Source organism: Blennius ocellaris, assembly GCF_963422515.1.
Source record: "Blennius ocellaris genome assembly, chromosome: 22".
NCBI classification, from domain to species: domain Eukaryota; kingdom Metazoa; phylum Chordata; class Actinopteri; order Blenniiformes; family Blenniidae; genus Blennius; species Blennius ocellaris.
In genome coordinates, this window is record NC_137671.1 from 7,743,875 (window position 1) to 7,815,508 (window position 71,634).

General features: G+C 43.2%; 4 protein-coding genes across 4 annotated transcripts; 2 read left to right on the plus strand and 2 right to left on the minus strand.

Annotated features, from left to right (window-relative positions):
- Positions 1 to 10,068: 10,068 nt before the first annotated feature.
- Positions 10,069 to 25,558, minus strand: brd1a (bromodomain containing 1a). The gene is made up of 13 exons (XM_080517993.1): positions 25,210 to 25,558; positions 21,717 to 23,130; positions 20,907 to 21,063; positions 20,543 to 20,674; positions 20,310 to 20,438; positions 18,309 to 18,621; positions 17,885 to 18,205; positions 15,255 to 15,866; positions 14,684 to 14,825; positions 14,411 to 14,544; positions 13,211 to 13,320; positions 12,677 to 12,831; positions 10,069 to 12,124 (listed from the first exon to the last, which is right to left on the minus strand). Exons 2-13 carry the CDS (start codon positions 23,111 to 23,113, stop codon positions 11,941 to 11,943), a joined length of 3,786 nt encoding a protein of 1,261 aa, XP_080374119.1. The 5' UTR covers positions 23,114 to 23,130; positions 25,210 to 25,558; the 3' UTR covers positions 10,069 to 11,940.
- Positions 25,559 to 26,795: 1,237 nt separating this feature from the next.
- On the plus strand, positions 26,796 to 35,815 carry zbed4 (zinc finger, BED-type containing 4). The gene is made up of 2 exons (XM_080517999.1): positions 26,796 to 26,928; positions 30,999 to 35,815. The coding sequence occupies exon 2, from the start codon at positions 31,192 to 31,194 to the stop codon at positions 34,972 to 34,974; it is 3,783 nt and encodes a 1,260-aa protein (XP_080374125.1). The 5' UTR covers positions 26,796 to 26,928; positions 30,999 to 31,191; the 3' UTR covers positions 34,975 to 35,815.
- A 305-nt stretch (positions 35,816 to 36,120) lies between these two features.
- Positions 36,121 to 39,916, minus strand: alg12 (ALG12 alpha-1,6-mannosyltransferase; the record flags this gene model as incomplete). Its single annotated transcript, XM_080518000.1, is given in 10 exon segments — positions 36,121 to 36,474; positions 36,562 to 36,637; positions 36,852 to 37,021; positions 37,101 to 37,324; positions 37,326 to 37,327; positions 37,410 to 37,526; positions 37,621 to 37,815; positions 37,915 to 38,088; positions 38,187 to 38,319; positions 39,758 to 39,916. Coding segments are annotated over 10 exon segments (1,485 nt in total). The 3' UTR covers positions 36,121 to 36,239.
- Positions 39,917 to 40,343: 427 nt separating this feature from the next.
- creld2 (cysteine-rich with EGF-like domains 2) lies at positions 40,344 to 44,493 on the plus strand. The gene is made up of 10 exons (XM_080518469.1): positions 40,344 to 40,579; positions 40,678 to 40,760; positions 41,320 to 41,430; positions 41,560 to 41,651; positions 41,762 to 41,938; positions 42,031 to 42,129; positions 42,753 to 42,836; positions 43,065 to 43,160; positions 43,605 to 43,745; positions 44,225 to 44,493. Exons 1-10 carry the CDS (start codon positions 40,448 to 40,450, stop codon positions 44,260 to 44,262), a joined length of 1,053 nt encoding a protein of 350 aa, XP_080374595.1. The 5' UTR covers positions 40,344 to 40,447; the 3' UTR covers positions 44,263 to 44,493.
- Positions 44,494 to 71,634: the final 27,141 nt, after the last annotated feature.

Consider the following 71,634-nt stretch of genomic DNA (forward strand, 5'->3'; position numbering starts at 1 on the left):
AAATAAAAAAAAAGAGCTCGAGCAGGAAAAAGAAGATCACTGTTACCTGTTAGACAGATCATTCTTTGTATTTTAACAATCTTGAGCAACCCCCTTCCCCCCCCACCACCTCTGGCAGTTGCAGCCAGAGGATCATCCTTACATGGGCTTAACGCCCCCACAAAATAAGGAACTCGCTATGTAGCGCTTTCTAAATTGCGACATGCAGCAGTCCTTCCAGCAAGTCATTTTCTGATCATCATGACCCGAGTGATTGAATCCGCCGTGGCTTTTTCTTTTAAAACAATGTGAACTTTTCTGGGGAAAAAAAATATCTCTATATATATATTTTGCGTTACTTTTTGACAAACAGTGGCAATATGTTAGATTCTCTGTTGGTAGCTTATTAGCCTGGACTGCTGAGTTGCCTGAAACTGTCTCACATGCTTCATGGATCTGCAAAAATTGATTGCAGCTAAATCAGTCTTAATGACCTAATTGCATCGTCTGTGTGTTTTTATTAGATGGGAAATGATGCATTTTTCTTTAGCTTTAAAACTCCACAGGCTGTTTGGAAGCTGCAGGTAGCCCAAGGCCTGAGTTTCACTGCCTGAAACCAAAAAGCATCCATGGTTTCTAAATGAAAGGTATCTTTGCGGAGTCGAATGCTTTTATTTTATTTGACCTCGGCTTTTAAAAGTTCTAACAACCAAAATGTTACCTGCCCAGAATCCAATGGGTCGCAAAAGAATACAAGCTTCGGGGTCAGGTCTGTAGGTTTTTATAAGTTACGGTTGTGCAACATTATTTGATCAAGTGGGAAATAGTTCTCTTTCTTCAGTTATGCAGGTCAAATGCCACACGATAAGCAAAGCTGTCATGAAAATAATTAAGTGCAGGTCAAGTGTTGATATCAGCTTGAGGCTTGGTGCTACAGCATTCCATTCAGGACAACATTAATATGTTCCTTCTGGTTAAAAAAAAAAGGTGGTGGTTTGGTAGTTTTATAGGCGAGAGTCACCCATAATAATAATAATCCCACTTTGCCGTCTGTCCATACGAATGTCCATGTGCTCCAGCAGTTTGTAATAAAGCGCCTTTGAGGAAAAGGCCTGCATGCAAATTGTAGGATTGTATCTCAATGTACATAACGTATTTTACCAGAGATGTGCGCAAGTCGTGTGCTAAACAATTAAGCAGTCGACATGGAAATGGAAAGTTGGAGAAATGTCTATTTTAGGTTTGGCAGTGCATGCATCGAGCAAAAGAAAACAAGGTTTTATGAAGCATGAGTAAAAATAAGCTTTCCCCCGGAGTAATATGCAACCATCTTCAAGTCAAGCTTGTAACATTAACCTGCATGCAACATGCTAGCGGCAACATAGCTTTTACAGAGAGGTACAGATTTGCTTTTGTTAGAGGTAAAGACTTCAGAAAGTGAATGGCACGCCTTCTGAGTGTTTTCCTTTCCAGATGAGCCAACCAGAGACATTTCTACTAAGCATTATTCTTCACTGTCACAATAATACCCGATGTAATTGGTTTATTTTCTCTCGATTGTGCGTAACTGAAAACTGAAAATGAGTAATGTGGTGTTATCACAGTAATAACTTGTAGAAAACGTCACTTGTGGAAAGAGTGCAGGTGGACATTTTACAAAGTAGCTTTCTTTGAAGTGCAACAATTAAGTTGCCAGGTTGTGACAAACGGGTGGACCAATGTAAACTATGTCGCACAAAGCGAAATCTACAGGCTTTCATGCAGAATAAAAGCGGCGTATCAACTCAATTTGTTTTGCACACATTCAGACTTATGAATGAATAAAGGCGGCCACTTCAGCACCACCTCCACATGGGACCAAGATAGAAAGCCATTGTTTCCTTCTCAGCTGAAATAGTAATCTGTCTTGAGCTGCATTGGCTTCCTCAGCCTCAGAAACAGATCAAGATAAGGAGGGACGCTATTGCAGTAATGTCACTCCTCAGCCAAATGGATAAACCTGGATGGCGGGCTTTTTGCCAGCGATAAGGATGTTCCCGCCACAGATCTGTGGGGGACTATCTAAAAGCCGGGCAGAATGGGTACCTGCTGGTATGCTCACAACTTCACAACACGGGGGGATTGGTGAATTGATGCTGCAATTGTAGATGAGTCCGGTATCGCAGCACCGTCAGGCTTCAGGTATCTTTATTGTGGATGTCATTGGGATTGATGGCCTGGTTGGTATTAAAAAAAAGTCTCTGACTGGTGACAGCGAGTGTCACAACAGAGGCCGGTCAAATGCGGCACGTCCAAGGCCGGTTTTATTTCCGACGCCACGCTCGCTGCCATTTACGGACTTGATTAAGCCTTTATGTTGTGCGGGGAGGGGAAACTTTTCGCCCGTTGCACAACTGCGAGGCGCGACCCGCCTCGCCCCGGACAAAGCGGGACGTGTCGTTTCTGACAGTCCCGCCGCAAATCATCGCGTTTCATCTCATCAGTGCTTTGAAGCGCGAGACGTCAACGAGGGGAAGCCGGATTATTCAGCTAGATTCTGCGAGGGAAATTACCGATCTGTGGCAGCAGGTGCATCCATAATTACCTCCCCGTCACCCCTCCTCCACCAGTTCTCAGGCAGAAAAGGCGCGCGTGCAAACACGGACAGGGAGGCGCATATGCCACAACACACACCTGTACGTTAAACACACGAGCATGCGTCAGAGCGAGCTCGCACAGTTACACCTGCTCTTTTTTCAGTCCATCTCTCTCACGTGTGCAAGAATCCCCTCTGCCCGCCATCCTCGAGAAAAAAAAACAAAAAAACAACACACACACACCCACCCACAACACACAAGCGGCACAATCACTCAGTGACACAGATCCGTGCATGATCTCACCACAATGCAGCACAGAGCTGCTCCAGGAGAGGTAATTCTGTTTCTGTTTGTTCGACAGAGAAAAGGGAGGCGAGTGGATATAAGTAGAGAGGAGGGGGGGGGGGCAGTGTAAATCTAACATAGGGGCCCTGTGGCAGAGCCCCCAGGATCAAATCCAATTCTGGCAAGATACACATTAAGCCCCGTCAATCACAACAGTGTCCTTGGAATGCAGCAGAATGGTGATGAGAGCAGCAGGGGAGTCTCGTTTCCACGATAGCTGGGGTAAACCCACTTAAATCTGTGAAGGCATGTGCGAAGAAATAACACGTCTTTGTGTGAGGTCCCCATAATCAGCTCCACCCAGGCGTTCACATTTACATATGCGACTGTAGCACATCGACAGGCTGTGCGGAGGTAGATTTTAAACACTTGACTTACGCAAGGAAATGATTCAATTGCTAAAATAACAAATCGGAACTTGTTATATGGATCTTTTTTTTTTTTTTTCATGAAAATGGGTCACAAACTAATCTGCTAATGCTCATGGCTTCAGTGTTTGTAAAATCCTGGCCACAGTTTGGATGACAAGTGAATAAAATATGTACGAAAAAATACTTTTTTCTTTATATATTAGGCGTAGGATCACAAAGGATGTCCGTATTTCAGTGAATGAGTGCTTGTCATTTACGCGACAACTCGCGAGTAACTAACAACACAACTTTTTGAAAATGCGCCTTCAGAAAAAGGGGCAAACTACAACTTTTTAAGAAATGCTACCACTGCGCATGCACAAAATAGTTCTTCTGCACGAGCACAATTAAATAGATGGTAACAACAAAGTTGGCCTCCAGACTGGCACGAGCCGCAGTCCATTTTCTCCTCGGACTTGCGAGTCGCCATAACAACAAAGGTTCTAACTTTAATGAGAATGTATTGAAATGGCCTTGAGTTCTGTGAGATTCGACCTGTACACAATCCCAGATGTTGAAGATACCCAAGTGTGCTGAAGTGCACTGCCACTGGGTTACCTCAGCACCTGCTTCTCATGCTAAAGAACATTTTCAGTCATTTTGGATTCATGGAGGGATTTGACCTTAATAACAAATGTCAGAACACATGGGCATTCGCTTAGATGACTTCACTTCTTTGGATATGCTCCCTCTGGTTTCCATCACCTTACGCATTTGTGGGTGGAATAAGTCCATATACCACGTCAATAACTTCCCCGAGTTCATAACGTGCACAAATATGACCATCACATACAATTTCTTTTCTAAAGATTGTAGACTAAAACATGATATCAGTTATGATAGCAGTTGAAAACAAACAATATAGTAGAGCCAATATGTCAGTTCTGAATGGGCATGATGGTGTGACGCTTTGGTTGCTCACCTCCCCACGAGAAGAGATGCGTTTTTGTTTGTTGCCCCAGGCTCGACCCTTCGTATGTGGAGTTTACATGATCTTCAAGGGTTTTCTCCGGGTACGTCCTCCTGTAAACCAAAAGACATTATTAGTTTGCCTAAATTTGAATATATATATATAAGAGAAAGGCTATTTGTCATCTTCTCCATTGTAGAGAGCAGCTCTATCTACAACTTCAACCCACAGATGTATTTTAATTTTAACCCCAGTTGACTCAAACTTCACTTTTAACAACATTAAGAGTATCCAACCAAGCCTCTAAAGTAAACGTACTCCCTTTCCCTTTCAGCCGAGAAGAAAATCACACACTGTTCGGCTCTCAGCTTGACTTCATTCAGGCTACAGTGGAAGCGACAGTTAGCCTATTTACTTTTATTCTGGACTCGTGCTAATTATCCTAGCTACACAAGTAATTATCTTTCACATCAAAGGGCCATGCTCCGAGCCCCGCTGCCCCCCCCAACCAACCAACCAACCAACCAACCAACCAGCCAGCCCACTGGCGAGCCAGCCAGCCGGCCCCCAGACACACGCCATCATCGCTGCGTTTCCGGAGCCGGCCGATTCATGACATTAGTGGATAATTAGACCATCGCCCGACTGCGTTTGATGGAGGGCACATGTGATGAGCGGACGTCCCCGAGTCGAGGATCCGCGCAGATATGAGACCCAGATTGAACAGTCGCCATCAGATCTCAGGTGTTAATCTGCAGCTTCACTGAAAGCCCGCGTTGCGTTTTACAGATCGGCGGCAAATATATGACATTCCAAGGGATCATTGATGATTTCTTTCTTTTTCTTTCTTACTTCGGCTTCATCCGTGCTAAGCAGCCCTTTCATTTCACCCGTCCTGGGCGCCGTTTCTGATCACAGTCCACTCTGATCAATGAATAATGCAGCTGCCGGTTTGATTGCTGCCCAAAGGCCACAACTTAATGGCAGAGCCTCGCCACTGGGAATATGTACAGCTCTTTTTTGTGCGAATATGCCTCGGTTCATTTCATCTTCTTTTTCAACCAATGCCTCAGAGCTCCCCTTTTCCGGCAAACACACAATAATCAGGTCATCTGGCATCTCGTGCGCGCGGATCCTTCATTAACAATATAACGATAATCTCTGCACAAACATGTGACTGTAGGAGGGAAAATTTACATGAACTGCATTTAAATTCCTTTGAAGTTGTTTGTTTTGCTCACCTTGGAAACACACTATTTCTACTTCTCCTCTGTGGTAAGAAGTAAACGCACCCCATAAATATTTATCTACCTAGGGCCCGTGCTATTCTGGCCCAGTGTTTTGAACGTAGCCACTGGAGATTGAGCCTATCAGGGACCCGCCCTGAGACACAGAGAGAGAGCGAGATAAGAGGGGGGAGGAGACGAGAGAGAATAAAGAAGTGAGCAGTGCAAGGATAATATTTGTGTGTGTGCTCCAAAAAGGGGAAGTAGATGGGTTGTGCCAGACATTTAATGCAGGAGGATTTTTGTATTGGGGGGGGTTCAGAGTGCGTTTCCTTTACGGGTCACCTCACACACCTATGAACTTTCATTCACTCTCAAGAAGAGTCCCTGCGGCATATTTAAGAGTTGGGGTTTTTTTTTTGTACTTGTAGGAAACTATTTCTTTTGTTTTATATTCAAGGTGAAAACATTCCTTTAAACTTCTCAGAGCCCAATGATTCATTGCGACTGTGTGTTTATTCAAAGAGATCCTCCATACAGAGCTGGAATTAGCAGAGTGTATCCAGCAAAAGGACAAAACGGGGACTCTGAAGGAACAGGTGGGTTTTGTCCACAGGGGGCGTATCAGCGCTGGCCTTTCACAGAGAGTTGCGAGTGTGTTCCCTCTCGCTCAGACTTCCTCTCACTGGTCATAGTTAAGTGATTATCCGTCTTCCTGTGATGGACTGGTGCACTGCAAAGAGTTAATCCTGTCTCAAACCGATAATCCGATGGGATTGGTTGCAGTGCCCTGCTGTTAAACTGGTAGAGAAGATAACCCCAAAACTGATCAGTAATTACACAGAAACAGATGAAGTGAATGGGGAGTTACTTAAATGATTGCCTACATTCTGATCAGTTGAGGTTTTTATTCCCCCTCGACAAATCATGTCAACTCAGCTGATCCTATTGATTTAAGATTTATTTGAATGTGAAAGTTATAGCACTTGTTTTAAAATGGTGCCAAAAATTGGCGTTTCCCCAACTTGGATGCAGCATAAATGCATCACAATGATGTCATTGCTGCAATAACGTTTACAATAACACAATGAATAAATTATGAGTGCATTCATAGTGTACATGTCAACAACCCGAGACAATCAGATGGAATCCTAATGCATTATTAGATTGTGTTGACAACGCTTCAACATATCACATAAGCAAGGAGCTTAAAAATAAAAAAAATCAATATTCAACAAGTCAAAAGTCACCAACTGCTCAAACACCGCCAGTAGAAGCTGTAGAAAAACCGAGCACCATCGTATAGAAGGAAAAGCCCGAAAGCACTTAGCTATTAAGTGATCGCGATCCTCAACTTTATTGCATATTGTAAGTAATACAATGTTCGACACAATCATCGCTTTATCTGGTGGGGAAAGTCAAACATGCCAGAGAGGCCATGATGAGTTGTTTTTTTGTTTTTTTTTTCCATATTAAAAAAATATATATATATGTATCACCAAAAAAGGCGACAGGAAGAGGGAAACGTTATCAAGAATTATTTTCCAGGTCTGACACTGGTGTGCAACACAGACAATTCTCGCTGTCACATGGCGACATGGAGCCAAAAAAAACCTGCTGGTGGCACCAGTTCTTAATAATCACATGCATGAATATGGTGCACACACACGCACACACACTTCTGCAGCTGTGCGTTGCTCAGTGAATCATGCTGAAGATGTCTGTGTGGGACCTTTTTTTTTTTTTTTTTAACCCTCTGAACCCTGGTGACACCTCAGCCAGGAGGGAGTATAGGCTAGGATTATACACCCTCGGCCTTGTCACACACACAAAGACATATACATGCATACTCAACTATTTCCTGGTGAGCTCCACAGGCCTCCAGAACTTCAGAGGCCTCCACCTGGATGTTATTGCCGCCCACGGCACCCTGCTCCACCACTCTAATGAGCCAGCCTCAACTCAGTCAAAGTCATCTGATGACACTGATGTGGGGAGATTGATATTCACGCTTGACTCGTCGTCCTCTCCACTTGACTGCTGTGTTTACCTCCCCGCACAATTAGTATCTGGAGAAGAGAGACTGACAAAAGGGGGCAGGGAGAGAGAGAGAGAGAGAGAGAGGCGCAGTCAGACTTTGTTGTGTGTTTGCGTGAGACCACATTAGCTCCAATTGTTTATAAAGATGGGAGATGTCTTTCAACGTGGCTTGAAGGTGGCTTTCTATATCACAGGGCCATTACCAGCTCATTCAATCCCCATAAATGTGCTTTACCTCTCTGAATGTCAGTGAGCCTGAACTAACAAAAAGCTCTATTGGCTTAAACAGAATGCATATTGCAACCGTTTTATTTAATTTTTTTTTTCTGAGCCACATTTGCATCTCAGACGTGCCTGGCTGCGGCCTCTTAAGACGCGCTTAATATGCCAACGAGCCCACGGCGCTGAACTCCTCAAGTGTGCAGGCGCTGGTTCGAGTCCCAGCCCCGACATCGCGGTTTGCAAACTTTTACCTCCGTATTAGCATACAAACAAATAGAACGTTTAAGGCGAATAAATAAATAAATACATGTCTGCCCACTCTCTAGTCTGTCAATGGCAAAAGCAAACTTTAAACTGAAGCCCAGCATCAAACTGCCAGCAGCAGTTATAGCTTCAGGCTAATTTAGCTATAATTGACAGTCTCTTGAATCGGTGCGTTCACCGTTTGAACACGGTAATAAAAAATAAAAAAAATAAAAAACGGTTTGCGCGGTGACTACTGATGCTTCGAGTCCGAGTGACCATGTCTGCAGAGAGCAGGTGGACCCTCACCTGCTGCCGGGCTCCTGAGTGGAAAACACAACACGCTTCCATGATGGAGGGGGATTTATGTGGAGCCACAGCGACCCCCAGTGTCCAACACACGGAACAGAAACTGAATTTTTATTTCTCTTTTATTCTCTTTAATTTATTCTTCCAAATAAATTCCACAAAAATATTTAACTTTTACAACATAATTGTCTCGAACTTGGAATGAGTTCCTGATTCGTCTTTGTATTTTTGATCACCTTTAGAATGTTTCTCCACTTCAACAAACCTCATCCTAAATTATTGGCTTTCAGCTGCAGAGCTTGATGACAATTCTTTTATTTGAATCAGGTGTGTTGGAGATGCTTGAGTGGGACTTGGTAGTGTTGAACAAAGTTTCATGTTACTTTAGCCCAACCTAATCTAGAGTTATAGCATTAGGTTGTTGAGGGTTATTCTCAGCACGCTATCTCAAGGTTGGTGGCTCACCTCCTCATGCAACCTCTACATAGCCGCTAATGTGAATGGATGAGTGTTACTAATCGTGTAAAGTGTTTTTTGGACTGGTGAAGCATTAAAGATGCGCTATATAAATAAAGGCACCATTTAGATTTAAATAAACAAGTGTGCAAATTAAAAAAAGTATGTAGTCTCTCAGCAAGTGTGCATGCATGTTTATTTATCTTCTAAACAAACTAGGTGTTGCTTTGCAAAGTCATCCCACCTAAAAACACAGACACATTAAAAAAGAACACATTCTTGGAAATGGTTTTCTTCCATTTCAAATGATAAAGAGGGAAAATATAATTAGAATATAAGAGGTTTTGAAGCAGTAGTGATTCAAAACGGGACAGATAATGACTAGTTGTAAAACAAGCTTTGAAAAATATTAATAAAACCAAGAAAAAATGAAAAGACAAATAGCATTTTGATTAATCTTAATTAATAGGAACATCGTGGAAGCAGTTTATATGAAGAGTAAAACAATAAAGCATCACAGTGGGCAAGTGAAAATGAAAAATATTCACAGATCAGCGTAGAATATAAACTTTTCTCATCAAAAACCCAAGTTTAAAGGTTTTTTTCCTGCTCACACTGTTAAAACAAGCAGCAAATAAAATGAAAGCTCATTCAACTGTGAGAATCACATTTTAAACCATGAAATGAAAATAAAACACAAATTAACAATACAAATAATTAAAATTAAACAATTTAGTTCTAGGTACTTTAGTTTGTGTTGAAGTTTAAACATGTTTATTACTTAAAATTAGTTTTTGTTGTCACATTATCGTTGTGAAGTCATAGTCGTAATAAATACACACACAAAATGTTGTATTTGTATGTTTTTTTTATTTTTGTTTTGCTACAAAAAAAACAGTCCCAGCAATATTTTTTTATGACCCAATAAAATAAAATAAAAAAACTACTACAGTTGAGTACAAAATGAAATACACCAAAACTACCCAATGCTACCCAGAAAAACAAAAGGCAACAGTATAAAATGAAATGCTTTGAATTCTACTACTACGACAAAAAAAAAAAAAAAAGTTAGAAATTGTACTTAAAAAAGAAGAAGGCATGTGTCCACCACAACATGTGCCCCTTTTATCACTTTACCATTTGCACATCTTTCCTGGGATATAAAGTAATGCAGATACTTTACGATAATTTAACGCAGGCACGTCTCCCTACGACTACAGCAAAACCAAGTCAACAGTCAAATCTGTCACGTTAAAAAATACACTTCCATTTTTTTTTTTTTTTCCTTTTGGCAATAATTCCACTCGTCACACACACACACACACACAAAATGAACAAAAAAAAAAAAAAAAAATCGGCAAAAAAAAAAAATTCTGGGTAGCAACGTTTTTGGTTTCTCGAGAACAAATCAGGTTCTGTGTCCATAACAACAGACTGTGTGTGTGTGTGTGTGTGTGTGTGTGTGTGTGTGTGTGTGTGTGTGTGTGTGTGTGTGTGTGTGTGTGTGAGCGTGTGTATGAGCTTTAGAGACTTACATACCGTGTATTTAAATCATATAAATATATATGAACAAAAATATACTAAAACTATTTTTTTTTTAATAAAAAAAGGATTAATGCCAAAGGGAAGCTTACCATATAAACTTCAATAACTTAAGAAATGAAAGAAAAAAAAAAAGGAAATATGATCTTACATTTTTGAGAAACATTACATTTTAGCCCTAATGTCCTTAATACTAAGGCTTTTGCACATTTTTATTTTTACGGATCATACAGCACTGACAAAATCAGACTTCAGAGCCAAGAATGTATCAAGTATAAATACTAAGAAAACACCTGTACAGTAACCATTTATGTCAAAACTACAAAATAAGTTAATGTCAGGTAGCTGTACAGATTATTTACAGTATAAATACAAAGGGAGGAATTTGTAAAGGATAACCGACTTCATGAAAAACAGGACTTTTGACGGGCTTCAGCTGCAGATTCAACACAACCTCAGAGGGAAACCCGGCGATACAGATTGATAGGTCGTTGGCAAGTATCGACTCCCAACAAAACAAAGCGTGAAATATTTGTTTTAGAAACAACATTATGGGTGCTGCTCTTTATTTGAACTCGCAGCAAATTCTGAGCTCCGGGAGTTATGGTGAAAGGAGAGGGAAATATCATAATGAGCTGCAATTTAGTGTGGAGAGGATCCGGGTTTCCTGTCATTCATGAATGAGCAGATACTTAACCTGAAATGCAGTGTGGAGCCACGCTCATGTTCACAACATGGCAGTGCATGTAATCCGAATACTGCGGCTTCCTCGGTGACATCTGAAGAGCCAAATGCAGATGACATGGAGCCGTGGTTGAATCATGACGCTCTCCATTCGCCGCGACTCCTCCAGAGACACCGCGAACACGTACAACTGCAAAATGCAGCCCGAAGTCATTTTCGTTCGGCATTTTCTCCGCCAGAGACATCCAGAGGTACAAAATGACAAAATCTTAAGAAATCATGAAGCAAATAAATCATTAATATGACTTATTGAGTGGGAGAGTTGTTTTTTTTTTTTTTAAAGCCCGCCATTCTACAAAGCCAGGATTTGCGTTAAAAAAATACTTTTTTTGAAATAAGGAAATGTATTGTTTTAACCACTTCGGCCATTTTTATAGCACCTCGATAAGCAAATGTACAGACACGATTGGCTCACGGCCAAAAAGGAGATTTATGTCCTAAACTCTTCAGCTGCAGCCCAAATTTTAACGGTTGATGTTTCAGTGCTCGTCCTACTTGAAGCCCTGACAGCACTGACAGATCTGGCAAGGCTACCAAAAGGGGTGAAATCAATCACTAACAGTTTTGCCTTGAAATGATGAATGGAAATGGCGAGGAGTGGAGGGTGATGAAACGGTATTCTCCAAGTGCAGCTACAAGTCTGGAGGTGGGGGGGGGGGGGGGTTACATATCGACATTCATTTCAGCAGCAGCCCATCGGCACATGGTAAGAAGTGGGAATGGAGGAGGAGGAGACGACGCCGGTCGCTCAGTAAACATTTTAAGTCTCCTGCAGAGACGGGAGGGGATCACGAGTTTTGGTGTGGGGTGGTGAGAACTTATTTGGTACAGGAGAGGTACACATGTGTGTGTGTGTGTGTGTGTGTGTGTGTGTGTGTGTGTGTGTGTGTGTGTGTGTGTGTGTGTGTGTGTGTGCTGGCAGAGAGGCTGCGGCACCATCAGTCCACATCACTGAGGTCGCTGACTGGCTCGTCCTGCACTATGCTCAGGTGGTTCATGGCACGGCTGAAGGCGATCTGGACAGCCTTTCGCACGCTGGACGTGCGTCCCTCCATCATTTTGATCTTGTCTATGGTCTTGTCCATCCCCAGAGGAACCATCTTGGACCTAGGAAGCCATTGCCTGCGGCGGCAGAAACAACACAGCGCCGTTAGATCGCCACGGCGTCGGCCACGTCGAAAAAGTTTGTTCTGTTCAGGAAAAGGCAGCTTCATGGCCCCACGGGCGAAAAACGCTTTAGGTCGACTTGGTAATTTACCTTTATAGTGAGAAAATCTGAGTCACGCAGCCAATTGACCAATTCTCTGAAATGCTTTTAATTCTCCAGATAACCCACTGTGTCGTGGTAATTGGGTATTTAACTAATCAACTTATTGTTTCAACAATTCCATTCATCCTTTTTTTTTGTGCAGACACACAACTGAAAATATCTCGTATTCACTGACGTCTTAATAGATCAAATGTGTTGGGTAGTGTTTTTTAGAGTATGATGGGAGTCCAGGTGAGAGTTTTCCATGCTTTTTGAGACGAGGGCCATTTGTCGACTCCTGACAACGGGTGTCACGCAGTCGCGGGAGAATAATGACGAGCCGACGGACGGGTTGGCAGGTTCGCCCTCGTGCGAAGCCGGCGTGAAGCTTAAATCACTCCCGCCGGATAGCGGCACTCACTCACCAGCTGCGCTTGTTGTCGAAGAAGAGGACGAGGTAGAGTTTCTCTTCGGCTTTGTACTGCATCTGCTCGCCGATCCGGAGCACGTCCATGGGGGGCATGGGGATGGACACCCCGTTGTGCTGGCAGCCCACCCGCGGCATGTGAGGGTCGATGATCTGGACGCAGCAGGAGGGGTGGGGGGGAGGGGTGAGGGGGGGGCGACAGGGAGAGTTAAGCACGCGCTGACGTGCACGGAAATCACACATTGGCATAGAGACGAACATGTGTTTGTTTTCCTGGTTTGTCCTCGCATGCAAAAGAAAGAAAAATAAAAATAAAAAACACAGGCTCAGAGTGAAAGAGTGCCACCTAGAGAGAAAAGCCAACACTGGAAAAGAACAGCTGCAGCTAAAAGTGTCGGTTTGTCTTCTGGGACTCGGATGTCATAATTAAGTTTGTTCTAAATCGAATAGGTGGCGACAAAACTTCAGAGTGAAAAGACTCAAGTCATGCTCTCTCTCTCTCTCTCTCTCTCTCGCTCACATAAACACTCACCAAGGCAGGGTAGGAAGGGTATCCACTACATTTGGCCCAAACTAGCTTTAGGGGTTCCAATGCAACTGTTGCAGCACTAGCGGGCATCCAAATATTGCTGTTGCCAACCTCTATGGAAGCGGGAACAACACCAAACAAGTTATGTGTGGGCTTCAACGCACACGGGAAACACAATTGCACAAGCCATGCTAGGAGGCGCAAAGGGGGCGCGCAGCAAAAACCAGGGTGGGAAATTCACTTTAAGAACTACAGTGAATGATGGATATTCAGATTTATCAACCGCTTTTAGCTTTTAATTGGCCAAATAGGGAGTTTTTTTTTTTTCTTTTTTTTCTTCTCGAAGAGGCTGGAGAGTGCAGATGCTGACTGGTCAACTGCCACGGTGGCAGGCGGAGTCCAAACACCGGCTGGCCGCTGCCAGGAGGCACGAGGAATTGGCCGATGGCGCCCGGTAATTTCCCACCCTGCTTTTAATGGATGCGCGAATACCAGGTGTCTGCAAGTTGATTTGAGTTACAACTTTCACAGCCGAGTGAAACACTTCTTTCACGGAGCGCTTTATAATTCTTGACGCCTTTTGAAAATGAAAGTAGCTGCAGACATCTGGAAGCACGCACGTCTTACTTAATTGCTCACTCGTCACACAGAATGACATGAGGTAGAACAAATGTTGCATTTGACGAAAAGTCCAAATGTGTACATTTTTCTGCTATGCTAGAACGGACAGCCCTCTCATCATTTAACCAGGCTTTTATTTGTATTTGTCTCTATTTTGTTATATCTAGTGAGTTTAAATATTCTATATTTACTTAAAAACAAAATTTTGACATAGGAATATTTTTTAATCATTAAAATAATCGTAAATAAAATATAAAATGTTTACTATAAATAAATAAATAAATAAATAAATAAATAAATAAATAAATAAATAAATAAATACATAAATACATAAATAAATAAATAAATAAATAGTTAAAAAATAAAAACAATAAATAAATAAATCTGAATTAATTACTCAATCACATTTGGGAAGAATTATTTTTTAATCTATTTTCTTTGAATTATGGTGAACTTTCTGTTGCCAGGCAATATGACGGCTGGGAAAGAGTATGAAATGAATCAACAATCACAGTCACAAATATTGACCCCAAACCCGCAACATGCGTGTTTATTTACTTTAACAATGCGGGGGAAAGTTACCGGCGGCAATCCGAGCAGCTTTTGCAAAGTTCCCCGTTTCGATGCACGCGATCAGTTCACTCTTGTCGTCCACAGTGTTTCTCCGGACCAGCGCGGGTTTCCCCTTCCCGCATTTTGGAAGACTGAGAATAGTGCTGAGAGAGCAGACACACATAATACACAGACACAGACACACACACACACACACACACAGACACACCACAAGGTCGACTTTAAAAGCTGAATATGTGGTGCCGCTGAACCAACATACTGAACAAACACACGGTGCATCACCTGGTGCTTCCCGGCAGGCTGCTGCAGGAGGAGATGGAGGACTCAGAGGCGCAGCGTCTCCGTGGCTCCACGGGTCGGCTGCTTCTTCCGGTCGCCTCTAATTCCTTCTCTTCCTCCACCTCCAGAAAACCACTCGACAGGCCTGAGAGGAGCCAGAGCAGAAATTCACAGCCAAGTACAAAAAAAAAAAAATATCCCGCTGTGATCCAAAAGCTGCGATCTGAATCCGAGCCACCGCTGTCAAAACGATGGGCGATGATGAAGCCGCAGCTTGTTCAGCCAATCTCTAATCTAATTTAAGCAAACAGATGCAGACGAGTAAACAAGTGTCTGGAGTTCCTTACGACTGTGCTCTTTGAAATTTGACGGTGACGACTTGTAAGCAGTCGAACAGCTAATTGCGACGTCTGCTTTGCCAGCTTCATCATTTGGCACTGAAGTTACGCACCCGTTTTTTTTTTTTCACAGTTTTCGAAAGATGCCATATACTGTGCGTTCAATATAAACAAAAAACTTCTTAAGTTTGAGGCGATTGTACTTCAAACGGCACTTCTCTCCACATAATTCTTACCCGTGTCGAGTCTTTTCACAGGCGAGCCGCCCTCTTCCTCGTGCTCTCCGTCGCCGCCCTCCTCCTCGCTTTCTCCGTCGGCGCTGTGTTTCCTCTTCTTGCCGTGAAGCAGCGTCTCCAGCCTCGGTATAACCACCGACAAGAAGGATTTGGAACCCATTTGGCCGCCGTCCTCGTCCTCGTCCTCCTCCCCGTCCTCCTCCCCCTCCAACCCCTCCTCGCCCTCTTTGCCGCCCACGCCGTACGGCCCCTCGTCCTCGCTCCTGGCCGGCTTGTGCGGGCTGGCCGTCTTCGACTTGCGGAAGAGGACGGCGGTCCGGCGGCCGACGGCGCCCGTGGGCTCGGCGAGCGTGGACGTGGCCACCACGCTCACGTCCCCGTCCAGCAGAGCGCTGTGTAGGCTGTCGTGCGAGTGGCCGTTGAGGCGCGGGGCGGACGAGAACAGGTCCGGCAAGTCCTCGTCCAGCTTGAGGCGCTTGGCCTGAGACTTGTCCTCGCAGTCCGGGGCGGCGTCGATGGGTTTGAGGGTGGGGGGTTCGGGATCTGCCTCTGAGTGGATGAGGGGGGGGATGGAGTCCGACGGCTCCAGTGTCGGAGGAAGAGACTTGTCGCCTAGAAGATAAAAGACAACAGACAGGAGTTGTTTTTTTTAAGTATACATTCTTATTTGGCTTTTGGATTCATTCAGCATGAGTCAATGCATGGGTCAAAAAAGAACTAGTGTCCCTCTTCCCAATCTTTAAAATCACTGTGCCATTTTGTTAAACTGACTCACTACTGCCACCTAATGCACACAAAAATATCACGAACCAAACTCAACATGCTGCAGCTTTAATGTTCTGTAAAATTACAGTTTAATCTGCAGTTCGAAACCAAAATCACAAACAAATGTAACAAGTTCCCCTCATGTTGAAGGCCGTATAACACAACCTGCAGCCATTACCAACAACAATAACCTGCGATGCATTTCCCCTCCTGTTTGCAGAAATGCTGACACTGCACATTGTCCTATGACTGGTTTTATTTTATTATCATACAGGCGGAAAAAAAAACAACAACACCATTTAACATATACCGGGGTTCTTCTATGAATAAAAAATGAGAGCAAAGCTACTTTTTCTCCCGCGCCGGCTCGTTACAGGGCGGTTTTCTCCGGACTTGGTGTGACACGGCAGAAGTGCTGCGCGAGCCCGAGCTGGAGGACGCCGATGTCACAGTGTGATGCTGCAGTCACGCTGTGTTACGACCGTGTTTACAAATATTGGTTGTGATGCTGGCGGGTTATTATTTGTTCCGTCGTGGACGCCGATTACGGCGAGCCGATTTGGAGATCGGTTCCAGGGGAAAACACCACAATGCTTTTGGCAACAAGCGCCGCCGCCATGCACACCTTAAGCTGTTCGTATCTGGCTCAGTGATTTGGAAGAAAGACTTCACAAAAGTGCATCAGTAAGCCTTTCAAACGATTTAAGTGTTCGGGTTTACAGCATATAGATCACTTCCAGGGTGCTTTGTTTTTCTTCTTTTTTTTTTTGGTCTTGTCTCGGAACAAAACTGAAAGCATTCGCACACAAAAAGAAACAATGGCTCTTCCTGCGCTGACATTTAACAGCCTTTAACTGCTGCAGCGAGAGCACAGTAAATTAGAACAACAACTTTCGGATGCCGAACTTCTTTGTCGAATACGGCGCGTTCAAAATAGAAAAACAAGGTTAGATGCTACCCAACAGTTAGAAAAATGCCGTATGATGATCATTAAATCAGAACTTTTACAGATATCTTGAGAATATACTCTGAAATTAATTAACTTACTGTCACATTTTGCAAAATATGAGATGCAATGAGATATTTATATGTAATCTTTGCTTTAACAGTGAGCATGCTGCATCTTTCAATAGAAACACAGTAATTCCATCTCTGTCTGCAAAATAATCAAAACCCCTTTTATCACTATCCAAGCTGGACCAAAGACAATATTTTCTGCTGAAGAAGTGAAGAAGTTTATGGAGTGAAAAATACTTCTCCCACTTATTTTGTGCGGGACATTAGGAAAGAGTTTTGTTTGCTCATCTTTTTGAGTTTTTGTTGGAGAAAGCATTTCTGTGGCATACTGCAAGAGAATACATTAGAATTTATTGTCATTATTTAAGAGCAAGCAGCTCGAGTCGGCAGTTTAACAACAAGCGTGACAATAAAACTGGAAAACGTTTTGAATATAAGGTGTGCGCGGCCGATTTTAAAGTCTATCCGATGATGCTTTGAAGACGTTTTCGAATTGTGTCAGATACATGGAGTGCTGTCGTTTTATGCATTTAAAGCGAAGGATTTAGAAAGGCAGCAAGCCCTTATTATATGACCTTTTTTTTTCATATAAAACAATTTCTAGCATGTTTCAATGCCAGTTTCCACAAACAACTAAGATAGAAAATTACTTCTCTGTTATAACAGCCTAATAATGAGATTTCACAGCCACGTGTTCGTCTTTGAGGGGCTATAAATACTTTGCTTTGGGATACACTGGGAAGGGAGACGTCATGTGATATCTTAAGTTGTCGGGCTGAAGTCTGACCTCTGATCTGTGCTTGGGGACATTCGGGACACGTGATTACAACGTCCACATCCGTACATACCCTCATCATCTGGGAAGTGCCCGTTGGGCTTCGGCCCCTCTTCTTTGATTTTAGTCGGCCCCGGGTGCAGCGGAGCCGGGGCCGACGACAACGACGCCGATGGAGGAGTGGAGGACGAACAAAGGTGGTGGAAGGGCAGGGCTCTCTTTAGGCTCATTTCGCTGCGCACGTCGTTGATGGTCTTTTTGAGCAGCTTCATGCGCTTGCTGCGGGAAGGGCTGGACTTCATCGCACAGGTCAGGTCGAACTTTTCCAGGAGCTGCTGCAGCTGCTTGTCCAGTGACAGGTGCTCCCGGTTCGCTGGCACGAGGAGACGGTCAACTGTGAAGGAGAAATGACGGAATGAAGGAGGTGGGAAAACTAGTTTTCCCTTAAACGATTCGATAAGACGGTCTACCTGACTCGTCGTTATTTTCTCCCTTACCGTCCTCCCAAGAAAACGACGGCGCCGCTTTGATCTCAGGGGCTTCGTCCAGATGCATGCCGCTTTCCCTGTCAAAGCCAATTTTCTCCACGTCTCGCCGGGTTTTCCGGAGCAAGGCTCCGCCCTGGTCCCGGAGGCGAACAGCTGCTCGGTAGAAATACGTATCCTTCGAGTTATACTTCATGCAGTTATCGACGATGAGGTTGAAGTCTCCCTCAAATCCATCAAAGTTGTTGTAGCGCTGAGCATCGATGCGCTGACGCATGGTGGAGAAATCCATCGGGTGCTTGATGTGATCGAGGTAGTCAGGCACCTACAGGAAATAAAAGAGATACACAAGACGTTTTAATTAATTTTAATAAAGATCCTGCAGCTACTCCAATGCATCATCAGTTCAAGACCGTTTCAACATGTTGATACGTGGTCGACTGAACTCCAGAATCAAAAGTCGCGCCCAACGTGGGGCTCGAACCCACGACCCTGAGATTAAGAGTCTCATGCTCTACCGACTGAGCTAGCCGGGCTTGGTAAACAAACTTCAAAGCTCCCCTATGTGTCGGTGGACTTTAATCTCGGGTTACACATTCCATTTACCAGGAAGTCACATTGCTCAACGCCGTCTACAGAAGGGAGGGGTTGTGATTTATAACCGGACTTGCTGGGATCAGAACAGGACGCAAGAGTGGAACTGGCTGTGAAGCGTTTTTTTTTTTTTTCCCTGGCCTGTTCAAGAGCACCTTTTAACAGATGGTTGTGAAAGGGGAACAGGAACATTAATTATTATGGTGTGTGTGTGTGTGTGTGTGCATGTATGGTTTAATCATTGTTATTGCCTGTCTGACTACTTTGTTTTTGACATTTTACGAACAAAAAATGGAAAATCCCAAAAAGAATATCATTAAATTTGAAAGTGATGACATGTTGGTGGATGGTCAGGCTTATTTTCTAGTTAGATTAACCCACCAATCATTGAAACACACATCCCAGAGTGTTGTCTACGGACACTTCAATACCTAAAACATAATGAAGAACACAACACCATTTTTACTCAAAAGGCTCTAAATTGGAAACACTTATCTGATTTCTGCAAAAGATTCGCCTCAGATCTTCAATTTAAAAACATCAACCAGGTAAAATGAGTGGAAGATGCTAACCAGATGTATACACTTAAAAGCAGCAACACCTACTGCAATGTTTAGATGTTTAATCATGTATTTTATGCGCGTCTTAAATGTACAACAATTTATTTAGTAAGAAACAAGCATTTATGCAAAGGTGACCAAATATAATTATGACGGGTTAAAGTGACAGTTACAAGCTTCTGTATTATCACCGGAAAGAACGCAATCATTACTATCACCTCTTCAATTTGAGTAAAATCTTACATCAACTTTTACCTGATGAGTCTCTACATTTATGTCTGATGTTTTTGTCGATTCACCACCGATAGCCGACAGGCAGAAAATCCCATAAGTGAGTGAAAATCCTGATGATAACAGTCGTAAAGTGCAAAGGTGCTTTTAAAAATAACTACAATGTCCAGCTGTGTAAACCAGTTTAAGAAAAATACTTTACAGTTCTTTTTAATAGTCGTCAGTACAATTGAAATATCAGTTTGAAATTTTACACCCTTAAAAAAATTGGTCTGCATTTTCTTTTCTCAGTTTGAGTAAACCATTAGCATTATTGAAAGGTACAAGCTTCATTCAATATTTCAGTTGTGCACTGGGGGCTTGATGAGACGATGTGTTGTGATATCGTCATAAAACAGACAACAGCAGAAGAGATTGAACGAACAGCGAGTCAGAGATACGAGAACATTTAAAAAAACAGAACAACACAAGAAGCTGGATATTTTTGCAGTTCGTGTATATTGATAATTCACCAGGCAAGTGATCAGGGTGAGTAGGGAAATGTCCGAAGGAGAAAGTAGCGCAAGACTCAGTGTGGGCCGTGGCTCCAGCAGAATGAGAGAGTGTTGGAGCATCTGCTGCAGCTCACCTCACTGACATCCACAGGCTGGGTGAAGATCCGGGCCTGGTCTTTGGCCTGGAGCTGGTCCAGGAGGTTTCTGAGCAAAATGCTAAAGGGACTCAACTGCATCTCCAGGAGGGTCTCCTGTAGCTTGATCTGCAGCACAGCACAAAAAAAAAAAAAAAAATCGGCATCAACACTCTGGATGTATTTGGCACATTTCTTGTTGTTCGTCAGTCAGGAATTGTCCCACAACCCACCTCTTCCCTCTTGAGCTTTTCCCTCTTGCGGATGAGCTCCAGCAGCAGTCGGGCTCTCTCCAGGTCGTGTCGGAGGCGGTGCCATTCTTTTAGCTGTTCTTTTAAGGCCCTGCTTTCTTCCTCATTCTGCCTCTGGGGGGGAATCACAATCACATTTGCATGTCAAAAAAAAGACCCCAAAAAAACCTCATTTCCCTAAAACTTTTGTCTGCGATAATTACTGTAACTTTTTGGTTCTCATCAGCAGAAACAACACAACTGCTGAATGGCTCCCTCACTTTTTTTTAATGGGTCTACAAGCAACTACATTTCTGCTACAAGGTAAAAACTAAGACTCTTGTGGTTGAATGACACGTGAACAAACCGGTTGTGCATTCTTCTGTGACTGCAGGCTTGTCTGAAGGCGTCTGATGAGGGGCAACCCATTCCTGGACTGCCTCTTCAGCGTCCAGTAATTTAGGGCCAGCTCCACAAACGCTTTCTTCTTTTGAACCGACACCTGGTTCAGGATAGTTTGTAACCTAGAAGAGAGGCCGGCGTTACGAGGCGAGCCAACAGAGCCAGTGGCAGACGTACAAAATACGAAGAAATGCCACAAACGGTCTGCGTTTAATCAGATGGCGGCTGTGGTTTTCCAGAGAAATATCAAACTTAGCCAAAGGTAGGATTTCACCAGAACAGTAAGATGAATACGTGTGAAAACAAAAATAGACACCTCTATCTACTAATAGTTTCCAATTACCTTGCAAATAAGACATGCGTGTGTAATGTGGAGTGCAAATGATCGCTTTACGATTGACATCATAAACAATGTTTTAATGTTTTTTTTCAGCGCATCTCAAGGACTGGTGGATACAGCTCAGCCACAGTGTTGCATGTGCGTATTAAGTCATACTGTTCTTTCAAATGAAACACAGCATTGAATGTTTTATCGATCCTCAGAAAGCAAAAGAATAACTTTACTGGACTCCGCCAAACTGTTAGTCGACTTGCTCTGCAGTTTGTTCTTTGCAAGGAAGTGATGCCAAGTGAAGTTTGGAGTTGTGAACAAACTGCAATGTTAACAATCTTTATAGAGGTTCAGCTTTGATTCACAGGATTTTTTTTTTTTTTTTAGTTAAATCTAATTCAATAGTCCATCTTAACCACACATCACAACAGTTAACAAATATACCTGTGTGCAGGGAAAGTAGGCACAGGAACAGGAGCTGGAGCTTCACTTTCGACTTCTGGCTCAGGCTTCTTACTCTTACCCTTCTTTTTCTGTTTTCCTTTCGAATGTCCTTTACCATTCCCTTTGCCCACTTTCTTATACAGTCCGTTTTTGGGTTTGGCGTCGTCATATATGGTGAGAGGCCTCTTCACGCACCCGTTGGGTGTGTGAACTCCACAGTAGGCCGTCTTTTTCACAGAGAAGGTGGGCTCTCCACTATCGGTCACCTCTTTGATCGGCTCCATCTTCATGAAGAGGCCGGCCTTCTGGGCGCAGCTGACGTGAAAGGCAGTGTAACAGTTGGCTTTGTGGCATTGTATGCACGCCCCGACGCCTTTCTCCTTACAGAGGTAGCAGGTGAGCTTCCAGCGGGCCGGGGGAATGTGGCTGATGCCGTCGATGGGCTCGATGAAGGTGGTGTTGGAGAAGCCGACCTCGGGGACCCAGAGGGCGCACACCACGTGGCCCCAGCGGTCGTCGTCCGTCTTCTTCACCGCGCCACCCTTGTTGGGGCACAGGATGCAGTCTGCAGGCACGGCCGGCGACTGGAGGCAGTGCCTGCAGTGCCACTGGCCCTCTGGAATGTAGGGCACGCCGTAACATTCTTGGTGCACGGCCACGTTGCACATGTCACAGAAGAGGATCGCGTTGCTGTTGTGACACTCTCCGTCCATGCAGATGCAGCAGACGGCGTCCTCGTCAATGGGGACTGTCTTTTCACTCCCCTGGTCCAAGCTCTCCAAATGCAACTCTTTCTCAAAGCGGTCAATGAGGAACTCAAACACATTGTGAGAAACCTGACTGACGCCTTCGCTTCGCCTTTTTTCATTGACCAAATCCAGCCAGGCGTAATCTTCCTCATCCATGTCATATTCCGTTTCCTCGTCAAGTTCTTCTTGTGTCTTTTCTGTGTATTTAAAGTAGGCAGCTTGGCGCTTAGGGACTGCAGGAAGGTTGTATTCCACGGTGCGAAATTTAGGCTCTGGAAGCTTTGGGCTGGCATTCCCACTTGTCGGTTGTCCGCCTGCCTCTGCTGGGCTCGTGATACCCAGTGCAGCGTTTCTCTTCTCTTGGTTGTTCTTCAGTCGGACTGATCTCAGGAGGACCTGCTGCTGAGGCTTCTCGGCATTCTCCTTATTGCTGGTACACTCCATCATCTCCTGCACCATGGGGTCGTCGTCAGAGATCACGTCCAGCTTGTCATATATGCTGAGCCGGTGGATGCGCCCGTCGAGCTCGAACTCCACCATGCGCTGCGCCTGGGCATACGTCAGGATCTGCTTGTTGGGGGAGGGCTTGATCGGAGAGGGCGGCCGCTGCGGCACCGAAACCCGGTGCTGCCGAGCTTTCTTCTTCATCCTGACACTCCGTGTTGCTGCATGGACAGAAGGTAGCAGAAGGGGAATGTTAGACCTCTGCATGTGGTTCATGGCTGACAGGAAAGTTGAACCAAACAAAGAATAAAGAGTTAAACCATCACACACATTGACACAACAGATTTAACTAAATTTGCCGGTATTTTTAAATATCGGTTTGTGTGCTTCCTCCTTCAGATGATGTGATGATTCCACCTTCTCCTACATGGATTTCTACAGAGCACAATATATTTTACTGGTACCAACACTGGACTTAATGTGATGTTCTACAGTATGACAAAATAACTTTGGAATCTATTTGTGACTACAGAGAAAGTCTATTTGGCCAGTGTGTATTTACGAAACAAAAGGTATTTTATGTGATTCATGTGACATTCTGGATTCTGAGAGTGTGGTTACCATCGGAAACAACCAACTTGTCCCAAACCGGAGCCCACCAAATCACAATTTACTTATTGTTAACTTTAATACCCTGGAGTTTGAGCTACATGTATACTTCATCTCTCGTGAGTGGCTATTTACTTTATATGCATGCGCTTTAAAATGTTTTCACACCCATGAGTTCAACATTGTAGCCTTAAGCAGAGCAACCTGGATGGATTGAAGTCTGCATGGCATTAGGTTTACTCACTGCTTCCAGTCAGGAAACAAAGTGAAGCAGCTTTTAATTCCTGCACTCACCTGTGGAACATACTTCCTGACAAACACTGCTTTTAAACCAGGCTTTAAAATGCTAATATTTGCTCTTGCTTTTCAATGAACAATACATTTTATGATTTTTATTACCTTTGCCATCATAAAGTTTTGACTTATCTATTATGTCTTTATGTATTTAATTATTGTAATCACTTCAGATTAAGATTCTTAATCACCCTATTTTAATGTAGTTCATGTTGAAACACTAACTTACCTTGCATCTGAATAAAATAAATGTACCTTGCCATGTATAAGTCACCAGTCCAAACAGTTAGTTTATCAATGGTGATAATTGCAAGCTCTAATTGTAAATGGACTATTACTTTGATTGTATGTGTCCACAGAAGCACATGGTGCTGCAGTGGGTTGTGTTTTCACCTCACACTCTGGATTCAAATACCAGCCGGACCTTTCTGTGTGGTTTGCATGTTGTTCTTGTGTGTGGTGAGCTTTTCCTCCATGTACTGTGATTTCCTTGTCAAGTTAATCGGGGACCATAAATTGCCCCAATATGTATAAATGTCAGTATGTGCCCATGCCCTTGCTCCAGCCTCTCAGGATAAAGTGGTATAGAAGTTGGATATTGCAAGCTGTAATCTTAAATGCCATTAACAATCAGTGTATTTTATGCATTACTTTATGTGTGCCCGGTATGGTTTTCCCACCATGCCAAATACCTAATAATTCCAAAATTAACCATGCACTGTCTCATACATTGCATGATCTTACGTTCCTAAATGGAAAAAAAAAACCTCAAGCGATTGTCGAAAATTAAACAACATTTCATGTGTTGACCACAACTATCTCAGAATCCCATGCTAACAAATCCTAATATGAAACATACAGGTTGTTTACCTTTCTTTCCCCCAACAAAAGTCAAAATGGAGTAATAAGAGTAGACCATTTGGTCGTTTCAGAAAGCAACGGCGTTGCAGATGCATGTTGTTGACGTGTGCAGTTATATTTAAACGGCAGGATGTGTAGTCGCTGTGTTGTGAGTAGCTTTAAGTAGCTGTAGTACGCCTTGGCTTTTCTCAATGAGCTGGGGGCATTTAAACGCGGTGGGAGGAGTATTCCCACATCGCCTGTGCCAGAGTTAGCACTTGGCCATTTGGTGCACGGATACTAAATTCCTTTTACACTAAATAAAGACTCACACACAGCGAAAGTGGCCATAGTGCTAACAATAACAGTAGCTAACCGGCTAACAAGCGAAGGGGAGAAAAAAAAACCCGAAGCTCTCCACTAAAAAAAACAACCCTAAAACTGCAGCAAATGTCGTCAAACGAAACACAGGAAAACGTGCTATTAAACATGCATTTCTTCTTTTCTGCACAATGCGGGGTTTTCTCGTCGTTTTAAGGCGAACGAAAAGCACGTACCTCGTAGTCACGAACAGTTTTGCTCGAGGGAAGAGACGTTAGCTCGGCTTACAAAGCCACGGCCTGCTAAAGTGGCTTTAAATCCGCGTTCTCATCCGACGGGCGGCGCGGGGGCTCGTTTCACTTCCTAATAATAATAACAGTAACAATAAGAGACAAAGAGGCCCGCTCGGCGCCCGTGTGGCTTCGACGTTGGATTCGAGGCAGCTATTCGCGTTGAGGGCCATTCATAGGCTTGTGGAGTCGAGCAGGAGCGGCTAGTAGCAGCAGCAGCGGCAGCAACACGGACGGTTCATCCCCCCAACACAACAATGCGTTGAGCAGACAACTCCCACCAGCACGCACGGCCCTGCGTGTGACGCTGGAGGTCATGTCGGCAGTGGGTGAGCGAGCGAGTCGGAGGAGATCTCGCAACAAAAGCCCATCTGTCACACAATCAATGCATCCCCGCGAGCCTCGACGCAGACGACAGCGCAAGTCCACGAAACAAAGCCCGAATGGAGGAGCGAGTTGAGCCGCGACGTCGTGTTTAGTGTGTGGGTCGAGTCATGAAATGACTTGGGTTTCAAACTGGGATTGCACTCTTGCCTCTGTCATTATTTGACTACACGGATCACACACAGTCACAGAGGACAGGCAGGTCACAGATAACAACAAATCCTTTTTTTTTTTTTGCCCCACCCCAGTGACCGATTTGCCCCCCAGACAGTGCGAGCAATAACGAGCCATGTATTCATAAATAAGCATAGCAACATATTCAAATATCTTAAAAGTTTGAAACAGATTATGGCACAAATATTTACTTCTAAAAGTCTTTAAAAATGAAAGCAACAACTACAAAGTGTTTGTAATAAATGTAATAGGAACTGGAGTGTTATAAATTCTGTATTGGTTACGATACAATGATTCCAATATAATTCCAAGCTGTTGTTCCGGACCCTGAACGCATCGTTTTTTGTTGTTTTTTTTACTTCCAAAATATTCATACTGTTGCTCCGGACCGTGAACGCATCAATTTGTATAAATGCATGCTGTGCTATCGTAAGTAATATTTTCAACTTTCTATTTTTTTTATTTTTTTTTAACCACACGATTTAACTAGATGGGCCAGAGTGTCAATTGGCGAGTACTCTATGGAGCGAGTCTGTGCTTCCTATTTTATTGGAAAAGCATCACTTTTTGCAAGTAATACTTTTAAATTCAGGCTTCTGCTGTAGGACCCCAAATGCAACACAAACTGTCAAGTCTGCTTTCGAGCCCTGAACGCAACGCCCATTATAAATATTATCTTTTTATTTACTTACCACGTGTGTTGCACATGAATTAGTTTGAATAAAAGGTAACGTACCTTTTTTCCGTTACAATCGTTATATTACAAGTAAGTTACTTGAAAACTTAATTTGCTTTCTCGTTTATACGATAGATGATAGATGATTTTTAATTGATGAAAAATGAAAAAAAAAAATTATAAACCCTGATGTTGTGTAACGCAATCCGTTACCATATCGCCCCACTCTCCATGCCGAGCCCCCCCAGAGCCCGGTGACATCATTAAAACATGTTCCTTCCGTCCGACGCTGTGTGGAGCTGCTCCGGCCGAACTGCGAGCAAACCAGCAGACAAAAGCAACAAAGTGAACCCCCCTCCGGATCAATCAAATGTGTCAGATTTAACTGTTTAGGAGCCGAAACCGAGCCATCAGGCTGCGATACCACAAGAGTAAGTAATCCGGGCCGATGTGTGTGTGAGAAAGGGGGCTTGATTGCGGCCGGGACGCCGTGGCGAGCCGCTCGGATTCGGATCCGTGTGGTTCGTGTCGCCACGGCTGGTTCTGCCTCGCCAGGTTAGCCGCTCCGTCCCGAGTGTGGCCTAGCTGGCAGCTAACCAGCTAGCGGCCGCTCTGCTGTCCGAAATGGGGCTAAAATGCAGCCACCCGGGCTGCTGTGACGGTAATTGATTAGTTGTAGAAGTTGTACTACAGGGGATGTGTGCGCTACGAATCAGGCGTGTTTTTTTGTTTTTGTGTGTGTTTATTAGCCTTGTGGCTAACCCAGTTAGCACCCAGGATAGCCACCGTGGTGTTTACTGATAATGAACCGTTGAGTGCGAGTAAAGTCTGATTATAACCAATGACTGAAGTCACACATGTGCCATGATCTGCTTCGGCTATTCTTTTAAAACCCCAAATGAGTCGAAAGCCGGCATGAATGTGGCCATTTAAAAGTTGTTGGATTAGAATGAAAGCCAGTCAGCGTTGGCTATTTTCTGCTGCCCTCTCGCATCTTCCTGACTTCAGTCAAACCCGGAAAACAGGCTGCGGCTGCTCACTCAGAATACATTTGGACACAGATCGTGGATTCTCGATTTGTTTTAGGAGATATATCTTAATCATTGGAAACCTTTTATCGTACACCTTTCTTCAATTTATCAACAATGAACCTTTGCCAGTCTTGTTTGCATGAGTGCTCATCTGAGTAATGATATTAAAAGCGGCTGTGCTTTGCTTAATCACACATTAAAAAAAAAAAGGCATGCTTTTTTAAAATGTACATATTGTGTACTAGAGTGGTCCATGCTGATGTTCAAAGAGATAACGATACACAGACCTAACATTGAGTGCAAAACAATCCCTCAGGCTGAAGTGGATCTGCAGCCAGGACGAGCAGATTAATTTTTACACACCCCTTTCACTGGTTGATGGATTATTGTTTGTGCAAAGCTAACACGCTTTAAATATGCAGTGAGTGACATTGTGTCTGTAAACAAATGGTAATGTAAACATGAGCTGTGATCTTTATAATTACATATAAAGGTGTTGCTGTATATCAAAGAAAACAAAACTCAGAATTTTATGTGATTCAACATCATTTACAACAGTTTTTTTCCCTTTTATGCGGTTTCATGTTAGATTTACATTTGGAGCCTCACGTGACAATGTGGATGCATGGTTTTGTCATTTCTCCGAGCCAGTGCACGCTTTAAGATGTCCCTCTGCTCAAACTCAACTTAAACAAAGGAATTAATGCTATGACTTTTTTTTTTTGAGAAACCTGTTAGTCTTTATTGTGACAGTTTAATAAGCAGTTGAACTTTAGACGTATACTTAAATTATTATAGTCTCAAATGCAATTTATCTACGGGTTATATAATCATCAGTGATAATAGCTCCTCTAATGTTTTGAACTTTAATCAAAGTGACCGACAACTTCATTCGGTACATTTTGACATTATGCGCTACCATTAAATAAATGGCCCTACATTAAATTCAAGGAAGTGTTTTCTTTGAGGGATGCTTTATTGTAGTTAATGAGGTTGTAGTTTTTCATTGAGTTGCAATGTATTGTTTGAGAGGCGTCTCTAATATTGTGGCAACTCCAATAATATATATGTGAGAACAGCCAGCCTCACAGTTGTAGACTGCATAGTTTTCGTTGAGTAGCGTTGAAAGTTTGTAACAGGAGCTTGTAAGACGACGTTCCCTGCCTGCAGCCTACAGGTCAACCTCTGGGTGCCTGGACAAGCCCTCGACCCCTGACTGCTGAAGCTGTTTCAGGAATAGCTTAACTGTTGTAAAACCTGTCCCAAATCAGTTTAAGAAAAATTAATTCTCAGATAAAAGTATGTAAATGAAAGAATTGTCCAAGAATTTGCCAAATGATCCGTTTTAGAATTGTATTGGTGCTTAAGAAATTGTAATAATTCTCTAGCTGAAAGTATGGAACCTGTACTGGTTCTTAGTTGTAGGAGTTTACAGGCAAGTTGAAGGCTTTTGCCATCTACCTCAATACTAAAAATAATTAGATGGTTTAGCCATTTTTAAAAGTTTAAAAAATATATTTTTTTTTTGTAAAAAGTTGACTGTTTAAATTGGTGAAGAATTTTTAAAAATCACATCTGTTTACATGTGAAGAAAAATTTAGATAAATTGAACAACTTTAAAAAGTTCTAAAAGATAAAAAAGTTACAACATAGCAAGAATGTATTTTAAAGAAAAAGCTGCACATTTTGATAATCGTTCAAATTGGTTAGATTGCAGGCAAAGTGTTTCTCGGTTAAAAAACACTAACCTTGTCACTTCAGTGTCAGCAGGTGCTACGTCCTTGTTGTCACATCTGCACAGTTGAGAGATTTGTGTATAAAATGGTCACAAAGGGAAGAAGAAGAAAAAAGATGACCCATGTGTACAATTTGAGCTGAGATGTCTAATATCAAAACGTGCAGCAGAGTGCATTTCTGCATAATTTTAAGATATGAAAATAAGATGATTGAATTTGCAGTGCGGTTAAAGTTCCACAGTAATGTTTACAAACCTGCTGATCAGGAAGGTTTCGCATGAACTCAAACAGAGAGGTTCCCTGCTGGATTATGTGTAATGTGTCAGCTTATCTGAATGATATCCACCCCGGATAGTTCATTACTGTTGAGATGAAATCCTCTGGTATTCTGAACCATTTTTATGTGTCCTGATGCCCTTCATATCTCTTACCAATCATTTCACAAGCTATCACAAGGTTTGGAATAATAGAGTGAAAATATCATTCCTTGAACTTCCTCATACCAATAGGTGGTGCTATGTCTATAACTGGACATTAGTATATGGGTGTGTTCAGAGCAGCACTGTGATGACACTCGTGAAGTTTCAGGCAGATCGCAGCATGTAGAGTAGAGTTACACATCACTTCCTGTTTCATGGCAAACGATCAGATTATCATTGGAGCGCCATGGCATCCACCTTTGAGATTACAGTTTCAGAGGATTCCATTTCACGCATAATGCGTAATGGTGGACTTCCTGTTGGGTTTAGACGAGGGGTGTAGCTGATATTTTTGTGCAACTTGCCGGGCTGCATCTGTCTACCAAACTTCTTGGACTTGCGCTAAACGTGTTGGCCATTTTATATCTAACAAATGCCAAAACATAGGGGGTGCTATGGAGCCATTTTGCTGGAAACATGCACACCGACCATACAAGGTTTGAACAGGTTTAAGCCAGTAAAAATGCAGCAGTGCAATACCAGAAGAAAGGAAAGTAATAATAATTCCTTGCATTCCACTTGGGTCTCTCCCGGCCCTGCTGCCTCTACAGGCTTGGTGCTCCATTGCCTGTAAATAAGTTTATTTTATTTACATTTTTTTTAAGGAATCTGGTCATTCAAAAATTCAAGGTTGAAGTTTTTGGGATAATAAATCATAAATTGTGTCTAATTTTGGTCAATTTAGTGCTGGATAACGCATTTTTTTGCAGATGAGCGACAATTACGTCGTATTTATGCATCTATTTAATTTATTTTGTCACTTTCTTACAATTTTGACACATTGGCACAAGTTCCTTTAGTGTGTATACTTGGCTTGTAAATGGTGTTATTTAAAAGTTTTTCTTTTTTAAATGGTAAGGGGTTTACATTTTAATAATTGTCCTGTGAAAGGTTAATGTTCACCTCAGAATCCACAAGTGTTGCCTACGGAGCAATCGGTCAACACGAGTTCTACAAAAGCCTGTAAAAAATCCCTGACTCAAGCTGCTTTCACAAATTGCTTATGCCTTCATAAAATGTCCTGAGTTATCACTAAAATCTGCTTTTACAAAGAAATATGTGGCTTGATCTTGGTGACAGGTCAGTTTAATGAGTCTTTCCAGCGTGTAGGAACTGATCTGATTCCTAACACAAATCAGTTTCAGATAGTGAATAATGAAAGCAAAGATCTAAAAGATTTTTAAGTTATAGTAGATCATTAGCATGTTTTTTCCCCCCAGATTATGCTTATCTGATCTCTCCTTCTCCTCTCCAGATTGCGTGCAAAGAAGAAAAACTGCTTCAGTCATAAATGGAGCGGGACGAGCAGGCACTCTGTGGCGGCAACAGCATCACACACATCACAACGCCCGCTTGAGAGCTGCTGCATCGATGACTACACCTGAAAAAAGTGATCACGTTTGACAACGCAGACCTGACTATTCTACAGAAACCTTTGGGCTGCTGCAATGGATGGAGAAGAAGAAATTCCCCACATGCTGGAGGATGTTGTGGGTGAAGCCGACGGCTCCATGGAGAGTAAAAAAAGAGAGGCAAAAGGGACCTGCCTTAAAATCGAGGGGCAGGACGGCTACGTGTTCAAGTCCTACAGCATTAATCCTCACGACACTGCAGATGCAAAATCACCTGGCTGTTCCTCACTAACACTGGATAAAGACTTCCCAGCTTGTTTCCACTTATCTTCTCAGGGCGACACAGAGTTGGAAACTGATGGAGCGAGTAAGACTGATCCAGCGTCTCCTTCTCTTTCGGACAAATGTCTCAACACTGACACAGTGACAAATGCAGAGATTCTGAAATATGAAAATGGCAGTGAACTTAATGAGCATATAGAAGAGGAGACTGGTGACGCCAATGGAATGGAGGAGGAAACGCAGGATGATGAAAGGCTAGCGTTTGGCAGCTCAATCGGCCCTTTTGTAACTAGAGATGGCGACGACTATAGTAATTTACTAAGTGGATACACAAGCACCCTTTATGATGTTGCCATGGACGCCGTCACTCAGAGCCTTTTGTCATCGATGAGGAGTCAAACCAACCCAAGGAAAAAATCTCCTGCATGGAACCATTTCTGCATATCGCCACGAGACAGTACCAAAGCAATCTGTTTATACTGCATGAAAGAGTTCAGTCGGGGTAAGAACGAAAAAGACCTCAGTACAAGTTGTTTGATGAGGCATGTACGAAGGGCTCACCCCACTGTGCTTTTGCAAGACGGAGCGGACGCGTCTTCAAATAATCTGACGAGCTCCCTTGCCTCATCTTTGATACCTCCCTCCCCAAGCTCACCAAAAAATGGAGACTTGTCAAATAGCATTATTACTTCTGCCTCAAAGAACACTTCACCGTCCACCTCCTCAGCTGAGAATTCAGACCCGCCATCCAAAGAAGTGTTACCCAAAGTCGAACCAAAACTGGAACCATACGCCAATGCTGACGCTCTCTCCCTCTCCGGCATACTCTCTTCCCCACATTCCAATGAAAATAGCATCGAAGACATGTCAGACGGGGCGGCTGAGCGCCTTCCGGGGACTCCAAAAAGCTCCAGTTCCCGTCGCAGGTCAGCTGTATGGAAACATTTCTACCTGTCCCCTGCTGACAATTCCAAAGCAGTATGCATCCATTGCATGAATGAGTTCAGTCGGGGCAAAAATGGCAAAGATTTGGGGACGAGCTGTCTTATTCGTCATATGTGGAGGGCCCACAAGGAGGTGGTGATAGAGGAGAATGGACAGGGCAATCACATTCCCCCTCCCTACACAAACCCACCTTCATTGTTGTCCCGCACACAACTACAAGATCCACTGGAAATCAAAAAGGAATCGCCCCTTCTTCCATCCTCACCAGAAACCATATCAGATGAACTACCCCAAAGCTTAGAGGAAGCCATGGATATTAAAACTGAGCCCATTGACATGATGAATCTCGCAGGGCCAGAGTCTTCGCTTAACCTGTCCTTCAAACCCCTGGGGGAGGACACACCTATGGATTCCTCACCATACGACCTCTCGGAAGGCCCCAGCCCAAATCAAGATCATTTAGTTTTCCAGCAAAACAAGATGATCATGAAACGGGTGAAATCCGAGGTGTGGCACCACTTCATGGTGTCACCAGTCGACCAGATAAAAGCACTGTGCCGATACTGTCCATGTGTCATAAGTCGGGGGAAGCGAGGCGACTTTGGTACAAGCTGCCTGATGAGGCATCTCATGAGGCGTCACCCAGACGTTCTTAAGAACCAAAAAAGCACAGACGATAAAGAATCCTCCCCACTTCTCGACACAAGTCTGACAACAACAGACACAGTTTCAACCAAAGAAACTGAAAGCCCCATCACAGAGAAGAAGCCACAAACCATGCCTGTTTTCAGTAAAAAGACGTCAAAACTGTGGAACCATTTCTCCATTTCACCTGCTGATCCTACCAAGGTGGTTTGTTTGCACTGTAGCCGCACAATTAGCAGAGGCAAAAAGACTACAAACCTCGGCACGAGCTGCCTGTTCAGGCACATGCAGAGGTTTCACGGACATGTTCTTGAACCCAACAATCCAATCTCAGGTGATGTGCCGTCTGCTGAAATCCATGTTAAAGAGGAGAACACGGACACGTCTGTTTATGAGGCGGAACAGGCTCCTGAGAGATTTGACGAAAGCCACCCGGTTGCCAAAAAAATCACCAAACTTATCGCAGAAATGCTCGCACTGGATCTTCAGCCATCAGCCATGGTGGAGAATGCTGGCCTGAACAGGCTGTTAGAGTTCCTCCAGCCTCAGTATTCTCTACCACCTTGTTCTTACTTTACCAGCACTGCCATACCAGATATGTACGAAAGGGTGAAAGAAGTTGTGCTGACACACCTAAAAGAGGCCGAAGGTGGTGTAGTTCACTTCACGACAAGTATTTGGGTCAGTAGCCAGACCAGGGAATATCTGACCCTCACGGCCCACTGGGCAACATATGAGTCAAGTGTCAGACCTCAAGGTCAAGATTTTCACTGTTCCGCTCTCCTAAGTGTCTCGCAAATAGACTGTGATCAGGATATGCAAGATATTCCAAAGCAGCTGGAGTATCTGTGGGATTCTTGGGTCACCTCATCAGGGCTGAAAAAGGGGTTCACAGTCACGGACAACAACACCATTCGAAACACCCTGGAGGACCATGGCCACGTCACCATGCAGTGTTTTGGACACACAATAGACCTCATTGTTAGCGAAGCCATAAAAAGTCAGAGAATGGTTCAAAACCTTCTGAGTATTGCACGGAAGATCTGCGAACGTGTGCAACGCTCAGCAAAGGCCAAGGAGAAGCTAGCCGAGCTTCAGAGGGTCCACCAGTTGCCGGAGAACCAGCTGATCCAGGACATCCCCTCTAAGTGGAGGACCTCCTTCTTCATGCTGGAGCGGCTGGTTGAGCAGAAGAATGCCATCGACGAGATGTCGATAGAGTGCAATTTCAGGGAAATGATCAGCTGCGACCAGTGGGAGGTGATGCTGTCCGTCTGCAATGCACTGAAACCTTTTGAAGTCGCCTGCAGGGAGATGAGCACCCGCACTGCCACTCTGGGACAAGTGATCCCACTCATCCACATCCTCAATCGCAAAATAGACCTGCTCTTCGATGAGACTGTGGGCATCGACACCATGCTCAAGTCACTGAAGGAAGCCATGGTGAGCAGAATGTCGGCAACCCTACACGACCAGCGATACACCTGGGCGACCATGCTGGACCCACGATACAAAACTTCACTGTTCACAGAGGAAGAAGCAGAGCGATGTAAACTAGATCTGATCCAAGAGCTGGACTTGTCCTCTTCTACCTCAGATACGGCACTTCCCCTGCTGCCCAACGGCTGCAGCGAGGTCTCCGACTCTCCCGACACTTCTAACAAGGACAACCTCTGGTCCTTGATGGCTGACATCAGGCAAAAGATGAAACCCGATGAGAAGCCAAAGTCCTCAGAGCTGACAGTGCTGGAGTACCTTGAGGAAGACATTCTTGATCAAAGCTGTGACCCCCTCGACTATTGGAACCTGAAAAAGTTCCTGTGGCCCGACCTTGCCAAAGTAGCTGCCCGTTATGTAGGTTGCCCACCGAGCATCATCCCAGCAGAGACACTGTTCAGCACAGCGAGCGTTAACTGTGCCCTAAATCAGCCCAGGCCTTTGCTGGACAACATGGAGGGTCTGCTGTTCCTCAAGGTCAACCTCCCTCTGATTTATTTTCAGTACTGATCATACTAAGCGGAGCGTTAACTTGAAAACCCTTAATAAAGGACCAAGTTGCATAGCTGTGAAAGGGGGAGTGTGGCGTGTGTGTGTGTCTGTCGGGCAAAATGTAAAATATCAATTTATACACTGATCGATTCTCAATGCAAAGGCCAGATCGACTTTTTATTGTATTCTGTGTACTACTGTTAAAACACTTTGAAGCTGTTGTGATGGAAAGTCTCAGTAAGAAGTGTATCAGGGAGGGAGGGTTTTTCTAGCTGTAGGGGTTGGTGATAATGTGTTTGCTTGTAAATCAATGTGTTTTTTGTTGGGTTTTTTTCTTTCTTTTCCGTTTCCTGTCTACTCTCTCCTTGTGCCTTATCCAAAACTACTTCAGGTCAAAACGCTGTACATATTGTTAAAATTGCGCAGATCACATCAGGATGTTTTTCTTGTTTGATGATTATTTTAGATTAAAGCTAAGAGTTGTTTTTTTTTTTTTTTTTCAGAATGGAAACATGGCCCAAAAATAAATGCTGTGACTGAAAACCATTTTAAGTTAATGTTATTTAATTTTCATTGTGAATTTGTGGCTCATGGTACTGTCATATAGATATAGATTTTTTTTTTAACTTGCTGAAATGTTTTTAATGAGATCATGTATAATATTGCTGTATTTTCGGAGTAAATGGGGTTTGTTTGGAATACTCAATTTGTCTTTTAAGCACAATTTTAAGTTTTATGTCCAGGGGCTTAAATTATGGGTTTATTATCGAGTAAAATAATGTACTGTACATTTTTATATCGAATGACTTCTGAACCTAATTTGATAAATGTTTTAGCATTGAGACTGGAAACATGCAAATTTTTGTGGTCATTTGTAAATAAAGGGTTTTCCTTATATCTCCTGGGATTTCTTTTGAGTTGCATATTGTCTTGCACAAACTTGCTCCAAAAATGCAGAATAAAAAAATAAAAAAACTGACTTAAGGTTTTACAAAATAGTTTGTTATAGCACTGAAATCCAGAACCTATTCAAATCTCAGCCAGCTTTATTTGTCTGAGAACTCTATCTACAAAATATACAAGTCACAATACAATTTGCTGGATATATATTTGAAAATCCAGCTTCTCGTGTATAACAATCGTTTTCTCATGTAAACCTCACGATCTTCCCAGCAGCTCGAATTTTAATGGAATGTCCTACTTCTGAGAAATTCTTCATTATAACACATACACAGCAGTGTAGTCCTCAAGTCACTCACAAAATCCATCCATCTTGTTGAAAGTCAGATTTTTGGTCTCCGGGTTTTTCTCATCAGCACGGCTTTTTTGTCCAAATGCACACCGATTGGTGGGAAGTGAAAAAAGTCAAAGGCGATACTGCTGTAGCCCTCGATGTAGGCCAAAGGCTGATGGGAGTCACGGAGCTGCTGTATCCTGGTGGTGTTCGCCTCCATCAATAGGTGGGAGTACGCTTTCATTTCAGGATTAGTAGGGCTCAGGTCCTCTCGTTTGTCATACCTGTAAATATGAAACTCAATTGACAAACCTGAACTATCATCGTGGATTGGATCAAATAAAAGTAAAGAAAAGGGAAAAGCCACAAACCTCCAGTTTTTGTTTTGTTCCAAGAAGCGAGATACTCCCGTTTCAGCAGTGTAGGTGTCGACGTGTACAAAGACATCTAAGATAAGGGGGGAAAGGAGATGCCAGTTATAGGAGTGATGCCTGAGCAGCTCGGGTTGTTAGAGAATTAAATGAGAGATCCTGAGAGTTGACAAATTTAACATTTCACGACAAAAAAAACCCCTCAGATTTAGAACATCAACCAGTAAATATCTTCCTGATTAAGTTATTTCCTCTCTGGGGTATGCAAAGAAAGTGAAATGAATTCTAACCTGCTGAGGGAGGCAGTAGCCTGTGCAGCTCCTGCATCGCTCTGCCTCCAGGGTAGTTATGGTGAGAAACATGGAGACAAATACTGGTGTATGCTGCGTTGGTCAGCAGCTGGCCAACCACGACCGCAGAGCCAAGTTTATACATCCAGGATTTCTGGTAGTTGCATAAACTGGACCAAACAAGGAAAAAAAGGTGAGCATTAATCAACAAATCCTGAACCTTTCGGGGATTTGATTATTGCAACTTACATGAAAGAGCAGCCACGTGCAGCCACCAAGCTGAGCACGGGGAACGTGTATATAATGAAACGCAACTCCTTGTGGGGCAGCAGCGAGTAGATGAGAATGAAGCCCACGGTGGGCAGCAGCAGCAGCCTCATCCGCCTGTCGAGGAGCCCGAGGGGCACGAAGAGCAGCGTGCAGCCCAGCGCGCGAGGGACAGCCGAGTAAAAGTACCAGAGAAATGGCGAGGTTTACTGGCGAGGGGGAGTCAAGGAGACCTGCGACATGGAGTCTGAATAGTTCAGTGATGCTCGACAAAACGGGGTGATGGTTCACTTGGAAAGGATATTCCCCAGTTGGAGCTTTTGTTGAGAATAGTGTTGTACCACAAAACCTGCCCTTCAGGCCACAGGAGTCTCCTCCAAAAGAAGCTGTCCACAGCCACCGTCAAAGCTGCAGCAGATAAAAAAAAACAAAAAAACAACATCAAGACTTTAATCGTCACAGAACCTTTTTTTAATAACCATAAAACTCGTTTAATACTAACCCAGTGACATGATTCCTGCAGGAACAGCATAATAAAGCAGCTGAAGCAGCCCCAGTTTCCGGCGCAGCAGAGATACGAGTAACATGAGGCCCAAGAAGATGCAGAGCTCTGACCGGAACACAATGATGACCAACGCAGAGAGGCCGACGAACCGTCCAGATTTCTGAGCCATCCAAGACGTGAACGCAACAAGAACTGTGACAACAATTTTCGAAATCATTACTAAAACATTTTTTTTTTTTTTTAAACAGTTTACAAAGTTTGTATATTACTCACAACTTTAGCAAATCTCACCGATTGGCAGTGCGAACACATTCGGCAGCGTCCTCGTGCTGTAGAACATCAGGTGAAACTGAGACGCACACGTCAGACAGAAGAGGCTGGCGACAGTCGAGCCAAACTGCCTCCTCACCTCCCGCTGCATGTGCCACAGTGCACCAACCACACTCAGTCCCAGCGAAGCCCGAACTGCAATGTTTACAATCGATGAAGCACAGTCGATGTGAAATATCAGTTGTTTTGGGGGGGGGGAGTTAAAACACATGTTAATGTCTGAGTGTATTTACCTATAAGCTGTGAGTAGAATTTTGGCGCATCCAACAAGGAGGAGAGAAAAATGACAGGCGAGGAAATGGCAGAGACAAACAATGGGCCAAGAAAAGAGCGCGGCACCACGCCGGGGAATTCATGATGGTCATACTGGAGAGACGGGAGAACAATGGGAATGCTTTTTAACAATCACACGTTATGTTTGACGGTTAAAAAATAAGTCAAAAGCAGCATCTTAGTTTCTTGTGTCTGATTTATTTAAACAATTTTCAAATGTTTCAAATCTCACTAAATCCAAAACAGACTGACATCACGTACGATTTCACTGAAGTTGGCATTGTAAAAAAAAAAAAAAATCTAAATGTTGTGGTAGTATTCTTCCGTGCAGTATCGATAACTCATGCTAGACATCTCCTTTTCTTCTTGACCCACAATATAATAGTTTCATGATTTTCCCATTTCTCACATAGGTTTGGTTTACACTTTTGAGAAACATTGATATAAACTTTGATACACTCAGCAGAATAAACATCTGTGGATTTCACATTTAAATTTTAATCCATCCATCCATCCATTGGCTACCGCTTTATCCGGGGCCGGGTCGCGGAGGCAGCAGTCTGAGCAGAGTTGCCCAGACTTCCCTCGCCCCAGACACTTCCTCCAGCTCCTCCGGTGGCACCCCAAGGCGTTCCCAGGCCAGCCGAGAGACATAGTCCCTCCAGCGTGTCCTGGGTCTGCCCCGAGGCCTCCTACCGGAGGGACATGCCCGAAACACCTCCCTCGGGAGGCGTCCGGGGGGCATCCGAAATAGATGCCCGAGCCACCTCAGCTGGCTCCTCTCGATGTGGAGGAGCAGCGGCTCTACTCCGAGCTCCTCCCTGGTGACTGAGCTCCTCACCCTATCTCTAAGGGTACGCCCAGCCACCCTACGGAGGAAGCTCATTTCAGCCGCTTGTATCCGAGATCTCGTATTTCGAGAATTTAAATTTTAAATTAGCAGAAAATCATACAAAACAAAACATCATCAGTTTTGCACATAACATTGATACAAAAAAATGCATTGATCAAAATACTATGACTTATATAATATAAACTGATTGTGTGTCAGTATCTATTGTTATATAGAACTAACAGTGTGTAGGTTCTGCAGCTTTACAAAGCCAATGGATGAAGTTTCACTTGCTAGATGTATTTGTAAACTCTCTTTGCAAATCTGGACATTTTTAAAGAAACCAACTTTAAATATTACAGTTCCACGGAGGTGAATTTATGTCCTGGCTGCAAACGTACAGAAATAAAAAATAGTAGTATATTGGTTATAAACACTAACAATGAAAAACAACAGAAAAGGAGAGCATATCTAGTACTCTCCATATCTCTATTTAAGCACATTGTACAATTAGGAAGTTAAGTGATCATACAGCTATAACAAGTTATTTTAGCAAAGACCATAAGTATTATAACCAACACAAAGATAAACAAGCTATGGAATGAACAGTGTTTTGGGACCAAATAGTGTTTTTTAATGTGTTTCTGACTGGAAATGATTTGATTTAACAACATGAAACTTGGATGTGTCCAAACTCACCTTGTCAAAGTCGAATCTGTGATACAAAATGTCATGAGTCGCTTGTAAATTGAAGCTTTCTTCAACTTTGGTGAAGGGACAGATCAGTAAATGCAGGAGAGCCACAGAAATGAGCAGAAAGAGCAGAGGAAGCCCCAAAGTAGTCTTCTTTTCAGCCATGACAGCTCACAGCGTCACAATCATTTCCGGTTGACTCCGGAAGTGAACCACCGACACATTTTCATATCATTTATATTGTCTCATTTTCACGCAATCAAAACCTTCGTGGGTCGTTTTTAATATTAAATAAAAGATACAAATACATTTATGTATTATATATCAAAAAATATTCATTTGAGTAAAATTTCAAACCTTCCTGAAGGTTCCACGTGTGGATTGGATTTTTTTGTCCCGCGCTGGCGGCTCCTCATTGGTTATTCAGATGATTGACAAGGGTATGTAGCCAATCAGCTTAGGCCACAATTCTATGAAGAGGCTGACGCGGAAAACTAGAACACCAGTCCTTTTTTTTTTTTTTTTTCTCTACACCCGGCATGTAAATACTCAATGGTTGAGCTTTGCCGAGACAACGCCGTCAATGATTTCATGTTAGGAACGGTTGGTTTAGATGTGTCCCTTCTCTGTCGAGCTTTAATAGCGGGAAGCTGCCCTGAAGTGCGTCTTGATATGAGCGCAGTGTAATCGGCTGAGATGCTGTCCTCCGGTTCAGACCTGCTCTTCTTCTCTTTTGCTCTGCTGCTGCTTCTCCAAGCCTCCGATGCAAGAAAGGATTTAAAAAGCTCCTGCTCCACCTGCAAGCAGATCATCGAGAACTTCAACAAGGTCGGGAAGCCTTTTTAAAGCACTCCTGTGTTTATTTTCATGTCCCCTTGTGTTGCCTGTTTATATTTATGAATGGAATTATGTTTTGTTTCTTTTAGGGCTTTGACAGAACAGCAAAACAGAACTTTGGAGGAGGAAACACAGCCTGGGAGGAGAGGAAACTGTCTAAATATGAGACGAGGTGAGACATGTCAGGTCACTCTGCCACAGGCCTGATCATCACTGCTTTGTTTGCTTTGACTCAATGAATCTTATCACTTTTACAGATAACATGTATACAAATAAGTCCACAAAACCTCAACATGCCACACTTCATCGCACACTTTATGTACTTCTTTCTACTTTGTCACTTTCCTGCCTGTAATGACCTGCAATTACATAAACAGGGCACAACTCATATTTTCAGTTGTTTGTCTGATACTCTCTTGATACTGAAGTGGAACACTGATTTGCACAAACTGTGAAATGCTTAAACGGCTTTAAAAACCTATGCTAGCCATTATCATCATCATACAAGTACTCTAATGTAATCATTGTGTTGAATTGAGTCAAATTCACCGATCATTTGTCCCGTCAGGTGATCTCCTCTTCTTATATTATGGCATTTAATTAACAACAGTTTTGAACCCGTATTCAATGTAAACATAATGTGACACAGGAAAGACTTTTAATTTACTTCAAAGGAGCAATGAGATGACGAATCTTTGCGTTTGGCTTCAATCTGTCTGTACGTCCCTCAGTGAGATTCGTCTGATGGAGATCGTCGAGGGGCTGTGCGACAGCAGCAGCTTCGAATGCAACCAGATGTTGGAAGAACACGAAGAGCACTTTGAAACCTGGTGGTTCAAGCGGTAAGTTTCACTAATTGTAAGAAGTCAACTCTGGATGGCATGATAGTGTTCGTAAGAAGAAAAAAAAAAAGGTTGTTCCAGTTGGGTAAACATTCTGTTTTTACTGTTTGGCTTCCTGTTGCATTGCAGGAAAACAAAACATCCTGATCTGCATAAATGGTTCTGCGTTGAGACCATCAAAGTGTGTTGTCCGAAGGGAACTTTTGGACCCGACTGCAACGGTAAGGAAACTTTAGCGCACTTGGAGCACTTTCAACAGTTGCGTGTATGAGAGCTTGTTGGGTGGACTCGTATTCATACTGGTGAGACGTCTTGGTCCATTCTTTTCCAGCCTGCCTCGGGGGCTCCGAGAGGCCGTGTCATGGGAACGGAGTGTGTGACGGCGACGGGACTCGAGGTGGAAACGGCAAATGCAGCTGCGACAGAGGTTACAAAGGGGAGTTCTGCCTGGACTGCAGCGACGGACACTTCAACGAAGTGAGGAACGACACCTTCTCCTTGTGCAAAGGTGAAACGTCCTCGTCAGACTTGCTGTGAATAAAGGTTTCTGGTGGATTTTAATTGAATGATTGTTAATTTGAGTTTCACCTTCTCTTGCAGAGTGCGACTCCTCTTGCAAGACTTGCACTGGAGCGACCAATCAGGACTGCGACGAGTGCAAAGACGGCTGGGAGGAGGACGACCAAGAGGCTTGTGTTGGTAAAGAATCTGCTGCTGGATGAGTGTCCATGAGGAATCATAAGTGAAGCTTGCAAAACTTCCTGAATCAATTTAAGTCAGCTAAAAAGGTAAAATGGCAAAATTCCAAATTATAGTCATCAAATGTCATGAATCTACATTTATCAAAACTACATAAATAACCTTATAAGCTCTGTGTTTGTTTATGGAAAGTGACAAAAACATCTCTTTTGATAAGGAATGTATCTTTAGCCTCACAGAGACTGTGGCTGATAAAAGGGAGGTCATGGCCCAAATTACAGCATTGAAAAATAAAGAATGATGGGCAGACGCACTTGGAAGAAATCATAAATAAACAAACGACAAGAGTCCTATGGATGGGTTATGTTGCATAGTCCAGGGAGGGAGTAGGGAGTCTACAATAAAATATCTACACCTTCCACAGTTCAATTAAAGTGAAATAAATACACAGGTGTGATGAATAATTACTTTATGGATGAAGCTGTACCAACGGGGTCGCATGCATTATTTGTCCGTTACAACCCAAAGTAGAATCATTTAGGATGATTAAACATTCAATAAAAATAACCGATTGCTTCTCCAAGAAGATGTGGGTGTTCTTCAGTCTGTCTCGTGTCTTGCAGATGTGGACGAGTGCACCAAAGATTCGTCTCCATGTAAAGAAGATCAGTATTGCTTGAACACGGAGGGGTCGTACTCCTGCAAAGGTAAGGGTTCATACGTTCTGTCCTTGCTAATATTCATAATGAGTCCAAAAATCAATTCCTTTTAGCAGGGTAATATTATTTATGTATCGTATTTTAGGATTTAAAAACACAGGAAATGTGAGATGCATATATATACATACAAGACAATTAGGCTTTCAAATGGTAGAATAATCCCACTTTTCTGAATTGAAATATTAATATATTTCCACATGTGTTTGTGATTTAAAGCCTGTGACAAAGTTTGCTCCGGCTGTTCTGAAGCTGGTCCTGATAAGTGCGAGTCCTGTGCCGACGGGTACGAGAACACAGACGGAACCTGCACAGGTATGTTGGAAACAACTCTTAAGACCAGTGTGTGTGCTTTCTGTGAACGCTTTAAAGTTTTTAATTAACATAATGACTGTCGGAATAAGACAAGTTGGGTTATGTTAGAAGCAGGATGCACCGCGTTGTTATTGATATTTGGGTTCATCTCTTGATGAACGTTTCTGATTCAGGAGCAAAGTTTCGCCTGGTTGATGGTAGATTACTGCCATCTGGTGGTGGGGAATGGGAAGTGCGTATATTCTCACAAACGCGAGATTAAATTACATAAAAGTTGAGAATTTCAGCAGCACCGCACTCTTCCGCATTGAGGGAAATAGTCTTTCCTTGTTATGTGGGTGAAAAGATCACAAAGCTAAAACAAAAGTATAGATCTAAGATGAAAGAAGTATTTACATATCACAATTCCTGAAATTTGGGTAACGGACGTTTTCTGCCTTCCAGACATCGATGAGTGTTCCCAGCCGGAGTCGCCGTGCACGAAGGAGCACCAGGAGTGCGTCAACACGAAAGGCAGCTATTCGTGCCTGTGCTCCAGCGGCTACGAGGAACTCGATGGCGAGTGTCTCGAAAAGCCACAGACGGGTAAGGATCAGAGTCGGATCACTTCTTTGTATCTTTCCCCTACAAGTCTATAGAAACTCCATTGGAATATTTTTGACTTGGCAAATTCAAACGCTGGGGTTTATGTCGGGATAAAAACCACTTTTATTTCATATTTCTTGTTATTAAAGTGATATTTTATCTTTTGGAAGCACTTTTTTTGCGATTTCCAATCCAGTAAGAATTGAAGCAAAGGACGGAAGTGTGTTTGGGTGATTCATGGAGATTATAATGCAGAAGTGCCAACAGCTTTTAAATCTCAACACAAACCTCTATTTAGCTCAGTTTTTTTTCATGCGTTTTATTATTGACTTGTATCGAAGTGTGAAGATGCGAGTTGTTTTTGTCAAAGCGTGAAGTTCACTACTTTACTAAAAAAAACAGAAACCTTAGCATGTGTATCTATTTACTCAACATTGTACATGTATATTCTTATCTGTTCATCCTTCCTTCTCCATCAGGCGACGCACAGGATTCGGAGACGCACGTCGAGCTTTGACGTCAGAACTCGGGTGAACTGATGACATTTCTGCAGATCTGAAGCCCGGACGTGTTTTTTTTGTTCTTTGTTTTGGGTTTTTTTTTAACTCTTGACTACATGCACTTAATGAGCCAGCTGCTCCTAGAACCAACACAAGTCACCAGAACGCTGCTTTTCCCGCAGTGAATCGTGGAATAAAGGACAAAGAGAGACATTTTTACTGCCTTGGTGTGCTGGATGCTGTTTTCCTCTGGTCTGCTCAAACCACTTGTTGTCTTTTATTTGTGGTGCGGTTTAAAAAAAAAAAAAAAATCTAAATGTGTTTCAATAAAGTTGAATTATGATACATTTATCTGTAAATATTTCGTCTTGGATCTTGTGGGTGCAGTGATGGCCTGTGACCACCAGATGGCGACATTGCCTCATGATTGGTCAGGAAAGCTCTGGATGGAAACGTCTTAATGTTTCTACTCAGTCTGGCCCTTAAAGTGTTAATATACCTCACGTTCTATCCTCATATCTTCAGTCAATTTTTGTTTTTGTTTTTTGTTTTTTCCTTGCATGCATCCATGTTTTCGTTTTGCACAGCTTTTTGGAAAAGGCCTCAATGTGGGATCAAAGAATATTTTCCTAACCCACGTCTCGTCTTGCAATAAGGCCCAGCGGCTTCCTGCGGGATGTCGTCAGCTGTTTTGACTCGACGGGCCCACTAAAAGGTGGCGGGAGCAGCCAGTCCAGACCTGTCTGAGCTGGTAGTGAGGCAGCAGAGATCCAATCACACAAGCATATTCAACACCCCCCCATTCCCCCCCACCTCCACTGCTTTCCACTCACTGTGGAAAGGATTTATCAGAGCTCAGAGTGCTGATTTTATGACTTATCATGAGCTCAAGGTAGAAAATGTTTTTCTTCAGGATTAGGCAGGATGAGATCCCACATCGGCATGAGTCAGCACACTGACTAACTCATGAGTCAGCGCACCTCTGCTGTCAATGCCTCAATACCAATCTTAGGTGAATTTGACCCCCCTGCTTGATATGTATCCGTTATGATGCCTCATCCCTTTGGAAACCAGACACTCGACTTCCACCGTGTTCATGTCGGTGCAGCTGGAGCAGGACGGTTTGGAGATCATGGTGTCGCGGCAAGCCAACGCTCAGTGGCTGGTTAAGCATGAGTAATCGCTCCAGATTCACCTGGATTTTTCTGGCTCGCTGGGCTTTTCTTATTCGCTTTCAGAATCCAGGCAGTGCGGAAGCCGAGATCTCGTGATTCAATCTGGACCGTGCTTAAAGTGTCCATATTATCAGTCTGATACACAGGATGTGGCTTAGAAATGTAAGAGGTTTTGGATGGACATACTGTATTTTACACCAGCCACAGCTGCGCATCTTAAAAAAAGGATGAAATAATAAAAAATATATCTATTTTGGGGCTCTCTGTTTCAACTTGTTGGTTTTAATGGAGTATAACTGTTTTTGGTTTGAATTTATTGAGATGTACCCAATAAAACATTTTTATTTCATTTTTTCATGAATATATTTTGCATCTACCAGATAGTGTGTGACATGGAAACTTGTTACTTCCCTTAAGAATATCAAGAGCCTCCAATGCAACCACGAGATGCTGTGTTTTTCAGCCAGAATGCAGCAAACCCAGTCAAATGCGCACAGACTTCTGCAGATTTGAAAAGTTTTCAGTTCAATTCGAATTAGTGTGTACCGAGAGAAACCTGGCTCATCTTCTGTGTGCATCAGCAAGCAACTGGCTGTAAAGTAAAGAGATGAGCCAAGAACAAGAGGCGGAATCTGACTGGAAATATACGGCTGATTCAATAAACAAGGATGCACCCAATGGTTGCAAATGCAAGTCTTGTGTTTTGACCGTTGTTGCTAAAGACCTCTTCATCATGTAAAATAAGAAAATGCAGATGTAGCATAAGAGTCTGTAGACGTAGGAGCGCCTCCTACCATCATGCCTCACCTGCAGAAAATGTGAAAATTTTGGATTTTTTTTATTAAAAAAAGCAATCAAAATGAGTTAAATTGAATGAAATATAAATGTATGGTTCAAACCATTGGATAAATAGAACTATTTAATGCATTTGTATACAAGATATTTGGTTCTTTCCATGGTGACTGCGCGTCACATGGAAAAGCACGTCGGCCTTCGTGACCTTGTGTTGGATTTTCAGCGTTTCTGAACTTGTGACCGTTTCAAGACGGCACTTCTAAATAACTGGCTTTGCCCTCTGTTGTTGCTGAAGTTTTTTTGTTTTGTTTTTTTTCCCGGATGCTGTCCTCCCTTTTCGTGATGGATCTCCGGTCCCCATTCCGCGAGGCAACACGCATCAAGGCCCCGGTTTGCGTTGTCGGCGCGTTTGTGTGGCACGAAAGCTCGGCGGTTTGCAGGGGCGCCCTTCTCTCCACTTTGTGGCGGTTTTCCTCTGCCAGTAAACTTCAGCTGTGAAGCACATGGCCCAGCTGTGACGGGGTGACCGTGAGGACACCGAGAAGACAGATTGGAGTTATGCAGATTGTGTACTCCATTGAATTTTTATTATTATTATTATTATTATTATTATTATTATTATTATTATTATTAGCTGGCCAGAATACTCTACCCTCCATTCCCTGGCATCAATATATGTTTCTGAATCTCTTCTTCTATACCTCATTCAGAGAGGTTGCATCTCAGAGCTGCCGGTTCCCAAAGCTATCCTTAGACAACAATCTTCATTGTTCCATTGTACGGCAGTGGGACAGAGATAATCATAGAGTGGAGATACACACCGAGGGAAGCCGCATGCTTAAACTAGAAGCCAGATGTGGCACCATGTGCTTTTGTTGTCTGTCAGTGGTCCGCGCCGCCTCTGATGTCAGGCACGCCCTTAAACTCGCTGCCCTCTTCTGACGCGGTTGGCCTTGCCTTCCGTTCGCACAGCTGGACACTCAACTGCCAACAATTAAGGCAGACAAATTGGAAACCCTGCCGTCCAGAGCTCGCGTTTGGATCTTCGCTTCTTGGTGGAGGACGGTGTTGGAGATCTGCAGCAGGAGGAACAAAGCCCGGCGCTGCCAGCGCCGCCGCCCGCTCCAGACTTTGGCGGGAAGTGGAATCATGAGATGGACAACTGGGGCGCAGCTGGAGCTGGAGCCCGGGCTGCTTGCCTGAGGTTAAGAAAGGGGAAATTGGAAATTTGTGCCGTGCGCTCGAGAGATATAACACCGTGACTTGCAGTCTGTGTGACCTCCGAAACTCAAATGACCCACGAGGCTGGATTTCATCACAGTGGCGGTTTCTTATAATATCCAGTCCACAGCAATACACACACTTTTACGTTGGGGTGACGGTTTGTCCACAAGAGTTCACTTCCATGACCAGTAGGCCACTTCTTCATTCATCCCTCACACACATTCTTTAAATGAATTTATCCTCGAAAAACACTACGAATGAGACATGTGAAATTGTAGTATAATCAACACTTTTGTGTTTTATTTCAGGTCTTTCATTGACAGCCACTTTCAAAATGTACCCTGATAAGTATAAGTACACAGAGAAAATTGATTCTTGATAAAAACTGACTTAATAACTACTATAATCACTATTATTAAATTTTTTATTTTAATATTGTTAAACTTTATGGTGTCCATCTAAAGGTATGTCAATTTTGACATACCAATTTTTTTCGTATACTAACCATCAGCAAGTGCTTAAGACATAAACCTTAATGCATAAAACTGCATAGTACAGCATTTATTGATCATATTTCAATATGCCAGACCAACATTTCCACAAGATACCCTTTGTATTCCTCCATCAAGATGCTCTAAGTTGACGAGTTAAAGCAGATTAAAGCAGCAGGAATGGAGCATCACTGTAGGATGACCATCTAGATTTATGAACATATATGTTGATATTATAGATAGAATTGCCTTTACTGTAGCAAGCAGTGAAACATAATGTAAATCTGAATTATTTAGGCCCTGATGTTTTTCCTCTTTTCTCCCAGCACCATGAGCTGGAAGCCTGCGGGTGCGGAGGAATAATAGAGCAGCACAACATTCGATAAGCCCTTTTACTTGTAAAAGTGATATTCTACCTGGGACTATTCTCTTCAATAAGTGAGGGCGCAACCAATCCAAACAGTTTCAATTATTCAGCATGGTGCATGCTGCAAATGAAAGGACAGCAAGAAAACAGTCCTCATTGCTTAATGCAACATTGGCTTTAAAAGGAGGTGAAAATTTAAGTTTTACCCAAATTGGTACAAAAGGGACGGTTTTCCTGTTTTCGCTCACTCAAAACAATGTTTCATATAAAGTAGTGGATGTGTATTTTACAGTATTGTTGTGCATATCTTGAGCAAATCAAGAGCCAAATGGTTTTCCAGAGGTGTATTTGTGAGGGCGGCGGGAGGAGACAGGGAGTGGCATGCCGTCAGCTGGCATTCGCTCTACAGCTCAGAGATTTCACAGACAAGTCGGATGGGGTGATATTACTCACCTTTGTTTGATCTTAAAGCCAGCGCCTGTGCTGTGTGTGTGTGTGTGTGTGTGTGTGTGTGTGTGTGTGTGTGTGTGTGTGTGTGTGTGTGTGTGTGTGTGTGTGTGTGTGTGTGTGTGTGTGTGTGTGTGTGTGTGTGTGTGTGTGCGAACACATTGAGGCATCTGTGTGTACGCGGACCTGCCTGACACTGTGATGAGAGTTGGCCCGGGTGCATGTGTGCAGCACTGCAGTGTGACTGCGATGTCTGGCCTCTGATCTCTCACACCCATCAAGAATGAGAAGAGACAGACAGGCCACTTTGATCTCAAAGGAATTTTTTTTTTTCTCTCCAAGAGATGCTACAGTCCTTCCTCTTAATGTCTTTGTTTTTTGGGGGGGAGTTTTTTGTAATGAGAAAAAAAGAGGCTTCACGTGGATGACTCTCCTCCATTTGGTAGACTTAACAGAGTTTATAACCAGGTTTCTAAATATCTTCTGTGCACCTTTATGTTAAGTTTGCATGTTCTCCCTGAGCGTTCATACATTTCTAAGCAGGCATCTTCCTAAAATTATACATTTGAGGTCATTTCAGACTTGAAATCGAAGTGTTTCCGAGTGTCTGTTTCTCTGTGACGGATTGGCAACCTATGCATTCACATATGTAGGATGAACTGGGGATCGAACTCCCCTTCTTACACACACTTTATATCCATTCATCCACAAACTGACACATAAAAGAAAACAATAAAATGGCAGATTTGGAACGCGATGAATATTTGTCTGAGGATATCTCAATAGAAAGCCTCATCAGTAATCCCATTGTATAACTCGGAGAGGCTCAGGCAGATGTTCAGCACCTGGTTGTAGGAAAGCTCAGATAAATCTAAATCAGAGATGGAATCTGATAATAAGTTCCATAATATGTCAATAAAGTTTTCTCTGTAGAGCTTTAACCCTGAAAGCAGAAGAATAGATGCATAAATCACTGTGTAGGTAATGTTATGCCCCACAATATTTTATATTGTCAACCTATTTTGACACCAGCAAAAAACAAAACAAAAAAAAACTTACAACATGAGCTGGTTTCCCACATCAAAGGCATTTTTCGCTCTCGACGTTGGAACAAACTTCAAAGAACTTTCCAAACCTTTTTCTCTGCAACCAGCTGTAAAACCTCGGTGGAGGTGGAGGCCGGCGTTAGATCCCCCTCGTAGCCGTGTGTGAGTGTGTTGCCATGGTGACCAGGCGGTGTTGACACTGCAGGGTGTAAACAGGTGGAGAAGGAACAAGGTGGCGGTGTGTCGGAGATTGAGAAGGTCTCACACACACACACACACACACACACACACACACACACACACACACACACACACACACACACACACACACACACACACACACACACACACACACACACACACACACACACACACACACACACACACACACAGCTTCAGACAGATAACACACAGTCTGGGTGGAGAGATGGTTTAATGGGACTGGAAGTGTGTGGGTTTGATTCCCCATTAACCAACATTATAGTCATATGGTTAACTCAATCATTTATAAACAGGTTGACTGTTGATGCAGCAATCATGCAGTGACCTGCTTGAAACCCGCTTTCCCCCGCCATGGCAGACTTACTAACTTGCGCCGCCGTCGGATTATTATGCAACAAGTCCTTCCTACCAATTTTAACATAAACAAATATCTTTGTGTATTTTGTGACTGAATATATACTTTGATCAAGGACAGAAAGATTGAAATCGTCGGTACAAACAGTCAAACTGCATAATAGACTAAAAGTCAAGCCACTACACAAACATACATGACCCAACCCATTTGAGATGGTTCCGGCATCTGATTAAAATGTGGTCACTTCCTTTTGCTTTCCACTTTGCCACCTTGACCTGATATGTACAGGTGGATGGCTCATAAGAACAACTTTTGTAAATTGATGCATTAAACCACTACTGTTCTTACTTTATTACAACTTCTATATTGTGGCATTATCACTTGTCTCATTCAAAGTGAGACTCCATAAGGAAGTAGGTTGAGATGAGAAAGCGTAGTTCAGTGCTGAGGCGTAAAAAAAAAAAAAGGCAGGATAACTGTGAGACAGCTCCAAGTCTCCTCGTAGCAGACTGTGACAGACTTGCATGCTGTTCTGGAGGCTGAAGTTGAAGTCTGGCTCTTGGCTGATGAATGGGTTGCTAAAAAGCTACATATGCACATATATATAACTCCTGTTTTTCAAGTTGAATTTGTGGCATTTATTGTCCTGAATGCACTCCGTTTGCTGTGTGGCCTCGAGGCCGGTCAGTCAGGCTGTCAGAATATAGCCCATAATGGCTGGGTCACCGACACTCTCTCACATCTCCGTCCAGCCTTCGAAATGTGACTCTATCTGATCCGCGTTTTATTGGGTAGTTTAGTGGATGTGTTTCATTGCAACATAATAAGAGAGGACATGAGCCTCTTATGAACCTTCAAAGCCGGCCGGCCACATGAAAGCAGAGGGCGGCATATCGCAGCAGCAACAGCAGACTCCAGTTCCATTTTCTCCTCGTTATAATCAGTCAGATATGAAGCAGACCTGGGCTCCTGTGTCATTTTGTATGAAACTCATTTCCTGGCTGTTATCTGTTCATATGGCGTCTGGAGGGCAACCTTTAAAAAAAAGAAAGAGCAGTGATCACAGGAGGGCCCGGCAGCTCAGCTATGCCGACCACCTCTCCGATGGCGGTTATGCAACCGACTCGGGCTACTCCCGGTCAGGGCGAGGGGTGATTCACGTTCAAGCTCCGACAACCTCAGGGGAAGAACAAAACCCTTCTTTTGTGATGGGGATACTTTGAAATGATGCCCACTTTATTCTGTGGTGGTAAATGAACTGCAGTCAATCTCTCCTTTTTTTTTTTCGTCGTCTCTAGTAGAAGAGTGGGCTCGGGGCAGTCGGGCTTCCAGGAAAAAGAGTGCATTCTGCATTGAAGGCTGTGCTGATGAGTCTGCAGTCAGACAGAGTGAGAGAGAGAGAGAGAGAGAGAGAGAGAGAGAGAGAGCGAGAGAGCAGCAGTGCTGGGTCAGCTAAGCCTTGCCTGTCACCTCTCTGTCAGCTCAGCACTTTTGGACATATATCTGCCATGTAGAGCAGCCGGACCGGTGACATGCCACTCACTGCGCGCTTACGCCTGCTCGCCTAAAGCCTCTTACTTCCTACATCCCTCTGTTAACTTTCGACGAAGCGTCGCAAAATAACACATTTAAAAAGTGTCCCTTTTGAAGTATAATGGGCACCAATCTGACCCAAAATAAACGTCGATATTACACAGGAATATCAAATTAAGTTGGATTCTGTCAAAATCATGAACATTGTATTGATAGAAATGCTATTGATTGTATGGGTGTGTGAGCACGGGGATGATTTCATTGCATGAGAAGGAGTAGGACTAAACAATCATGAATGATCTTTAAATAAATCGGACATTCCTTTACCGGCATCTTCTATTTATTAAACACTTATTTTTGCACAGGTGCTCTGATAAATTGATTGTACTTTCCTCAAATCAGTGCACTGCCCATTTAATAGTTGACAAATTCCCTGTGTTGTGAGGTTATCCAACTCTCCTCCAGTCCTTTCTGCACCGGCCACTTGGGGGCAGCCTCGGTGCAAGTGGTGATCCATCAGCTGTCCCACTGTTGCCCACACATACTGAGTTAATAGCCAGAAACATCTGGACACATGTGCAATTCAAAGGCTGGACACAGCTGTAGACAGGAATCATCCAGCCGAGCTTTTCCCCCTCAGGCGGCCTCTCTTGTTTTACTGTTCGGAGTTTGGTGCCTGCATGGACTTCTTCGCCTCAGGACTCGAGTATTTCACTTTATGACAGGCGGGTAAAAGACATCGATCGTCGCCGTAGTTACACAAACACACCATGCCTTCTGATTACGTTCTCCCGCGGTGCAGCGTTTCTCCCCTGGGGTAATGATTTCGAGTCCGTGGCGGCTTGTTTGTGCTTGAAATGACATGTCCAGTGGACATGCAGGTAAATCTGGTCAATGATGGATGCAAAGTTGTTCATGTGAAGTCGCAAAACTGGCCCTTAAGAGGTTAAATCATGCTGACATAACACCCTCTGCTTTTGATCTGCAGGGCTTTTTTTTCTTCTTCTTCTTCATCTTCTTCTTTCTTCCTCCTCCAGGTATTTCCCCCTTTTCTCCAAACTGCTGTTGCTGCGAAAGTTAAGAGACGGAAAGAAGACGGGAGCTTTGCGGAGCTTCCGGCGTTTCACTCGGTCGCTGAAAATGTAAATTAAGCGTGTGACCAAGTGACTACACAGCTTGATCTGGCAGGTTTACATAATGCTGGAACCCAGTCAGGCTCCCCTGGCCAAGCAATAGCAGCTCCGCTTTGGCCTACATCCTGTTTCTGGGGCTCTTTAGTGATGGCTGTGAATGGCTCTGGTAGCAAGTGTCTCCGCTTGTGGAGAGAATGGAAGGCAGTGAACAGCCCACTCACCAGCCTGCTCCTGCCCCCGCATACAGTCTCTCACTCACTCACACACACACACACATGGATATACAAATACACTCTCGCAAAACGCAGAAACATTTGCTATTGGCAGCAACAAGGACTCTGATTCACGGTCATTCAAATCGTCAGGTGGAAATATCAGAAATTACAAAATTGAATTATGAAATACATTTTAGTGAACCGATCGCATTAAAACCGGAAAGCCAGAAACACACACTCCCACAACACTTGAGCACACGCACACACTCACTCACTCACTTGACTCTTTCCATCTTGCTCTCGCCCACACATTGACACACTCTCACACATGTTTGTACGTGCCAATACAGTACTTCCAGATGGACTACTACCAGAGCAGGAATTATGTAACGGAAGCCTGTTTCAAACTGAAAACTTCAAACTTAAACTGGCGAGGAGCGGTGGGAAGAGTTTCTTCCACGTGAAGACGCGGCGTCCTCAGCTAAGCTGGCTGAAACGTGATAACAAATAATTAAACCCGATTGTAGTTACGTTTTAATATTGGATTATGACAATAGCAAATAGATCATTTGTGTGTCTAAGTCCAATCAAGGAGAAGTCATGTAGAATTATGGATTTTCAAAGATGGAATAAAGTAAATGTGATTGGCCACATGTTAAACCCATCAATGTTTCCTAATGTGTTCAATATCATGACAAGAAAAGGTATGATATGCTGATCATGGATAACATCATATAGAAAGTGGATTAGGGTCTTTGCAGGTTATGGTGATGTGATACTAACAACTTGGATGCCATGATGAGGTGAAGGTTACCTCTAAGTCTTTGACCTATGACCTAAACCTTGACAAAAGGATGATTTGTCAATCAAGCAAGCTTTGATTATCTAGAATTTTTTTCAGATAACGAACAAAAAATGACTCGAGAGGACCCATGTAATCAATCAGATTTTGCTTAAAATCAAGGATGACAAACTAAATCAACCAACTAGTCAACTCTGTAGATGCTAATGTGAAAAGTGACTGTGCATCGGCCTTCGTCTCAAATGCAGCAAGAGTTGTCATGCTTTGAAACGTTCAACCTTTCAGGGATGTGGTTACACAAGCTGAGACTACCAGGGAACAAGATTTGAATGTTAATTGAGAGATCCCCCCCCCCCCCCCCCCCCCCTTGACAATGTCCCTCCATGCCCCACAGAGCTTCTCAGAATGCTACCATTTACAAGCCGGGTAGGAAAGGAGTTTAAAGTGGGGTAACTCGGAACAGATGTAACTCCTGCCACGTGTACGTATATATGGTGTCTTTACCCTGCTGTCTTTGACTCATGTCTTTCTAAGAAACATGTTGGAAATATTTCCCTCTTAACCCCCACCCCCCTAATGTTCTTGCATTTCTCCTAAGTCTTACCTCCTAACCTCATTCCTCTTCTCACCTCCCACCCCCACACTTCATGTGCAGGTTGGAAACAACAGCGGCAGTGTGGCCCGCTGGCGTCACCTTGCTCCTCCGCCGGACACAGGGCGCTCTGTCTGGGTCTGCAAGAGGGTGGGAGGGTGACTCGCCTCTACACTCACCCGGCTCCGCCGTGACCTGGGAGACACATGCTGGTTTTAAATGCTTTTTTTAAATTTTGCATCTGCGTATTGCAGCTCGACTCAAACACCTGTCTGCAGGTCAAACAATGGAACATATTGTCGAACCGTAAACGTGTTATCTTCCCTCCGCCTCTCGCAGCTTCGTACAAAGAGAAACACAATAGCCTTGTTGTGGCCGTAAGTATTGCTCAAGAGGGAAATACAAGGATTGTGCTGTCATCTTCCCCCCAATCTTTGCCTGTGCACCTCTCACTTTAAGTGTTTAAAGGCTGATGCATGCTGGAATTCAAACAATCGTTCCTTTATAAATCTCTCCGCTGTATACAGCTCAGGTTTAGGTGTAAGAATCAACACTCTATATGTAAATCATGGGAGATCACATTGCATTCAAAGGTCAAATTAAATGCGTCCCGCTTGTCAAAAACTGCAGGGTTATGTCAGGTTTTCCTCCAGGCTATAAATAAGATTTTTTTTTAAATAAGAAAGAAAACCCAAAGAAGCAGATGTTTTGTCATTAATGAATCTGATGAATCCCACATGAGTTTGACTCTAACGAATCACATCTGACCTCAATGACTCTCATGTGACATCGATGTGGAGATGACCCGCTGAGGTCAAAATGCCCCAGACTGTGTTTTGCAGTCATCAAAGGGAGGCAGAGGAGCCGCAAGAGTCGACCTGCGGGCCCAGTTGTGCTTAACATGCCATTATCATCCACTGATTTCCATTAAATTCATGCAAATCCAGAATGAAAAAAAAAAACATCAGTGGAAAAACAGAATATATAGATAATGAAGACTTTGCTAGGCTACATGTGCAAATGTGAGTAAAATATAAATATTGGAAAAGATGAACAAATTTATGGCATGATCATGTTTTATGTTTTTTTTCCATCATATACCATAATGAATACAGTCAATTCTGTTTGGAGGGACTATTATTCAGACAAGTAATTCACATCAAAATGAAAGGAATATATGCAAAATGTTAAATGATTTAATGACTTATCTATTTCTGCTTAAGGCACTGAGCAAGATCTTCTGGCAAATTTCAAAGATGGAGGTGCAATTAATTAAAAAAAAAATAATGACTGTAAATTTGGTGCTTATTAACAGTGGCCATTGTCTTTTCTGCTGGCTTTTTTCTTCTTTTTTTTTTAGAAGTTTCTAACATGAAGTCAGATCTCCACCATGTCTTATTTCCCCTTCAGATGGTCCACAGAGGCCCGGAGAGAAGAGAGAAGCTGTGACAGTGAAATATGAAGACCGTCTCCTTCTCCTCCCCGCTGCCGGTTGTATTATATTAGATGACAATGCTTCCATGTAACAAGAATGCGTCCCGTATTCCCCGATGAAAAGGAGTAGGATGTTGCTGATGCTCATAGGTTCTTTCAGCCGTCAGGCCCCACCCCGCGCCCCAGCCAATAACAAAAGACCCTGCTGCCTGCCCCAACTGATTAACCAAACAAATGCCACCGGTGGCACAAAACATGTCTGTAAATGCACGTGGGCATTCCTAGCATGCCTGCCTGTTTATACGGCTGGGGGTTCAGGGGGGTTCATGCGTTTGTGTGTGCCACTGAGGGCAAACCTGTTGTATATGGACGCTGCCAGCGAACGGCCACGTTGAACCCGATGACGGACTTTCTGCTGTTCTCCTGACCCGTCGCGGTACACTTCTGCGTTGCGTAGAAGGTCGCGTGGCCAGTAAGGGAGCTTGATGCTTGATAAAGAATGCGTCTCGCGTCTGTATTGATATACATCAAAGAGATCGTCACCATTAACGCGAATCAACATTTGGCCTCCATTTACACACCTCGCACTACATTGAGTAGCACCATGCACCGCAGGAGTCTGTCTGTCACTTTCAGACTGATGCTGCTGCCTTCATGAGCAGAAAGCAGCAGAAAGCAATAGTGCTCTTGATTCTCTTTAAGAAAAAAAAAAAAAAAAACAAACATCTTTAGTCAATAGTGCAGGCATTTCTAAAGTCGTGTGCACCAGCGTGGCTCTTGTCAATAGGATAATTACTTGCAGCGTCAGACAACAGCAGGATCACGGAGTGCGCCTCTCACACGTACGCGCACGTGGATCGTTTATCACAAGAGCAGCAATGTTCCTCCTATCTCCGTGAACGCTTTCGCTTTTATGGCGACCACGCACTGGAACTATGCACGCACTCCATGCCTTATAAAACCGGAGACAGACTTAACATGCAAATGTCGCGGCCATTAACATGGCAAAAGTCAACTTGAACATGCTCACATGCAATTGTGAGCATGTGCTCGAGGCATCTTTAAAGATCGGCCCTCACTTAAGCTGTGGGTTTGCTGCAGACCTCCAGCTCCAGGAAAGGCCATGATTCTTTCAATAGACATTTACCCAATTCGGATCTACGACGGACAAACTGACGACCCACAGCCACATGCAGCCACCATTCTGTTCATATACCGTGTGACCCTTCAGCTGATTTATAGAAACAGAGCCAGAAATAAAATGTTAAAATAGGGCAGATTTATTTATTATACTTCAGTGTGAAAATACCAGACGCATGCATTTTGTTCTGATAAACTTACTTTACAGTTTTTACTGAGGAATCCTTCTCATCGAGTATCGAGGCTTTATGCATTGCTTGTAAAAATTTTGCGTAGCAACTACAGTAAAATAAGATACAGTATCTTTGTAGAGGAAGGGTTTTTCAAACTCATTGTGCTAATTCATTCTCCATTTTTAATAGGAGTTTTCATCTTGTAGTCGTCCCCTCAATCTCGCACATTGGACCTTTAAGTCAAGTGTCACTCAATGCAAACACTCATGCACTCATGAATACATTTCATGCTTGACAGACATGAGCTGGTCCGGCAAAAATAGACCTAGCATGTGAAGATAGCGGTGAGATAAACCTCTAATGCATGCTGGATGAAGCCGCATAGACCTGCACAATGGACGCTTTGAAATATTTGCAATAAAAGTGCTAAATCTTTGTATTGTTCCCTGTTTTAAATTGTCATGTTGAGGAAATTTACTCATTTAATCATTGCTAACGCTATTATCAGCTCTTCTTGCTGTATAAACCAGACAGTCAGGGTCATACACAAATCTATTTCTGTCCCTTAAATCCAAAAACCCAGTGATGTGATCGGATTGAATGCCTGCAGTCTAGAAGAGAAAGGCTCTTAATCAGACCTGTTTTAATATGCTCATTCTTTTTTCTTTTTTTTTTTGTAAGGAGTCTCTTTTTCTTCTCTTTTCATTTCTTTTGTCCTTTCTGACTCACGTCACGGCGAAATGATCAAGACTGATGTCAAACTGGGTGTGAATACATGGGAAAAGACAACGGGGAGAGGAACATGAAAATGAAAGTGCCGAGTGATGAAGAAGTCTTTGAGTTACAGGAGGCGACAGCGAAGGAACAAAAGGTGTAGCTGACGGGGGCGGACATCACACACAGGTGTGTGCCTGCGCGTGCGCATGTGTGTGTGTGTGTGTGTGTGTCTGTGGGTATACGGTGTGGACACTCACTGTTCCCACCTATCACAATGACTTCTCACTCCGGTGCTCGCCACAGATAAAGAGGCAGCTAATTCAACGGAGGCCGAGTGACATCAAGCGCTGTTATTCAAGGGTCCTTCAGTTTTCTCGTCTGACAACACGCAGGGAATGACGTTGTTTCCTTATACAACTGTGACATTGGAGGAGAGTGGAGATGCTGGAGATAGCTGCGGCTATTTGTGGATTCAAGGACGAAAGCCAGCAATAGTTTAGAATTTTCCTTCTCTGCCGGGAATTGCAGCAGGCCAAAGGTGTTGTGATTTTCTTTTTTTTTTTTCTTCAGGTTGTCTGTAGGTAAATGTAGATTTGTTTAGAATCTGATCAACGTGATCACTGGCCATTCTGAAATTGTCCTACTTGGGCGATACAGACTGTACAATTTCATCCGCCTTGTGAACTCAATATTCAGATCACCGTGAACATGGAATTCATAAACGTTAGGTACAACAACATTATTCGCTGCATCATGTCAGCCTAAAGTCAGTCGTGGGTGAAATTACATACCACAGATTTTCAGTGACATTGAGTGATATCACAAGGTTTGCAAATGTTCTTCCTGAGATGATGAAAAATCACCATAACACATACGACGCAGTACATGTATATCATCTTGTTCCAAACCTTTAACCACTTTCTGCTAATTTGCTAGATGTTAGAAATTGTAAAATTGTATTGTAGTACTTAAAGATGTCGCCCTTGTTACGACCAATAACATAATGATGGTCAATGACATACTACCTGTCAATAATATAATCAATGACCCATGTTTTCATGCTAATCGCGTATTGATGTTCTGCACACATTTGTGCGCGAGTTCATTACAAAAACAACCAACAGCACCCACTAGTGGCCCTACAGGAAAACGACATAATCGCCAGTGTTTTCATGGAAATGGAAAATGATGCGTTTTCATTTAAAACGTTGACATATAAATAGGCTACAAGTTGGATAAGAACCCGTTGAAAGAAAAGAAAAAAAAGAGACCAAAAAAACCCTCCCAAACTTTTAATTAAAATGTGCAGCTTTAAGGTGAAAATAATCTAAATAAGCAGGTCCTGTTTGCTGTTAATGAATTAGAAGCCAAGCATGATTGTCTGATTAACAGGCAATGTTTGGAGCCGTGAAGACACAATCGGCACTTTGCTACATAGACACAGCATTTTGGATCAAATCATTATTAATTCCTGTCTTTCCACTTGCTGATACTAAATGCAATCTAAAATGATGCCAGCTCTTTATTTCATTTGGACGTCACTGGTGGCTGATTTGAGTCCTTGCCGAGAAACTGGAGCCCAAAAAAAAATGGTGTCCATTTCCAAAATTTAAGTGAGACGGGAAACGTTGCCAATACTAAGAAGAGATCCATTGGAAGCTGGGGGGGATTAAAAAAAAAAATGATTAAATTAATTCTTTGTGAGGTGCTGAGCATCTAATAGTGTGTGTCACAGTCAATAAAAGTGTAAGGGAGGCTGATCGGGAGAAGTGTGCGTGTGTGTGTGTGTGTGCGTGTGTGACCATGTGACCAAACATCGCCTCCTCCTCTGACGTCGGATGTTATTCATGAACATGGACGCACACACACGCGCTGTGATAAGGGGAAAATCCTCCAAGATATTATTATCATCCAGCGGCAGAGTGACTGACACAGTGACACGCACTCAGCGGTGACGCAGGGGGCTTTCATTCGTCCACCGACTCATGTCCTGGAAACAAAACACACAGGGTGAAGGCGGGAGGGGGAGCGATGGAGGCGAGGGGACCCTTTCCAGGTCTTGAATAATTAAGCAGCGCTGAGCAGCTCACTGAGCAGATAACTAAAACGCTATTTTTAGTCAGCATGAGCAACGCCGGCCGGTCATGACTCCCTAAAACATCAGAGGAGGAGCTCGTGGAATAAACACACGTATGCGAGGGTGGTCTCACTGAAGCGTAAATATACACACAGAGAGATAATCTCGTCTTCAGCTGTGGACGAGTTTCCTCTGACGATATAGTTGCGTCTGGAGACACACAAATACGGTCATATGATGGCAGCTCTGCGCCTCTGGCCAAAACAGTGATCATCAAACGAGAACAAAGTCTCGATTCTTCCTAAATGAGTTCTTTGAAAACATCCACCGTTTCTTCGGTTACGTGCAAGGTGGCTCTTTTTAGTGTCTCGAATCAGGAGGATTGGTTTTGAAAGACATTTCTTCATTAAATCTGTCAGGCTTGTCCGGGACTGACGGCACAATCGAATGAAAGCAGTCTGTTTTTTTCTCACTTTGATCAAAATCTAGAACTGAAAGTGATGCCTGAATTCCCTGTCTGACTGTTGTTCACAGTGGGGTTTTATTAATGTCCTGTTATTTTCAGTGAAAACATCTGGAGCATTACACAAACCAACACTAACCGGACAATCGATGTACTTCAACTATGATACGAGGCCTCAAACTTCCCACCAACCTCAGCAATGTGAGGCAGCTCCTTGAGCGCCAGTTGGTCACATTGTCTGAGAGCTATTTACATATAGTTTCCCTATTAATGACCATTAATGCTCGTATATCTGATTTAATTTGTTTATAGACGACAAAGAAGGGCAGCAATGATATACAAGACTGAAAAAAAAATAGAACATCATCATTTTTTAAATCAGAATTACATAACATTCTTGTTTAAAGACATGTATTCATCTTCTGTAGAGCCCCTACAGAGCTTCAGGACTTTGGGGAAAACAGTTTTTTCACCTGATTTTGGACAAAGTACATCACAGGGTGAGCACACATAGACAATTATTGACCCACTCACATACACACACACACACACACACACACGCACGCTCACTCCTACAGCCAATTTAGAGCCAATGAGCATGGTATGGATTAGGATGTAAATGCTGGTGTGCTCAATGTAACCCAGAGGCACAGAGAAAGTCAGAATTCCACCTGTTTCAGTAGATTTCCCCCACAGATACTTTCCTAAAGTTTGATCTAATAAAGCCGGGGACAGTAGGAAGCATTAATTAAGTTAACTCATCACAACTTTTGCCCTCATTCGGGACTGAACTGCATGTACCCTCTTTAAAGAATACCATAGCCCTCCACAATGGGAAAAAACAGAACATTGTGAAATTGACCTCAGATGAAAACTTTCATCATCTCCTCTCGTTAAAGAAACAAGATCCCATATCTCAGAGTTTAATTTATCCCTGTGTATTAGGTTCAGTACATTAAACCATGAAAGCCAGCCAATGACTCTGCCATGAAGCTAATATGCATATATGTAGGCCTTTGCATATATGGTCGAAGTAGATATCTTTTCCCCCTCAAGCTTCCCATGACCTGCATTTGTACACTGGCCTATCTCTGAACCTCCAAGCGCCTGCTGGCAAAGAATTCCTTGCAGAGTGGGATTGGCTGGCAGCGTCTATAGGCTTCGTGCAATAAGGGAGCTCTGGAATAAAGTTGCTGACCAGTGTTTTTCTTCAATTTTTTTTTCTCTTCGTCAATTCAACCATGTCTCACAAATGTCCTGTGCGCCTCAGTAACGGGCATGTTCCATGCTGTCATATCATGTCTTATCATTTTGCTGCTGTGAAGGCTTTATCTGGGGTTCATGTGGAATATCAAATGGCGAGAGAAAGCGTGTGTGTGCTGACTGTGCTTCCGCACAGATGGCCATGTGCAGTCGGAGCACGCGGGTTGAAAAGTGCACGCATGTATGCAGATGCTTGCGAGCGACAAGGGAATGAAAAGGAAATGGGGAATGTCGGCACTCTCTGGAAACGCACGCACGCAACATTTGCCTGTCCGTGATGTCACCAGCACGCCGGGTGACTTCGGGTCCGACAGGTGGACCTTTGCATACCAAAGCTCCCGACGGTTGACTGGGAGTGATGTCACTCGCCGGGAGCTGCATCTCAAAGCAAATTAAAGTGATGAAGCTGCTTTGTGACTGATTTATAGCAATGGTATAAAGAAAAGAGATCCTGCGGAAGTAGAGAAGTAGAAAATACTTCATTATTATACTTGAAGTTCTTTACACACAGAATATTAATGGTTTATTAAAAATACATAGGAAATAATAAAATATTAACAGAAAATATTAATAGTTACACCTGTGGAATTTTAAGTGAATAAACATGATAAAATGTAAACATGGAGAAGAGCTTCACAGTACAAACAACAATGTTAAAAAGGAAAGTTAATGGTAAGCAATTGGAGCATGAGAAAGGTGATCTAAACCTCAAGCAGCTCAACTACAAAATCCCCCAGGGTGACTTCAACTAGCCCAAACTTTAGGTTGTATTGAACAAAAATGTCTCAGCCTGAGGTGAAAAGTAAAGGCCAAGTCTGAGTAAAACGATTTGCTGGTTCAATAATAGAAAAGCCTGATGGCTGAAATCTCCAATGTGCTTATTGAAACTTTTAACAAACAGCCCACTGAGAACGAAGTGTACTGATGGGCTGATAAAATACCTCAACATTTTGAAACAGTGGGACACTTTTTCAAGAGTTACCAGGACAACCTCATACCAAAGTATCACAACAGTCCGGTATATAAGAAAGCGATTCTCATGTTCGTTTGGTGTGTTTAACAATATTCAACTAAGCTGCGTGGTCAGCAGTCTAAAATATTAGTCTTGAATATTAATAGTGTTGCTCTGTTTTGGTGCTGGATGATGAAACCTTACCAGAGATTATTATCCTGAATGACATGCGATTTGGTAAATTTGGAAACTTCAGGCTTCAGGTGGTGTGTTTACTGGTGACAGGTGTGTTTGTTCGAGCCCTGATACTTTTTCCAGGTTCATTGCACCCGAGGGTCATAAAACAGTTATAAATACACACACCTGACGACATAAAATCATTATTGACCAATCTGAGTCATATTGACATCACGGAGATGGCGGAGAGAGGCCCGCCGCAGATTTCTAGACGCACTTTGACTCTATGTAAATTTGACCTGTATCGTGTGTCTCAAGTCAACACCGATTTACGCAAGTCCCGTTTAAGTACATTGTTCCGCACAATGGAAAGCTCTGGAAATAGATCGGACACAAAAAACAGACGGAATACCCGATACTCGTAACCTTTTATGCCGGCACACAGGGTGGATAAGTTGCTCTGGTGACACGACATTGAATGAAGCAGTGGGCAAACCCCCCCCGTGCAGGTGTGCGGAAAAATCTGATCAGTTTCCAGAGTAGATTCTTAATCGGGTTTTACAGATAGTTTCTCGCCACTCACTTTAAACACTTTTATAGCAGCGAAAGTGAAAAGCCTGTTTGCTTCCTCCTGTGCCTAAAAAGGCTTTAAAAAACAACAACAAAAAACAGAGTGTGGAAGTGTCCATAGCCTTGGCAGCATCACCACATGTTGGGTAACAAAGTCTCCCGGGAACCTTTGCCATCCACCTGAACGCGGAAACACCCACATTAGTGTCTTTCTCTGGTTGCCTTCCAGAATTTTCCTGCGTTACTCCGGCACTTTCTGTTCCTCTACGCTGCTTTTTTCTCGCTCTCTCTCCCTCTCATTCTCTCTCGCTCTTGTGTTTGGCAAAGAACAGGAGTGCAAGGTGATCGTTACAGAAATGTATTTCGAGTTTATGTGTGCTTATTTGACCTGCAACCACAACAAAAGGATGACATGAAGACAAAAAAAAAAGAAGAAGAAGAAAGAAACACATAGTGTTCTGGCTGGCTGCATCGATTCACTGACCCTTTGTCGTTTTCGTGGAGTACCTCCTGATTTTAGGAATTTATGAATGCACCTGTGCTGGAAATACTTCAGTCGAGTCCTCAAATGTATGTGTGAGGTATCGCTTGAAAGCCCACGTGTGCCTGCAGGTGAGAACGGCCGAATAAACAATACGCGCCATATATTATGTGTCTAACCTATTTTGCGAGCCATATAACTTTTGATAGCGGCGAGGTTGCTGAAAGAGGCAAGAAAGTAGGCCGTAATCAGTCGCCTCGCTGCTCAAACCATATTTCCACTTTGCTGTTATGACGCTGGATGTGACCTACTTCTGTTTGGCCAACATCTGAGCTCCCTGCTGCAGGTTATATACTGCACTCCACTCAAACGCTTCCAGTAAATCTAAAGCATTTTTTTTTTTGTCATCCAGTTCAGTTTCCCTGTGGTGGGCAAGGTTGCAGGGATTTAGAAAAAAAAAAAAAAAAAAAAAGTGGAAAAGAATAGAAAATCCCATGGGAGTTTGTGCTTGGTTGCAGCGGAGCGTGAGCAGCAGTTGCGTCTTGTGCGCGGCAGAGCGAGTGAAAAGCCACTGCTCAGCAGCGCCCCGGCCTCGGCTCCGTCGCCTCCTCTTCGCCTCCTCTTCGCCTCGTGTGACAGAAAAATTGCTCCTTTGCAACATGATGCATTTCTCAAAACTGGGCTCCTGCGGCTCCGTTTCTATTCTCTTTCCACTGCTAATGCTGATGTAGAAATTCTAGGGGGGGAGGTAAAAAAACCCCCCCAAAAAAAACAACCCTGACTTGAACCTCTGTCAAGTTTAGAAGGACACCAGATGATTACATGAACCACTCTACAAGTAGAAGAGCTAATCACTTCCATAGTGCAAGTCAGAATCCACGGATGTGGTTTCTCCCAAACTGGTCATTTGGATTGAAACTAATTAAATCCAACAAACACAATTATCTGACCAATATGCTGGTGCATCACTTACTTTGTCAGACACATTAGTCATACGGTTCGCCCCTCACTGAGGACACATTCTCCCGAGGGAGCTCCTATTCCCAACGGTTTGGGGGATAAAACAGTTACTGGACAGAGCAGGAAGACGGCAAACAAAATAGCCCCTCCTGACATAACACGCAGTCCTCCATACTCCCAAAATAATTTATCAACATCCATGTGCCTGTTGGATTTACACTGCAGCCGGTCATAGAGTGCAGCCTCTTTTAGCTGCTTCCACCAGTGTCTGATAGCACTTTATTGATCGCTTTCACATAAATCCACAGACACACTGCTTGATAACTGGGGGGAAAACAAAGATTCAAAGATTAAGCTCAAAATGAAATCCAGAACATAATGAATCTAGTTCTACACTCCAAGACGCTCAAGTGGAGTATTAATGGGGGACATGTGGCCGTTCGGCTTTGCCACCAGATCACATCTGCCCCGAATTCTGAAATAGGATTTTCCCCAACTGGTCATTTTTTCGATGTTGCAGCTGCATGAATGCAGATTACGCCAGTGATGCACTGAGAATTACAGCAACGTTTTATGTCAACATCGATAAGCAATTATTTAATGAAGCTGACATAAAACCACCAACATATCCGTTGCGTCTGTAACGAGACTGAAGACTCACATTAGAAAGAAGATTTGAGAATAAAATGCCACTCTGGCCATGTTTTTTTTTTTTTTTTTTTTTAAGGCTGATTGGAAAAAAATGTGTTTACAGTGCACATTAACATTATTTACAGTTCTGTGCTTCTGAACATCATATTCATTCAGTTCACAGAATGAAAACACTTCATGCTGTCATTTTCCCCACTTTGAACACATAAGGTTCAAACCTGCTTAGAATCATTATGTCATACGCAAATTGGGCACAGCTCAATGCTGGCGGTGCTTTCAGGGGGACCTTGGAAATGGAAAAAGTCCCCAAACTTAATCCTTTTTTTTACAGTGAGAGTTTATAGCACACGACGGACTGTGATGGTGTGACGCATGCCGTCTGCACAACGAGTCCATTTCTCAGTGTTCCTGCTCGTGTGTGAACATATTTGTGCCTTCATGTGTGAGTGCGTATCTGGTGTCCTTTTTTTTTTTTTTTCCTGGTGTATTTGTGTGGTCTCATGTGATGTGTGTATGTGTGTGTGGAGAAGCACTGAGAGGGCCATTTGGGAACAATAGTGGCTTATTATTGAGAATCCCTTGTTTCCCCTTTCTCGGAACTAGCTGTCCTACTTGTAACATGATCACTGTGACAACCACAGCCATCACTGTGGCTACAGAGTTACAGGTAAACAAGGAGGGGGAGGGTGTACCGGCTTGATGAGAGCTCGGTGGGTAAAAAGGAAGAGAGGGATCGGAACAGTACTCGTGTGATAAAGGTATTTGGTATAAAAACCCTGGGAAAGAAGAGAAACGCCTTTGTTTTTAAATGACATCCTCCTTAAAAAAAACAACAAAAAAAACCTGTTGGCTCACTCCCGGTCCATGTGTTCTCATGTTGGCGCGAGCCTCTTATGTAAACCGATGCTAAAATCAGTGGGAAACTTCTAAGAGAGGAGAAAGGGAAAAAAAACAATTGATCGCATCGATAAAATAACGAGAGGGCGAGTCTGCTCATATTCCTTTCAATGAAAAGTCTTAAGTGCCTTCAGGTATTTTTCTGCACCGACAGCACGGTGAGGTTCACACAATAAGAAAAAAAATGTTTTTCTTTATTTTCAACCTGAGAAAGAGAATAACCGAACGCATACCCCCGGCGGAGGCAAAGAGAAAGGCCAGTGTTCCTCGGGGACCCCGTTGCGTTGCATCGGGGTCACAGTGTTCCAGAGCTGTTCCATGACGGACTGTTGACACGCAACAATGCTGAGTCACTCCTCGTATGCTCAGGTGTACACAGCCACTCCGAACACAACGCGGAGGGACGCTCTATTGTGGCAGCGCGCCGGTCGAAACAGAGATATCGGCAGTTCTCATGACACACGTGATGAGTTGTTTTTTGTTTTGTATTTTTTTCACTTCAATGTTTGGGAAAGAGTTGTGACTCAATTCACATGAAGCTCTTGATGATTCGCACTTTTTGCTTGTTGCCATGAGGCAGATGCAAATACCGTTTTGGAAAGCGAAAGGGAAATTGAGACGGATTTAAGTGACGCTACATACTGACGGTCTGCGGAAAGCAGGGATGAAATGAAAATGAAAATTGGGTATTCAGATAGAAGTAAATGTTGAGTAACGCCTCAAGGTCATGACGAACCAGCTCTGAAATGTTGGTCAGTCCACTAAAAACACTATAAACTGAAAATAGCTTCCATTTTTATTTACATTCATCAACAATTATTTGGTTATTGGGCATTTATTAGGATATTATCTATAGCAACTTTTTTTGAGGATATCCAGATGAGGTTTTAAGTTTTAAGTAAGATCAGAGGATGCATTTTTGGGGCAAAAAACCCAATTTCACCTTGTTTTCATTCAAAAGTGAAATCTGATGAAAGTTAGTAAAATGATAAAAGTGTAAAGTGACCACTGCTCGGGTAAAGTGTCTTCAGAAATGTTTTCTTTATAAGCCAACCCAGACATTCCCAACATGAAAAAACAAACAAAATTGTCAACGATATAAATACACATAATTCCGGACTAAATCATTTAGGATGCATCAGAATGTATTGAGAAACATGGTTCTCTATCCATACAGATTTTTAGGTTATCCCCTGCATTTACGTGTGTTATATCATCGATCACTCAGCACCTACGATTAGTACACCTCTGATGCAGCCATCTGGAAACACGAGCCTCCACTAACTGGGTCAGTTCCACTCACTGCCGCCACACTGTTTCCATCCCCCTTTCCCCTCTGTACCTTTCTTTTCTAAAGAAGTGTTTCCGTGCACTTATTGCATATCAGTATGGGCATGTAAAGAATCAGTGTGCTGATAAACCCCAAAAAGATTTTCTTCTTCTTCTGGTCATCTGAACATAATCCAATTGTGTTTCTCAGTTCAGCAGGCCGGTCAGCACTCTTTAAGACATAGCGCTACAATATGATGCATGCGTTCCAATGGAGGGGGGGGGGGGGGGGGGTCTCTCTCGATGGTCAAGGGTCAAATCTCACTGGGAATTTTCTCCCCGTAACCATTTTACAGTCTGTCGATGTGTTGGTGCAAAATGGTCTACGATCTGTCGTAGATGGCTCACTGCCTGATGGAGCTCGTTCAGAGTCGCCACCATATTGGATGAGGAGTGGCTTCACTCTTGCACGAGAGGCAAAGGCTGGCCTCACTGATCCATCGATGTAAATATGTCCATGTGTCTGCTTGTATATGTTGATAAGACCATGGAAATGATGTGGTTGCCTGTGGTACACTATCAAACGCACACTGATATTTATGACTGTCAAACAACAGTAAGCTTGTTATTTTGGTAATGATGGGTCCAGTTCATAATAATGTTTCACTTTTTGACAAAAGTCCATCCAGCAGGCAGGAGACCAAACAGGGTCAGAACTGGGCCCGCGTAAACTTTGGCAAGAGACTTCGAAGACTGTGGAAGTCTTTAGAAAACATACAAGTTAAAAACAAAGGGGAAAACACAAGAAAGAACGCCAACCATGAAGTCACCGGCGAGGACAGAATACAAATCATATGACACGAATCAACACATCAAAGTGACCTCAGAAATCCTCAACGCGGTGGATAATTCTAAATGTCAATAAAACAATCTGCACTTAGTTATCATGGGCGTCATCACAAGGCTCCCCGTTTGGTTTCTGATTCCGTTTGGGTCTTTGAAAACAAAGCAACGCCCAGATTTCTCTCCCTTCCATCCCCACCACTTCCCAGGGTCCTCCCAGGTCCCGCGGATTCTCAGGCCCGAGCGAGCGGCGAAAGCGCAGCCCCATGGCGTACCGTAATGTGTGGCGCTCGAGTGGGAAGCCTGGGAGGAGGGGTGGGAATGAAAAAGAGTCGCTTCTCCACACAGTGGTAGTTTTCTCCCCTCTCCGAGCAGCTCCCATACATTCCTGGTAGCGTGAAGGGAGCTAAGTTCAGCCTGACGCGGTCGCCGCATACCTGCGGTCAACACGTGCCCTTTAATCACAGTCATCAAGGAGAAGCACCAGAATCTGTGACGGCCCCCGAACGGGCGGATGAATGCCTTTCCACTCTCGCAGCTTGTTATCGACGCTGCGCTTGTATAAACAGTGTCCGTCTACCATCCAGTAATATTTACTCAGTGGAAATAAGAGGGAAGTGGATTTGTTTTCACTGCTGCAATATAACCCCTTTCGTGAGCCGCTCTGCGCGTCGTCTCAACTTACGGCGGCAGTGTGGGCTTGGGAAAGGATCGGACGTGCAACAAATGAATCAGAATGAAAACAGTTAAATTGCTGTCTTGTCTGTCCAAGCTTTTCAGAGTTAGAGGTTGTGCAATTAAAAAACAAAAAAAGAAAAGAAAGAAAATGACCTTACACTCAAAAATGATCAATTTAGCTTGATTGTTATACGCAAGAGATGTGAGTCATAACAAAAATACCAAAAATACTTCAAATGTAGGTCCTATGAAACCTTCCCCCCGTGCATTGCTCAGCTGCTTTAGGCCTATGACCTCTTTTTCTAAAACCAAAATAGTGGGGTTTTTTTCCCTCATGTGTCTCTGCCACACCGATTTGGTTTTTCCCATAACACAGTTTTCCTATTTATTAGCACTTCTTTCAACTAAATCTTCATATGAACAACTACCAGCAAGACAAAACCACCATCTTCACCCAATAGTGCAGTTCCCCATTTTTTTGAGTTACCGCCTATGAGCCTGTGACTGTAGAAATATACTGTTCTTGTTAAGTTCCCCCCTTCTGATATAGACTGAATAGATGTTTACTGTGTAAACAAACTAAACAAACATTTTAAAATGCTAATATAAGATGCAGATTAAACGGCGGGGGGTCATTTCATGGAGTGCAGTTGATATTTGATTCACTTGGGTGTGAACTGAAGTAAACAACTTGTGAAAACACAGTCACAACTCAATGGCAGTTTAAAGTCTTCAGCCCAACACACACACCTCACAGGCATCTCAATCCAAAAACAAAAAAAGAAATCAGAAGTTAGAGAACACAGAAAGGTGGTCGGTATACATAGTGAAGGAGCTGATGAGGTGAGTGGGAACAGGTGAGCTGGCAGGTGTCGGGAATCCGGTGACTAGGGATTGGCGGGAAACATTGGGGTTGCTTCAGGGCAGGTGGGAGTGGCCGGATGCCAACAGACAGTAAAGTTCATGAATGAAGAAAGTATGTAGAAATTAATTGTACAAATCTCGCAGGAATTTGTCTTATTGGATGAAAAACGACTCCAGGAAACATTTGCTTGAAAAGACTCAAACTCTTTTGCATTTTTTGTTTTTTAAGTATATATCTGCAGGGGCCGTTTGTCTTGAGTTCAAGGCTTGTGATTGTCATTGGGTAACAGAAGCTGACTGACCATGAAAACATCGCTTGTTCACTGTCATCACATGTTTATTAGAAGTTCATGGTGTGCTGGAGCCTGACCCACGGTGCACCGTTGCCTAAAGGAAACACTCCTGTCGTGGGCGACATCCATCACAAAGTGGTCGCTCGTCATTATGCGTCAATGATTTCCTAGAAACCGGAGCACCAAGTGAGAAAGCTGGGAAACATCGGGTTTGATGCTTCTGCGCCAATCAGATGAGTCCTTTACCAGCTGACGTCCACTTTAACCCCACGCTAAGCCGACTTTGTCGAACTTTGTGTGTTCAGAATGTTCGAAAACAACCACAAATTGCAGCTTTGCGTGGTATTAGTAGCCGTGAGCTGGCACGGGTGCATGCTGTAATGATGGTTTGCATCAGCAAGTGTTTTGTAATAATCGTTGACAGAAAAGGAAGCCATTACAACGTTAATATCCCCAACCTTGTGGTGGTTCAAGGGGGGAGTCAGACGACGAGAACATACAGTATTTATGAAAGGACAGGCAGTCCTGCGACAAAACATGCACACCAACTTCAGAGACTTAATGGCAAATTGGCATATCTTGCAATAAATTGAGCTTGTTTAATGGTGACTATATATCCACTCTGTCCCTGCACAGTCTGTTCTTAGTACAAGGCTGCATTAAAACATTATACGAATGTGGAGGTTTTTCCACCAGATTAAGTGAAAACTCACCATGTGGTTCTGAAGGAAACATCAGATAATTAGTAACAGCGCATCACGTTGGAAAAGGTTTTCATAATCACCTTACATCATTTTTTTTTTTTTAAAGCAGGATAAAAACCAACAGGTTTGATTCGTTTATTTCTTGTTTTGATTTGAGGTCATTTTTGCCTCTAAAAATCCTCCATGGAATTAAATGACGAAAACTTGACCCGTTTTAACTTGTCGGGTTTGATACCGAGGGGCTAAAAGATGGGTGGATGAATGTGTGGCATTAATAACGAGGGCATCACAGTGAAAAGATGGCTTGTGTTTTTTTGTTTTTTTTTCATGCCAACAGTGGACGCAGACGAAACTGAGATCTCAGTGCCTGGTCAGTGCTGCAGCGT

Excerpts from the sequence above, each read along its gene's own strand:
- brd1a (XM_080517993.1), bottom strand. The coding sequence starts at position 23,113 with ATGAAGAAGAAAGCTCGGCAGCACCGGGTTTCGGTGCCGCAGCGGCCG. Across the intron at positions 18,622-20,309 it reads AGCCTGTGGATGTCAGTGAG|GTGCCTGACTACCTCGATCA; the intron begins GTGAGCTGCAGC and ends TATTTCCTGTAG. Across the intron at positions 14,826-15,254 it reads TGTGAAAAGACTCGACACGG|GCCTGTCGAGTGGTTTTCTG; the intron begins GTAAGAATTATG and ends GGCTCCTCTCAG.
- creld2 (XM_080518469.1), top strand. The coding sequence starts at position 40,448 with ATGCTGTCCTCCGGTTCAGACCTGCTCTTCTTCTCTTTTGCTCTGCTG. Across the intron at positions 42,130-42,752 it reads CGACCAAGAGGCTTGTGTTG|ATGTGGACGAGTGCACCAAA; the intron begins GTAAAGAATCTG and ends CGTGTCTTGCAG. Across the intron at positions 42,837-43,064 it reads GGGGTCGTACTCCTGCAAAG|CCTGTGACAAAGTTTGCTCC; the intron begins GTAAGGGTTCAT and ends TGTGATTTAAAG.
- zbed4 (XM_080517999.1), top strand. The coding sequence starts at position 31,192 with ATGGATGGAGAAGAAGAAATTCCCCACATGCTGGAGGATGTTGTGGGT.